The sequence below is a fragment of the Pleurodeles waltl genome, chromosome 5 (assembly GCF_031143425.1).
Source record: "Pleurodeles waltl isolate 20211129_DDA chromosome 5, aPleWal1.hap1.20221129, whole genome shotgun sequence".
Classification (NCBI taxonomy): Eukaryota; Metazoa; Chordata; class Amphibia; order Caudata; family Salamandridae; genus Pleurodeles; species Pleurodeles waltl.
The window spans coordinates 1,184,027,068-1,184,099,156 of NC_090444.1; positions in this window are offsets into that span (position 1 = coordinate 1,184,027,068).

Consider the following 72,089-nt stretch of genomic DNA (forward strand, 5'->3'; position numbering starts at 1 on the left):
AAATTTCAAGATTCGTTCTCCTGAAGCTGTTTGTTTTTCAAATTAAGGGCCGGATTACGATCTAGACAGCTACCAATATGGCAGTGGTGAGGCAGCCGTCAAGCCGGCGGCCTCAGCACTGCCGTGTTATGATGTTTCCACTAGGCTAACTGGCAGAAACATCATATTACGACGTTTCGTCCGGTCAGCCTGGTGGAAACAGTGCGGCGCCACTGACATCGGCTTATGGCTCCCTTAGGAAGCCAAGGCAAATGCCGTTGCACACAAGCACCCTTGCAGTAATAGCCAGTGTGCATTCCAAGGGTTCAGTCAGGGGGGCCCCTGCACTGCCCACAACATGGCCATGAGAACCGCAGGATCCCCCCTGTGGCCCCCAGCACTGCCTTTCTGCCAAACTTTTCATGGTGGGGACTCCACCATGAAAAGGTTGCCGGAAAGTAAAGTCGTGATCAGAACGGCGGTGCCGAACTTGCCACTGCTGTGGCTGACCATGAAAGTGACTGCTGCCAAACTGTCGAGATCCATGATCCTCGTGGTGGTGGTGACGGTCTTCTGGTGGTCCAACTGCCAGGATCATAATCTGGCGGTTGGACGGCTAGGAGTGGGGCCAAACTCAAAATGAGGCCCTAAATAAGGATTGTACTCATGACAAAATGGTGGTGGAAAATCCTGACAGTTTTTAAATCAAAACCTTTTACTGCAAATATTACATTGATATTATCAGTGATGTTATCAAAGATGTCATGAGTGCTATAGTTTGTGTGGTAATTAGCAGTGCATGGCGAGGGCGTGATTAATAGTTACCTTAGGGCACGAGCATTTATATATATTTGCTAATAATTTGCGGAAATTCACAAATTTTCCCGAATATTACGCATGGTGATGCAAAATTATTTTCAACCCATAATTTGCCCCTAAAATACACCTGTTTCACACCCTTGGGGTCATGGTAACTTCACCGTGACCCCTTATGGCACTTTCAATTTGGATTTTCACCCCCGGGGATCATGTCCCGTCAAATAAAATGGTGGCCGCAACTTTCCAGTCAGGTTACGGTCAGCCAGTTGCAACCCTTCTTTTCCCACTCGTAATCGCAGAAAATTCACAGATTTCACTAATTATTCCTGAAATATTCACAAAGTCATCACAGCCAGAGATATACAAATATACAAAAACTACTGAACAGATTTACACCACATAAGCGAAAGCGTAACCTGCGTACTGAAAGCTAACTTTCTGCCAAATTTGGTGTAATTGCGTCCAGTGTTTCAGGCGGTAGACGTTTCTAAAGGACCTATGGGAATTGACATGGGAAAATCAACTTATTTCACCCCCCCCTTTTTTCTCTGCCCCCACTTAACAGATCACCCCAAAACTTTCTGTGCACAACAAGAATCACTGCAACAGTTTTTTTTTTAGAAAATTTTGTGTAGTTTGGTGAACGGTGCAAAGATATATTCAAGTCAAAAAACACATTTTCTATGAAAACATGACACTAACTTTAGCTACCTAGTGGCGAGCCCCACTACATATATATCTATATATATATCTATATATGTATATATACATATATAGATATATATATAGATATATATATATATATTTACTGAAAAAAAACAAAGGTTTTAGGAACGTTATCGTTACGAAATAGAATAAAAAAAAACATCGAAATTCACATAAAAGGTTACAGGAACATTATAGTTAGTCCCACATTTTAAATGTACAAAAAATGTAGAAATTCACTAGTTATAGTTAGAGTTACCTCGAGTAATTCTGGGACATAGCAGGAGCTGGCCCTGCGGGGTTGTGGTCCCCAGGGCCATCAGTATCTCAACAAGGGGGGTGCACGGCCGCCCTCCAACAGTCATAGCCCCTGGGAAGTGCTGATCCCCAGGGCTAACGGGGGTCCGAAACGGACTCCCTTTGCATTATTTAGTATGTGCATCGGGGGGTGGTGGTCCCTGGGGCGCGGGGGTTGCGCAGCCCCCGCTCATAATTCATTGTAGCCCTGGGAAGTTGGTGGTCCCCGGGGCTATGGGGTAGGCCATTGAGCCTCCCTCACACATCAAAAGCATTTTAGCACCGGGGGGGGGTTCCGTGGGGCACGGGGGTTTAAGTGTACAATGCATAGCGAGAGTCAACAGAACAGAACAGGTGTAGGGCATTTTTATGCAGTAGCACATAACACTGACAGACTCTAAACAAATAAAGTTTTAAGGCACAGAGAGACTTTAGGAGTAAATGGCCTTTAGTACTAAGGAACCAAAATTAGAAGTAAGGACCAGATGTAGGTAGGTTGCCTTTTGCGAGTTGCAAATTGCGAGTCCCAGTGACTCGCAATTTGCAACTCGCAAAAGGAAATGCAGAAAGGTGTCTCAGACACCTTCTGCGACTCGCTATGGGGTCGCAAAGACCCACCTCATGAATATTTATGAGGTGGGTCGCAGTTTGCGACCCCATAGCGAGTCTAGGCACTCATGGGGATGGTGGCCTGCTGGAGACAGCAGACCACCATGTCCGTGACTGCTTTTAAATAAAGCAGTTTTTTTTTTTCTCTTTGCAGCCCGTTTTCCCTAAAGGAAAACAAGCTGCAAATAGAAAAAATACCGAAACCTTTTTGTTTCGTTTTTTTCAGAGTAGGCAGTGGTCCATAGGACCACTGCCTGCTCTGAAAAAATATTTTTGTGAGCATTCACAAAGGGGAGGGGGTCCCATGGGGACCCCTTCCCTTTTGCGAATGAGTTACCATCCACTTCAAGTGGATGGTAACTGCGAGTTGGTTTGCGACCGCTTTCGCGGTCACAAAGCAACTCTACATCGTGATGCGGTCGCAAATAGGAAGGGAACACCCCTTCCTATTTGCGAGTCGGAATCACATTTTGCGAGTCGGTACCGACTCACAAAATGTGATTCTGCATCGCGGAAGCCCTTTTGCGCCTCGCAAACGGCGTTTTTCGCTGTTTGCGGGTCGCAAAAGGCTTACTACATCTGGCCCTAAGTGTCCTAAAATCAGCATAAATTATCATTCAAATATAAATTTTAAATATTCATAAGAAATTTAATCATTCTGTCCTAAATTACCAGTTTCCAGAAAAAGAGGCATTTAACGATAAAAACATAAAATTTAATTTTCGATAAATGAGCTCAATTTTCCCACAGAGAAGTTTGTAATTTTCCCGAAAATAGCAACAATTTGATGTCAAAATGACTTTACTTTCATGGTAACTGCATGTTTATTTGCCAAGCATCACCCTTCCATTTTAATCAAGCTCTCACATGTACTACAAGTACTACTGTCATGCAGGAATAGGTTCTGTCTCTCGTGGCCATATACCCTAATAATCAAATGCAATGTTTGTCTTCTGGCAAGAATTTCCAGTAGAAATATGTCACAGAAGGCCAAAATGTTTCCATTGATGCCGACAAAATGTGAAGGACGGACACCACTAAGCAACAAGTAGCATCATGTTGTCAGGAATCTCCTTAATATGCAGGAATAGGTTATCATGCCAGCGATAGCCAGAATGTCTTTGGTCATGCCTTCTAAATGCCACGTTGGAGTTACTGTTATGTCAGGGATAGTTACAATAATGCAAGACATGCCCAGAATGTGTCCAGAATGGGCTACAATTTTGCAAGAGACAGCTATATGATACAAAGAATGCCCATTGCATGTCAAGGATGGCAACTTGTATGACAGAGAGTGCCATAATACCACCAGAAAGACACTAACAGGCATATCTACAAGAAATTGATGCACCAGTTTTCTTGCGTCAGCTCTGCCACACCTAACAACACCATGGGTGCACTGTATTTACAATACGGCGCACCATGGCAATCATTAGGACAATAGCATCCGAATTTTTGACTCTATTGTGGCACTTTGCTGCACTAGCATCAAAAATGTTGATGCTAGTGCAGCAAAGTGCAAGGAGGTTTCTATGGGTGCATCATTTTAACGCATGCTTTGAGCAAGCATTAAAATGACACCAAAAATGGCACAGTGAAATCTTGTATTATGACGTTTCAGCCCAGTGGAAACACTGTAACGACATTGGCCTCAACTCCCTATGGGAGCCGAGGCCAATGCCATTGCACTCAGCACCTTCGGAATGTGCACTATCTGCAGTGGCAGACAGTGCGCATTCCAAGGGTGCTGGCAGGAGAGCCCCTGGACTGATCAGCACAGCGGTGCCAAAGTCAGCACTGCTGTGGCTGACCACGACTTAGAGCACCGCCAACCCGTCAGGATCCCTGATCCCGCCGAATGCGGTGGTCTCCTGGTGGTCAGACCTCCATGAGTGCGGCGGTCCGACCACCACAAAGAGTTTGGCAGTCCATGGACCTCCAAACTAGTAATGAGGCCCTGAGTCTCTTTACTCACTTCCAAATGTACCTTTCTAGGCCATTCAGCAATGCAGGCAATTCTCATCCAGTTCCACTCAGGCTTTGAGAGCAGTGGGAACATGCATCACATTGCAGCAGTTGGTTAGAGGATATATACTGTATATTTTACAAATCTAGTTTGGGCTCTGATTTTCAACATATTCTGGCAGTTTGGAGTGGGCTTTATGTATTTAGGTCTGGAGCTAGCCAAGTTCTTTAGATTTGACAAAAAGTATAGATTTAGCATACAGGGGCTTTTAGTCAGTCCTCTTCATGTAGTGGTCTATTGTTGTGTTGTTCACATGTTAATTTCACCCACTGAAGCATACAGCATAAGGCAGTGGGTCAGCCCACTTCAGCCACTGGCTAACCTCACTGTGAGTGCTGACATGCTGCTCTTTCATAAGTACAAAAAGTAGTTGCATTCAGAGTCAGGACGTCTGTGACAATATATGCCTTTTGAGACTAAAATCATATTTTTGTGTTTTGGCAACAATATAGGTTTGCAAAAAACATGACAACCCAAATAAGCAATTACATAGCAAAATGGCTGATAGCCAATGGCAGACCTATTAGCTTGGTCAATGGTTGTTACAATTCTGTTTCCAGCACTACAAAAGCTCCTCAAGATATGGCCTTTGATTTAAAATCTAGCAGGATCATGGATTGGTGTATCCTTAAACTCTTCGAAGACAGGCAGAATCCCAGTGTTAATAGTGTTCAGGAATGGAAGGTACGGGGATCATGTTCTTGTGAGGCTGTATCACCACATGGATTGGCTGCACTGGGCATTATAGTCACTGAACATGTCCAGGGAGGCTGCATGCGACATTGAAGGAGATTCATGTGGAAAGTGACTGAAACTAGGAATTTGAGGTTCTACCAGTGCTTTGGCAGACCGAACTTGCCATTTGTGGCTAGATTTTCACATGGGGATAACATTTCAGGGACTTTTCAATCCATAACTGTGCACAGAAAGGCTGCCCTGGGCATGTGGGGGCCTACTGGCATACAGCTGGTCTTTTGGGTGATACCTGCTCATGGGAACTGTACTGGGAATTTCAAACAATACCTGTGCTATCATTGGGCGTTTGAGAAACACCAGTGAAAGGGGTGGTCGAACTATGTATTTGAGAACATATGTTTGGAGGTTGCATTGGTAGTTTCAGTCTACACCCTATATATGGGGACAAGGTATCAGTCATCTGAGGGGGTACCAGTGCTTTGAATGCTGGGTTGGGCATTTGAGGATAGGTTTGCACATGGGTATCATGCACTTGGCATTTGAGCCTATACGTGTGCATTGAGAGGTTGAGCTAGGCATTTAAGTTGCTACCTGTACTGAAGCAGGATCCTTTGCACACGGATCGGTTGCCTTGGCATGTGAAAACTTGTCTAGCATGTGTGACTGAATCTGTGCATTTGGGACTCTGCTCTGAAGATTTCAGGCCTATCCTCTGCGTGCAGAAGCTGCACTGGACTTCTGAGAATATACTTTCACCGACAGATGTGACAATGGGCAGATGGGTTTTTATTAGAGCACTTGAGACAATACTGTCACTTATAAAGTGATGCAATGATGCAACGGTTCATTTGATTCGTAATAAAAGAACCACACAATTTTAAGGGGGAGGTGCCTATCGTGCAATATAACCCGGGATGAATAAAAACTGGCAATATAATTTAATTTTCAAATGTCGAATAGAGGACAATAATTGTCTATTTGTGAAGTGCGATTATATCTCTCAAATCTCAAGTCTCTTTGTTCCTTTCATCAACACGCTAGATCTTGCAAATTAATGTAAACATTGTCGACATACGGAATACGAACTTAAGTAGGGTTTTTCCCACTTTGTTTCTCAGCATCATTTGTTGATACATTGAGTAGTTTCGTCTCCCAAAACGAGCTTTCTATTTAACAGTTTCTCATCGTATAGGAGTACTAAACAGTGTTTCTATACTGAAAGAAACATTGTTGAATTCTACTTCATCTCTGGATTGTGAGTGTATAGGATTCCTCTTTAGACGAACAACCACATGAACTGTTTTTCACTACACCAGACCGTGTAATGGAAACAAACATTGATACCATACCGAATATGCACGCTATGAAACAGGCAATTTCCCTGAAATTAACATTCTATTTTACTGCTATTTATCGCGTAGAAGCTGCACTCCTTGTAATTTGGGCCAGATGTACGAAATATTTATTTTGCATTTCCTAAATTGCGACTCCTTAGGAATCGCTATTTAGGAAATGCAAAATGGTATGTACAAAAATAGAGACTCCCTAATCGCTATTAGGAAATCACTATTTAGGTAATAGCAAACTATTTGTTCCTCTAGGCCTAAAGGCCCATAGGTGCGAATGGTGGCGTTTAGCCTAAGGCCCCCACTTCTGCACTCTGGAAAAAGTAGTGCACATGTAAAGCGCACACATGCCCTAGCATTTTCAAGTGCTTTTTTAAAATTGCACATGGTTACCAATAGACTTCAAGTCGATGGTAATGGCATTTCCTAAATGCTCATTTTGCATTTAAGAAATGCTTTGTACATGTGCCAAGAAATTGCAAATAGGAAATCTCTATTTGCGATTTCCTATTTAGGAAATCGCAAAATGCAACTTCTACAGGATTCCCTAAAAGCTTTTGGACATAAGAAAGGGCTGTTTTGCCTTTCTTAACCGGCAGATACTGTGATTCGGCCCGTTACGAAATGCAAAAGTGCTTTACATCTGCCCCTTAGTTGTTTAATCGGTCCTTTCTGGTAGGAGGAACACTATTACTTTTGTGTATAAACTGAACACGTTTTACTAATCAGCTCACTTTAACACATCGGTCATTGAATGTACAATTTGACTATGAGAGAAAGAATTGTATTACTAAATAAAAGTTATGATTACTTTTATCTTTCCTAATTACCGATGCCTGTGGCTTTGCACTATAAACTTTCTGAATCAGTAATTACCTACCTTAAGGTAAGACTGTTACACTGTTGATAAAATTAGATTTGTCATACTGAGTGAACAGAAGTGTAATAACGGTTTAATACATTGTGGGGTGCTACCATCTTGCTGTCCTGATGGAGATGCTGCTGTTAAGTAATTGAATCTGGGTTAAAACGTTGTCGATGTATTAAATTGTTGGGTGGAAATTTGGTGCTAGATTTATCAAACTTTCATACATTGGGATACAGAAAGACACCTTGCTGCACTGCCTAAAAGGAATAGGGCAGGAATGCGCCATATTTAACATTATAAGGTGTACGCCTGTCCTCTCCTTGTGCTGAGGCACAATGTGCTGTCTTGCACCAATCCAAGCACCCTTGCCCAGTGGTGCAAGGTTGCGTGCGTTGTAGGCAGGATTGCTTTTGTGCAGGAAGGGACACCTTCCTGTACAAAAAACACTTGTTTGAGGATTTCTCCTCTTTTTGCATTCTGCAGCACACACAGAAAGAGGAAAAAAACAAAGAGAAATAAACATATTTCTGTTGCTATGGCGCAGCATTTTGATGCACTCCCAGGTCTACAACTCAGGGTAAATTTGGGAATGCACCAAAATCTATGGGTGGATATTTGGGTACACCCACATTCCACCCATGGAACGGCTCCCTGGTGCAGAGTAACGCGTGGCAACTACCTGAACTGCCTTGCGTTACTCCAGATTTACTGAGTACAGCAGGACCATGCAAGGAGGCCTTGCGTTGCTTGGTAAATCAGACCTAAGTGTGTGTTGCTCTTCTGTTACACAACACAACACTTCGATAAGTCTGGCCCTTAATGTACAGTCTATTAACTAGAACTAACACAGTAGTCAATGCATCAAAATGAACTGTATAAACAGTCAATGTTTTATCAGTCTTTCAATGTTCAGGTGTGTACTCTTACACATACAACTGATCGCTAACACTGCACCGTCACATGGATCACCTACATATTTTTCTAGTGTCTACTGAAGAAAATAAAATTAGTTTAACTTTGTTCATATTTAATTATATTGCCAATTTTCAGTTATTGATGAGAGTATTGCACCATATATCCCTCCCTGGATTAAAATTAAGTGGTTCATTTAATACAGATCCAAGGGAACCATTGTATTATTAATCCAATACCCAGGTTCCTAAATATACAGGGTCGATCCTTATTTCTTTTTAAAATCAATTAGGAGGCTGCGGTGGAATACACAGTAGTATATAGGACTATACCTTGGTATTTGTAGGCCATACTTGGACAATAATGGTTGTACATTTGAGGCTATAAATGACCCATTTGAGACTGTTCAAAGGCATATGGTCATGCAGTAGGGAATTTCAATATATGCATGAGTATTTGAGGCAATGGGTGGCATTTTAGGATCAACATGGGTCTTTGATGGGGGGTCTGTGATGAAACTTGACAACATAATTTTACATAATTGGGCAGATCAGTCTTCTGCTAGGTTTTATGGGCTAAACAGTGGCTTTATAGCCATGCCTGGGCATTATGACGAGCAACTAGGCATTTGGGGAGGAGTGTGGGCAGGTACAACCTAATTGGACATCTATGCCTGTGTCTGGGAATTGGAAGCCATGCCTGAGCATGCAGGACTGCTCCTATGCTTTTGCAACTGTCTCTGGAACCTTGGTGCCGTGCCAAGGCATGTGCACCTGACCTGGGATTGTGGTCTATGTTTGGGCATTTGAGGTTGTACTTTAGCCTGTATTGCAAAGAAAAAAAGCACCCTGCGTGCTTTTTTTTAATTGCACCTGGTTACCAACGACTTCAGGTTGGTGGTAATTACATCTCCAAAATGCCCAAATCGCATTTTGGAGATGAATGGTACATCAGAATAGGAAATGCAAATAGGAAATTCCTATTTGCATTTCCTATACAGGGCAGAAATCTCAATTTGTGATTCCTTAAAGGGCTTTGTACATTAGAAAAGCCCATTTTGCATTTCTTAATAGCCTGAAATACCGATTCGGACTGTTAAGAAATGCAAACAGGCTTTGTACATCTGGCCCCATATGCATAAAAAGCAACATAAGAGCTATTTATATAATGCCTGCACTTAGAAGACTGCTTCAGAGTGTATGACGATATACCTGGCCATATTGTGATTGAAATTGGAAATGTGATGGCTGTACCATGGTAAACTGAGGCTGTTCCTGGCAATTCAGCATGTGCCTAGACATAAGATCATGAGGATGGGCACTTCAATCTGAGCATGGGCATTTGAGGCTATGAATGTGGGTTCGAAGGTGTGCCTGAGCATTTGGAGAGGTGCTGACATACTTCGAGGTTAATTCGGCATTTGACATTGTGTCAAGTTATGTAGCAGTGTAATTAGGCCATATTGACTTAAATCCATTTGATTGTGTTTTAATGAGAACGTGATAGAAACACCTAACAAATGAATAGATCATGCCTATGTTTGTATGTGTTTACATCTGTTTTAATTGATTTTACAAACATGTAGGACACCTGAGTAAATTGCACAGTGTGTAGGTTGCATGCATGAGGGTATGGTATTTTCACATTCAAATTTTCCACCTCATTTGTCACCATATGTTTGAGGAATGTGGGATACATGCTCATTTTTTACGTGCATTCCAGTGGGAAGGCTGCAAACTGACTCTCCCTGATAAGTGTGTGCTGTGAGTTCTTCTCAAACTAATGAGTTATGTTCTCAAGCAACCTTGGTCGCAACCAGTAGACTTCTCTTAACCCCACTAGATGATAGGTACCAGTCTACTAGAGTGAAGAAAACAGTATGTGTCTTATGAACACTTTCTTATAACATAACCAAAGAAAGATCCATACTGGAACAATAGTAAATACTACCTGCGAGGGGCAGGTTAGCGATGAGTTCCTCTCACCTTTTCACCTGAGTTACAACAAATAAGAAAAGCTGGACTGCTGTTATTAGAAATTTCTGTTAGAACTCAGACTTGTACAGACACATGCATAATAATAGTGACAGGTATCACACTTATTGTGGCAGAAGAAAAATAACGAATGCAAACAAGATGAAACAAAGCTAACATATTACTATTTGGTGCTTCATTTTCACACAAAGTTTCTGCTATTAATTTTAGCAGCTTAAATGTATGCTATTGTGAGAGATGAAAAAGAGTGCTTGTGTACTTGGTGCCTATGGCAAGCTGCCCAGCTAGCATAATCCATTATGACTCAATGAATCTCCCTGGAATGGACAAATACCTTTAGTGCCTGATACTGAACTTATCATCTATTTTTAGTCCTTTCCCACTAGGACCGTGAATAGGTGTCCTTGTGATATTGGTGCATCGTGAGGAGAATATCATGAGGCTTTGTAATGCAACATACAGCAGTACCTGTACAATGCAAACCTATGCCTGAATCCACTATTCCACATTATATATATGAATATGAAAAGAAGGCACACTGTCACAATAAGAAAAAACACAATTGTTATAAATGTGCAATACAAGACGCAGCTCGGACGCCTCTAAGATGGCCACTGGACACTAGAGCTCAAGCTTGTCAGTCCATCGTTTTCCTTTCAGCTGGGACCAGATACATTTAGTGCCACTTCCAAGCAAAGCAGGATGCAGCTCAGGGGCCACCGATGTCATTGGTGAGTCTTTATTCCAAAATTATACCCCCGTTGTCATGCGTCCCACCTCTCTGGTTTCTACTGCAGCAGATGTGGTGGACGTTTTCCACCCTTTTCACTGATGCCAGATATGGGAGTGACACGACGTTTTGCAAGTTCCCTCCTTTCTCCTTTTTCATCAATTTGGTCTGCCTACTCTACAAATTACGAAATATCTCTAGCATGATTTATTTACATCCTTAGTGTTATTGCATTTCTTTTTTTCTCCATTCCTGAATTCAATGTCATACCATTATTCTTCACTTCAATTGGGATGAATTGGAAGATGAACTTGCGACACAACTTTCTTGAACCATATTCCATCCATTTGGCAACTTGTTATAATTATTTGATGGACTTTGTTGTTGTTCTTTACTTTCTCCCAGCCTGGGTTGTGGTACTTTATATTTTATTTCAAGCATGCTAGTGGGGGGTTGTTTACTCTTAAAAAATGGCTCCCTCAATAGTGCTACATCTGGTTCATGCAAAGAAAATTCTGGTGGGGGAAACAAAAGACTCAAGAAGGACCCAACTTCCCCCAGAAATCTCCTCTCCCAATCACCACGGAACATTTAATGATTGAGTTTAAAATGCTAAAACCCCTCATGGTAGAAACAAATACTGCCATCCAACTTTTGGAAGACAAATAGTCTTCTCTTAAGACTAGGATTTGAGACTTGGATCTGGGTTGGATGCGGGTGAGACTTGGAGATCAGCATTGTAGCTGCTCAGGATTTAACTTCAAAGGTGGATGTTACAGTCAGGGAGATTGACACCCTTAAAAGACAGACTGAGGATTTAGAAAATCAGAACCGCTGTAACAATCTTCATATATATATAGTATTCCAGAAGGAGTCAAGGGGAGAGACATGATTGCCTTCTTTTACCCAAACGTACCCAAAATTGTTGGTCTCACCGGAAGTACCCCCCTTAACATTCAGAGGGCTCATTGTCTTGGTCCCAAGCCCTCTGGCTCAAATTCAACTTCCAAGTCTAGAGGAATAATCCTCCTCTTCATTCAATATACAACATAATGTAAGCTATCTCTGCCTCCAAGCAAAGAAAACAATTGATTTGGTCTGGGCATAGGGTTTACCTTTCACAGGATATTTCCAGAGTCAGGGATCCTCGACTCAAGGAATTGTTGGATATGCGCCCCTCATTGTGCACTATGAATGCAAGATAACGGCTAATCCACCCATGTCCTTCGAGGTTACTTACAAAGAAAAGTATTTATCCTTTGACTCTCCCATCCAACTCAGAGAGTTCATTAACCTTCACAAAAGAAAAACTATGGATACAGGAAGCTCATGAGTTATTCTCTAAATTTTGCTTTGTCTGCTTATCATATATCAGTCATTTTGGTTGATGTTATGTAATTAATACAGCTGATGTATCCCTAATATGTTTTCTCCATTTTTCCCTTGGGTCCCTTGTCTGTTGTTGCCGATGTCCTCACTTTTTTGCACATTGTTCCGATATTGTCAAATTTCCATCACTTGAATGTTCACCCCATACCTCCCTCCTTTATTGGGTTTGATCTTCTTATGTAATTTTTGCTTGTTTTTTATTGTTGAATTCAATATTTCTCCTCTCTTCTTTTTCCTTTTTTCTCCTTTAAGGTCTTATATCTTTTTATGTCTCATGTTACTCCCTTTTTTTGTTTTATCTCATCTATATCGGACCAGGTGTCTCTGCTGGTTCATCCTTCAAGGTTTTTCTCCATGCTTCTTTTCAGTTTTATATCTTTTTCCCAATTTTCTCTTTATGGTCTAGGTCCTTTCAACTCTTCACCATACTTCTTTCCTTTACCTTTTCTTGCTTTTTTTTTAGATCCATCCCTTTTTTACACATTACCTTTCTTTCATAGGCTTCGACCTTTACCTATTATTAATCATTTTATGCCTAGTTCAGTTTAGACAGCTATATTGTTATACAAATATTATGCTGTTATGCTTTAGTTTTACAGAGGTTATTGTTATGTACCCTGTTCTCCAATAGTTGCATGAATAATTTTAGAATGGTGTCTTGGAATGCTAAAGGCCTTCGTAGTCCTATCAAATGACAAAGAGTTCTCACACATCTTTTCAAAATCACCTGTTATTTTGCAATGTTACAAGAAACCCACCTACTTGAAAAAGATAGTCACCTCCTTAAAAAAAGTTGGGTCGGCTCTGTTTACTGCTGTTCTGCTGTTCATTACAAAAATTACACTATCATGTTCTTCCACAAAAGTTTATCTGTTAATATTTTTAAACAAGAAACAGACTCTGATGGTAGATGGCTTCACTTTGGGCCAGATGTACGTAGATGCAATTTTGCATTTCCTAAATAGCGACTTCTTAGAAATCGATATTTAGGAAATGCAAAATGCTATGTACCAAGATATCGATTTCCTACTAGGAATCCTTACATAATATAAATCATTATTAGGAAATTGCAAATAAGGAATCCCTTGCCATTTGTGATAATGGTCCTGTTTTGCATTTCCCAAACAGGAAATGCAAAACCAAGGATGGCTATAGGCAAAAAGCCTCCCAAAAATAGCGGTGCCCATGTAGAGCACACACATGCCTGAGGGGCATGTGTGTGCTCTATTGCACTTTAAAAAAAGCATTTTCAGGTGTTTTTTTATATTGCACATGGTTACCATCAACTTGAAGTTGGTGGTAATTACCTTTCCTAAAAGCTCATTTTGCATTTAGGAAATGCTTTGTAAATGTACCAAAAACTCATGAATAGGAAATGCCTATTTGCGATTTCCTATCTAGGGACTCACAAAATGTATTTTCTACAGCTTAGAAATCACACTTTGCAATTCCCTGAAGGCCTTTGTACATAGGCAAAGACTGTTTTGCATTTCTTAACAAGCTGAAATTGCAATTCGACACATTAAGAAATGCAAAAGGCCTTTTTTTTACATCTGGCCCTTAGATACTACAATTAATGGTTGCCCTTATTCCATTTTCAATATCTATGTACCCAATGGGGTCGATACAAACTTCTGGGGTTTACTCTCAATTAATTTTATATTGGTTATGAATGCTAATCTTGCAATGGGTGGGGATTGCAACCAGCTTCTAGACCCCGTTTTAGACAGAAAATCTACATTCAAATGCATTCCCAATAATATGCAAAAGGCCTTTCATAGAACAATCTATGACAGAAGTCTAGTTGATGCATGGTGACTCTATAACCCTGACCTTTTAGAATATTCTTTCTTTTCACCAACTCACTATTCCCCCTCTAGAATAGATTATATATTTCTTGCTAAACATCTCACACAGAATCTGATAAGTGATGAATTAGGTCCCATTCTTATCTCAGATCACTCTTCAGTAATCATAAATTTGGAATTCATCCAGTCCTCTTATCGCACCAATCGATGACCCATTATTGCAGGATTCACAGTTTGTCACAGATTTTCAAGAATTTGCTATTGAATTCTTTAACAAAAACATCAGTCCAGAGATCGAGTTTCATCATGTTTGGGATTCCTTTCCAGCAACAGGTAGAGGCTACACCATTAACTATGTCTCTCTTCCAAAAAGGTTGCTGCTAAGGAATCTTCTCATTTTCTATAACTCATCAAAAAATTAGAGCATAAATACTATACCACATCCCATAAAGAAGTTCTTGATCATCTCATTCAAGTGAAATTAAGTTTTAACTGGACCTCCATCAATAAGACTATTAATGCCTTTTTTTAAATTAATGCAAAGTATTCCAGTGGTTCTAATAAAGCAGGTAATTTGTTAGCCAACTATCTAAAAATAAAAAAAGGTCTACAGTAAAAGTCATACATGATGCCTCCAGCTACCCACTATTCTAAGACCAGGAGATCATGGCCCATTTTGTATTTTTTTTAACATTATATACAGAAGATACACCTTCTAATCAAGCCTCCATGAACTCCTTTTCTCATACAATACCTAAAATGCAAGCTTCTCCAATTGATTTTACCCCCTTGGAGGTTAAAATCTCCTCTGTAGAGATCTGTACGGCTATCTCTAAATTCTAAAAGACAAGGCACCTGGTCTGGATGGCTTTACAGTAGAATTTTACTCTAAATTTTGTAATCTTCTAATACCGAAACTTCTAATACTCATCCAACATCTTCTCGTTTCTGATGCCAAAGTAGGTTCCTTCTCCTAAGCTATGATATGTCTAATTCCTAAAAAAATAAGGACTTGTCTGAGTGTAAGAGCTACAGACCTGTTTCTCTCATCAATATAGATTGTAAAATCTTTTCAAATATCCTGGCCCTTCGTACTAACAATTTAATCCCCTCTCTGGTTGGTATTGAATAATCTGGTTTTGTCAAAGGTCGAAACATTTCATATAATTCTTGCACCTTCTCAAATATGAATAATTGTGCTTCTAAAAGTAAATCCCATATCGCTGCTGTCACTCTGGACGCTGAAGAATCATTTGATCGTGTAAATTGGGAATCATGTTCAGAGCCAGTTTTGGTCTCAGGTTCCTGCAATGTGTTAAGATTCTATACACCTCTTCTTCCACCTCAGCCGTTACCAACGGCTTTTAATCCCTCTATTTCCCACTCAAAAGAGTTACTAGACAGGGCTGTCTTCTATCATCTTTCCCTTTTATTCTGGCATTGGAACTTTTAATTGAATCTTTATGTAAATCACAGGCCTTTATACTGGCTTTCTTCACAGCAAGTTGAATTTTAAATTTATTGCTTATGCAGACGATATTTTATTATATGTCTCCAATCCTCATATTTCTATCCTTGAGTTTCTTAGATTGCGGTCTCTCTATTCTTCTGTCACAGGATATCAATTAAATATAGACACATCTGAAGTAATGCCTCTGAATAAATTCTATCTTAAAGAAATTTTTAAAGACACAAGTTTCATTTGGAACTCTCCTAAAATCAAATGTTTGGGTATGTTGAATTCTATGTCAGGACCGGAGGCGAGGATTATGCCTTCTTTCTCAACTTTATTAAACAGCAGCCAAACAATACATAAAACTACTATTCCCATGAACACTTGGGAATTGCATTACCGGAACTAACCAATCAAAATATAAAACAATATAGCCAATTAACTATCTTCAGGTTTCCTCTTTCTTCGCTGCTCGCAGCTGAGATAAGTTCCTTTCATTTACTCTGCTCGCTTTATTTATGCTATTTGGGTGTTTAATTCTGACAGTTTTGACAATTATTGTTATTTTGAAGTGTTATTTTAAATTGTTCATTCGATATAACATCGCTAGAACTTTTTTCGTTCCTGCGCGATCGTTTTTCATTATTTCAAAGTGCACTAGCGGTGTTTGAACGCCACCAGGTGGCGCCCGTTCAAACCCTCGCATTGAGAAGTCTAGCTGAGGAGAACGCGCTGCTTAATTTCCTCTCAGTTTACAGAGACAAAGCTGCATGTCCTCCTTCAGCTGTGTTGTGTCTCTCTTGCTACTCTTTGCCTGGAGAGTGACGCCCTTTATAAGGAAGGGTCTGTAATCTTCATTTTACACCCTGTTTTCACAGGGGTCTGTATTGCCTTCATTTTCTTATGCCCTAAGAAAGGGTAGTATTGGGCATTCTGCCTTTCTTTGGGGAACGATCCCAGGCAGATTCCTCTAGTCACTTATATATTATATATTTAATATATTATAGAGAGGTTTCTACTCCATTTAAATTTTTCTGTGCACTGGGGAGAGGTGTCCCAGGCTGAGGCCATTGTACACTAGTGTGTTTTCACACTTGAAACATTAGCTGACACCCAGCTCATATAAACTATTATTATTATTATTATTATTGTTATTTTATTATTGTTATTATATATATTTAAGAACTTAATTCTTGTCTATTTGAATTTCATCATCCAGTTTATTATGGAAATAACGGATGATGAGGAGTTCTTTGATGCTGTTGATGCCTCTATATATAAGGCTTTTCTGAGGCAATTGGTCCCCTTGAGGACAGGCTTTCCCAGCAGATTGCACGTGAATGTGCGAAATTTACAACGTCTAAGATAACTCCCTCAGCACCACCTATATCCATTACCGATTCTCAATGCTCTACCACTGCCGCGACTCCAGCAAAGTGTCATCGGGTGGCAGGAGTTGATCACGATGTTTTCAATTGTGTAAAAAATTCCCTTTTATCTCTTGCTGATCCCTCTCTTTCCATAGATTCTCAACCCCGTTCTCCGTCTCTCCAATATACTGACTCCTCTGGGGACCAAGATGATGAAGATGCTGGTCCATCCAGACGTTGGCTTCCTTCCTCCTCTCATCCTACTCCTAAAGAGTCCATTTCAGATATTTCGGATATGTTAGACCCTGATGAGATTATTCATCCGAGGTCTTCCGAATGGGCCCCATCTGATAAGGTTGTAAATTATGTGGCGGGCCGCATTGATAAACCTTTAGAGAAAGAATCTCGTAATTGTCTTAGGGCTGAGTGTCCCCGTCCCTCTCTCCCTGATAAAGTAGCGATAACTCCCGAGCTGGATTCCAGAATGTCTACATTCTTACTGAAATTCATAAAAGATCAAAAAAAGGTAATAGATAGGTTGTGGCGTGCTTGTGAGGATAAGCTCTTAGATATTTTAGGCCCTTTAACTAAAATTCTTGATCCTCTTGTGTGCTTGTCTCTCCTGATATCCTCTCAGGTTGGGCTCACCGCGCTATAATTTTCCTAGGCAGTGCATATTGTGCACTCTCTACTGAGCGGCACCATTCTCTTCTGATCAAAGTCGACCCCAAATTAGTAGATTTGGCTGACTCGGAAGCGGGCGTTGTAGCTCAAGGTGGATTATTTGACAAACCCTTCATTAAAGTACTGGGGAAATTTGTGAACATTTTCACTTCATTAGATAAGGTGCAGACAGATATGAAGAGGGTTTTTCCCACCTGCTTTTTCCACTGGCCGGTCAAGGCAGGGGCCGCTCGACTGGCCGGACTCAAGCAGCTACCTCATTCAGAGGCCAAGGCTCCAGACAAAACCAGTTTCAAGACCATTCAAGATTCGACAACTTCTACAGCACAGGAGGCAGACACTTCAGGTATTGAAGTGGCAGAGGAGCTTCAACATCCAATTCCAGTGAGTGTTATTCCTTCTTCCCTTCTAATAGTAGGGGGGCGCATGGCCAATTTAATCCAGGCATGAGAGTTATTAACCCCTTCGCTGCCAGGCCTTTTCCCCCTCCTGTGCCGAGCCTTTTTTTTGGCTATTTGGGGCAGTTCGCGCTTAGGCCCTCATAACATTTTGTTCACATAAGCTACCCACGCCAAATTTGCGTCCTTTTTTTCCAACATCCTAGGGATTCTAGAGGTACCCACACTTTCTGGGTTCCCCTGAAGGAGACCAAGAAATTAGCCAAAATACAGTGACAATTTTGATTTTTTCAAACAAATGGGACAAAAAGGGCTGCAGAAGGCAGCTCGTGTTTTTTTCCCTGAAAATGGCATCAACAAAGGGTTTGCGGTGGCAAGATCACCATCTTCCCAGCTTTCAGGAACAGGCAGACTTGAATTGGAAAACCCAATTTTTCAATACAATTTTGACATTTTACTGGGACATACCCCATTTTTACTATTTTCTGTGCTTTCAGCCTCCTTCCAGTTAGTGACCAAAATGGGTGAGAAACCAATTCCAGAAAGCTAAACATTTCTGAAAAGTAGACAAAATTCTGAATTCAGCAAGGGGTCATTTGTGTACATCCTACAAGTGTTTCCTACAGAAAATAACAGTTGAAATAAAAAAATATTGAAATTGAGGTGAAAAAAACAGCCATTTTTCTCCACTCTTTACTCTGTAACTTTTTCCTGCGATGTCAGATTTTTGAAAGCAATATACCGTTACGTCAGCTGGACTCTTCTGGTTGCGGGGATATATAGGGATTGTAGGTTCATCAAGAACTCTAGGTACCCAGAGCTAATAAATGAGCTGCACCTTGCAATGGGTTTTTCATTCTATACCGGGTATACAGCAATTCATTTGCTGAAATGTAAAAAGTAAAAAATAGGTATCAAGAAAACCTTTGTATTTCCAAAATGGCCACAAGATAAGGTGTTGAGAAGCAGTGGTTATTTGCACATCTCTGAATTCCGGGGTGCCCATAATAGCATGTGAATTACAGGGCATTTCTCAAATAGACGTCTTTTTTACACACTGCCTGTCATTTGGAAGGAAAAAATGTAGAGAAAGACAAGTGGCAATAACACTTGTTTTGTAATTCTGTGTTCCCCCAAGTCTCCCGATAAAAATGGTACCTCACTTGTGTGGGTAGGCCTAGCGCCCACGAAAGGAAATGGCTCAAAACACAATGTGGAAACATCACATTTTTTCACAGAACAAACAGAGGTGTTTTTTGCAAAGTGCCTACCTGTGGATTTTGGCCTCTAGCTCAGCCGGCACCTGGGGAAACCTAGCAAACCAGCGCATTTCTGAAAACTAGACACCTAGGGGAATCCAAGATGGGGTGACTTGTGGGGCTCTGACCAGGTTCTGTTACCCACAATCCTTTGCAAACCTCAAAATTTGACCAAATAAACACTTTTTCCTCTCATTTCGGTGACAGAAAGTTCTGGAATCTGAGAGGAGCCACAAATGTCCTTCCACCCAGCGCTCCCCCAAGTCTCCCGATAAAAATGGTACCTCACTTGTGTGGGTAGGCCTGGCGCCCACGAAAGGAAATGGCCCAAAACACAACGTGGACACATCAAATTTTTTCACAGAAAACAGAGGTGTTTTTTGCAAAGTGCCTACCTGTGGATTTTGGCCTCTAGCTCAGCCGGCCCAAGGGGGGGCAGAAATGGCCTAAAATAAATTTGCCCCCCAACCTCCCTGGGGAGCGACCCTTGCCTACGGGGTCGCTCCCCCTGCGTGACATTGGCGCAAAAAAAAAGATCCCGGTGCCTAGTTGTTTCTGCCCCCCGGGGGCAGATTGACCTAAAATCGGCCGATTTGCCCCCCAGGGGGGCAGAAATGGTCTAAATACAATTTGCCCCCCAGGGGAGCGACCCTTGTCTAATGGGTCGCTCCCCATCTCTAAAAAAACAAACAAACAAAAAAAAAAACACAATTTTTGTTTGCCCTGGCGTCTATAGGTTTCTGCCCCTGGGGGGGTGGGGGGTTTGGGGGTGGAAGGGGAAGGGCTTCCCCTTCCATCCCTGCCTTGGGGGGGTGGAGGGGAACCCCACAGAGGGAGGGCTAGCGCTCCCTCTGGGCTCTGTGCCCAGGACGTAATGGTTACGTCATGGGCACACGAGCACTGTGCCTCAGGACGTAACCATTATGTCCTGGGCACAGAAGGGGTTAACAAAGGATGCATGGGTTTTACAAACAGTCAAGGGTTTCACAGAGAGTTTGTCGGCACTCGCAAACAGGTTTTTTGTCCAATTCCTTTGTTTTTATCCTCTCAAGATCCCATTCTGGTGGACTTGGAGGTTGCAGCGCTGTTGGACAAAGGAGCTATTTGTCTGACAATGCCGCATCCTAGAGGGATCATCAGTAATCCGTTTTTAGTAGACAAAGCCCAAGGAGGACAAAGACCAGTCATCAGTCTAAAAGAATTCAATGAATAGCTGGTTTATCGCCATTTCAAAAGGGAAGGAATCCATCTTCTTCGAGACGTATTGTGCCCTATGAATTAGTTAGCTCATTTAGATCTAAAGGACACTTATTTGACCAGTCCCATCTTTCCACCACAGAGACGTTTCCTTCAATTCATCTGGAGAAATCAGACTTTCGAGTTTACAACCCTTCCATTCGGTCTCTCCTCAGCACCATGGTGCTTCACAAAGGTTCTCAGGCTGCTTGTGGAACATCTTAGAGCACAGGGTATTCGATTAATTGTCTATCTCGACGACATCTTAATCCTGGCTCAGTGTCCAAGGAAACTCTCTGCCCAACTTCAGATAACTATGAACTTTCTGTAAGACCTAGGTTTTGTCATAAACAAGTCCAAATCTTTTTTAATTCCTTCACAAAAAGCAGTCTTCCTTGGTTTCACCATAGACTCGATTTCTGCTACCTTAAGTCCGCCATCTTGAAAGCTGGCAAAGATCCGCCATGAATTGTGACGTACTCTGACCAAGCAAAAGGTTTCACTCCAACAGATTGTTCGCCTAGTAGGGCTCCTCTCTTCATCTATACAAGCCATCTTTCCTGGCCCTCTCCATTATCAGGCTCTTCAGCGTTTAAAGGCATACCATCTTCGCAGAGGCCTAACCTATTCTCAGAAAGTCCTTCTCTCTGAAGAATCAATAGAAGAAATACGTTGGTGGCTAGTCATATGGAAGCCTGGAACAGAAGAGCAATCTTCTGCTCTGCTCCAGATCTCATAATCGAGTCGGATGCCAGCAGATCAGGCTGGGGCGCTCGATGCAGAGATTTTTCTACTGGCGGAACTTGGTCTCCAGAGGAACAAAATTTACATATAAACTGTTTAGAACTTTTAGCTGGTTCAATTGCAGTCAAGTGCTGGACCAAAGACTCAATCCACTTGTGTGTTCTCCTGAAGATGGACAATATTTCAGTGGTCCGTTATATCAACCATCTAGGGGGCACTCGTTCTAAGGCTCTTTCCAATCTGGTGACCAGTTTTTCGCAATTCTGCCTGGATCATCAAATCTCAGTTACTGCTCAATACCTTGTGGACAGTCAAATTCAGATTGCTTATTTTCACTCCAGACATTTCAGGGACTCCAGTCTTTGGAAACTTCATCTGGGGGTGTTTTCTCATCTTCAGGATTTATGGGGTCCATTTACAATAGATCTCTTTACATCCAGACTGGATCACCAGCTTCCGAGATTTTTCAGCTGGAAACCGGACCCTTTGACAACCGCCACAGATGCTTTTCTTCAGGACTCGGGTTATGCCTTTCCCCCCCTTGCGATGAAAACTGGAACGTCTGCTCATGTTCACCGCCAGCAAACAGAATTGGTTTTGGTGACACCAAATTGGAAGTCGCAAGTTTGGTTTCAGGTTCTTCTGGAACTTTCTTGGGATTCTCCAATCCAACTCCCCCTATCTCCTTCGCTGCTTCTCAATCCGGACAATATGCCTTATCAGATGGTTCTGGAAGGCTCTCTATCTTTGATGACGTGGCGAATTTCCATGGACAACGGTTGCTCCCAGGACTTTCACAACAAGCTGAGGATTTACTCTCAAAGGCTTGGGCTCCAAGTACGTCGAATCGTTACAGATCAGCTTGGGGTCGATGAGCCCGTTAGTGTTTGCCAAGGGCTTGCAATCCCGTGGAAGCTGATGTAGTTCACATTCTTAATTTTTTGGCCTGTCTTTGCTTCTAAAGGAATGGCATATTGATCCATTAATACTTTTAGGTCAGCTATTTCAGCTGGTCATTGTATGGTTGATAATGTTCCATTAGGGGAACATAAACTAGAATTACGTCTCCTTCGAGGTATTAGACCTTCCTTACCGCCTGAGCCCCGTTATTCTTCCCTTTGGGATGTCAATCAAGTACTGAATCTTTTCTTATCTTGGCAACATAATCAATATCTTTCAGGAAGGAACTTTCTGCCAAGCTAGCCATGCTTCTCTGTCTTATATCCTGTAGAAGGGTTTCTGATGTCCGTGCCTTGGATGTTTCGGATAGAACATTCTCTCCTTCTGGAGTATCCTTCATCCGGCTTTACCAGATGTTCCAAAGTTGTGTGTGGTCCATTGCCTCAAAACTGATGAGGAGATGACTTCAAATATTCAACCTCCTGGAGAGCGTTAACTTCTTATCGCTCTGCGTAAACCACATAAAGCAGTTTCCTCACCCACCATTGCTCGGTGGGTTCGTTGGATGATGCAGGAGGCTAGTATCAGTCTTTCCCTTTTTAGTGCATACTCTACCCGTGGAGCTATGGCTTCTAAGGCACTTACTTTGGGTACTCGTCTGGAGGACACCATGAATGCTGCAGACTGGTCCTCGGATTCCACCTTCAAGAGATTCTATTTCAAGTCAGTTTTTGACATGGCTCAGTTGGAGGTGAACAAGCTTTGAACTAGCATAATCCTCGCCTCCGGTCCTGACATAGAATGACAAATTTCCTATCTATCGTAACAGAAAGTTTCAATTCTATTAAGGACTTGGAGGCCAGGATTATCCCTCCCAGTTCTATTAGAAACATTTTCATGGTAAACTTTTTTAAATTTAAATGAGCCCTCCCCGTATGTAGTAAGTACTTTATAATTATCCATTCGGATTTATTGAATTACATTTTTAGAATGTAATGAATTGTTGTTTAGATTCATTCTCATGTCTCTTCCTTTAAATCCTTTTCTTCAATACTCCGTATACCTTCTTCTAAATTTCCTTTTCTTCATAGGAACTGAGACACCAAAACAGGATTCTTAACCATGGATGATAACCTGGCTTGCGCGACTAAAGAGGAAACCTGAAGATAGTTAATGGACTATATTTGGATTGACTGTTCCTGATTGTTTTTTTGTTTTATATTTTGATTGGTTAGTTCTGGTACTCCAATTTCCAAGTGTTCATGGGAATAGTAGTTGTATGTATTGTTTGGCTGCTGTTTAATAAAGTGGAGAAAGAAGGCATAATCCTCGCCTCTGAGTCCTTAATAGAATTGAAACTTTCTGTTATGATAGCTAGGAAATGTTTCATTCTCCCTTCATCAAGGACACCATTAAGCTAAGTATAGATGTCCTGAAACAAAAACTTTCTACCCTATCTACTTGATCGTCACCTTAATATCATTCATGGTGGGGCAGATTACACTCAATCAAGATGATATTCCTGCCAATTATTAATTTCTTTCTATTGATGATCCTGCTCAGGTTAACTCACACTTTATTCACACTCATTGATAGCCTGTTATTCAAATTCTTATGGAACAAGCGGCCAGCCTGTATTTCTCTACTCAAACTAAAAAATCCAAACAAAAACGGTTGCATCAACTTTCCTAACTGCCGTCAATATCACTCTGCATTCACTCTCAAAAAGATTTGGTCTTCTTTAGGCACTTCTATCCCTTCTTCCCCTCCACTATGGTGTTCTTTAGAACTTTCTTTAATTTCTCCTTTTTCTTTTCTTCAATTTTCTTTTACTACACAAAGGCCTAGGTCCATGTTATTTCAACTACCCAACCGCACCAGTCATCTTGCCAGCATGTTTTTATCTCAAGCTTACACACCTTCTCAGCTCTTGTTCTTATTCTCCATCTGGCACAACCCTAAAATTACCATACATAATCAAATACTCAAATGGTCTCCTTGGTTGGCCACCAGGATTACATCTATCTCTCAAATGATTTCTGAACATGAATTTATCTCTTTTGAGGAGCTATGCTCTTGCTTCCGCATACCCTCTCCATATCAACCCATATGTAAGCTCCCCCTGAATTTTGTTGGACAAAATGTTATAGATCCTTCCTCATCTTCCTCATATGCCTCCCATATCACCCCAAGACTTTTTTGATAACGTCAAAGCTACAAACAGTTTAGTAATTCAGATCCAGATAGACCAAATAGTCAAATTGAAGAGTCTCAAGAACAAGACTTACAAGCCACATTTCCCAACTCAACTATGGAACAAAATATGGCTTAAGATTCATCATACTTTTCATTCTGCTAGCACCACTCAGACCATGTTTTTCTTCTATAACAGGTTATTTCTAACTCCCAGCTCCTTATTCAAAATCGAAATAATGGATAACAATAACTGCTGGACATGCAACAGCCCTAATAAGAAATGTCTTCATATGTTTTTTCTCTGTCCAAAGGTGTCTTCATTTTGGAAATAGGTTCCGGGAAAAATCTACAATTTATTTTCTATTTCAGCTCTTTTTAAAATTGCTCATCTCTTCCTAGGTGGGTGTTCAGATATCTGGTCGAGAGATAGGGCTAGGGGCATGTTGCTAAACGTCTCCTGGCGTTGGCCTTTTAGGTTATTACCTCTACCATTTATTTTCTCACATGGTGGAACCTAATGCAACACAACCACAGACTGGATACTCAACTTTCATCCACCATACAAGTAGCCATTAAAAGAGACACATTATTGTTGCCTTTAACCACTTACTTATCACATCCTCATTCCATTAATATTAGAAGTGCTGGAGTTTCAAAACATTCATGAATACCTTAAATTTGATTTTATTTGCTTCTTTAACCTCTATGCATCATAAACTATATACTTCTAGATCAGTCCTTGCCACATTTTTTCTTATTGTTTCTCTCCTCGTTATTTCCTGTTTGGAACTCACAAGTATAGATAGCCTACCCTCTTCTCCCCCACTAAAAATATAAAACATAAGAAATGCTGTTAGAGCTATAATGCGATTGTTTGTTTCTTAACATTTTACAGCAATTTCTTGTTTTGAGTACAGCATGTATTCATAGTTTTTAATCAGTATTATTCACTTTAATGCATAATTGTTTCCTTTTTTCTCATTGTCGCATTTCTCATCTTTATGTACTTTTCAGTATTTTGCTGTATTTCTTTATGTTGTGTTTCGATAAAGCATTTTAAACTGATAAATGTTCAATACCCCAAATACGGATTTGGGTCACAGACCGTAGCTCATCAGTGACCCTAGTACAGAGATCACATAATATTGTGTATACACATGACAGTGAACTGTCTATAAATATGTTTGGGAGACATGAGGTGGTGTACCTATGGACGGGTTCACTCTTATGTATGGAACTCTTCTAATTAAATGGTGCTCTGTAGGAATAGAAGTTGTCTGAGCAGGCTGTCCCCGCATTTCCCGCATTCCCTTCCCTGCTCCCCTCAGTTTCGCGTCTATCAAGAATGTTTTTATGCTTAGTGTAAACTGTGTAGCCTCTAATGCTCCTTTTGAAGGAAGAATATGGAGAGGCCTTTTGTTGGTCACCGGAACAAACTAAACCATTTCCAGGAGGCCAGATTGTGACCTGCCTTGAGCAACATCTACATAAAGTAATTACCAAAATGGAAAGTCAGCCAGAGGTGGTGCCTGCCCCCACTCTGCAAACTGTGCTTAGTGCAAGCAGGTAAATACTGTTTAAAGTGCAAAACCGCAAAGGCATCTTTACTTGTAACTTGTTACCAGGACAATGTAGCAACTTGATTTCATATGTCCCCCTCAAAGGTGTGGAGTAAACTTTTAATTTGGCTTTCTAGTTGGATGCAGTTAAGTGATTCCAGGTTTTGATAGGTTATGCCCTGGAGCATAGCCAGTGTTCACCTTTTCACTGTTGGAGCTCTGCACAATAGGGTAGAGCGAGGACAGAACCAGAGATAGGATTGTAGATGTGTCCCTTAGAAAGTTCACCAATCCCAAATGACTGAGAAAGAAACTTAAAGCTATTGTTGCTGAAAGACCCTATAGATCGTTTACTTAAAAATACACTGCTCGGGGATTCTAATTTTTGTGAGTGATGCATGTTCTACATGAACTAAGGTGCACTTGTCCCACATCACCCTCCACGAGTAACCCTTGAGTGTTGCAGTTTGCAACCTGCTGAAATTCAGCTTCTAAAAACAAGCACTAGCAAAGCGTACAGGTGTCTATTTTAGGTTCTTTTGGTTTACCAATGTTTTGAGACTTATTGTACAGCATCCCTGATACTGTGCAGCATAGCTTAGCTAAAGACAAAAAGTTTCAAAGAGTTAGAGGATGTGGTGATGATGTCATTTTGTAGCTGTGCACACATACAGTGTGCACCTACAAAATGACACAAGCAATACTTTCTATTTGAGAGTTGGATTGGTAAATCAAAAATAAATAAGCATCTTGAAAGTGCTTTTTTAAGCGTTTGTGGGGTTGGGAGAGCAGAATTAAGAGTGCTCAATATGAAGGTTCTTATGGGAATTCTGAAAGTAATTGCAAATTAACTTCTATTTATTCAGTCTTAGCGTGCTCTGTTGGTCATTCCTCTGCCCGCTGAACTAAATAACCACACGTTGTAAGCTTTATCAAAACGTGATATGGCCCAGGAATTTACAAATTGCCTTTTACCTTTGTTATTCACAGACTTAATACATAGTCCTCCTGAAGAAGGGCAGGCAATTGTCCGAAATGCATAGAGGTTGCTTATGAAATATACATTTTAGGAGAAGTTTACGAGTATGAAATGGTCTTAATTTCATGAAAATCTGAAAAACGCTGCTAAATATAACAGAGTGAGAATAAAAACACTTGTTAAATTATGAGCAAATAATCAATAAAGTTCATGGGATACCAAGATGCAACAAGTGCCAAATTGCATTGCTCACTGGGATTTTATCACTTTTTAATATAGCTTACAAGGCATGAGGTGGGGAGCAACACGGAGCGCTGAGGTGAGGAGGGCAACTTGGAGTGCGAGGGTTGGGGAAAGCAACACATGAGGAGGAGAAGCAACATTCAAGAGGGAAGGAGGACTCAGGTGGGGAGAAGAACCACTGAAGCCTGGGATGGAGAGGAGAAGCAAGGGGTGAGTGAGAAGTAAGGTGCCAGTAAGGGTAAGCAACACAGGGCGGAATCGGTGGGAAAGCAACTGGAGCAATGTGGAGCAGACAGGGGAGAACCACATGGGCAGGAAAGCAATGAGAGGGATGTACATATGAGCAAGCACAACATAAAGGGAGTGGAGAGACGCATACAGGTGATAGATAGAAATACAGAGTGCATGGGGGAGGAGTACTTGAGGCAGACTGCTGGAAAACACATTGTCAGACATGGGGTCCCTAGTTGGCAGTAGTTTGCACCCTGTCGAAGTAGGGACCCTTATTCTAGTCCGGGTAAGACAGCCACAAAACTAAGATAACCCCTGCTCACCCCCTTGGTGGCTTGGCACGAGCAGTCAGGTTTATCTCAGAGGCAATGTGTAAAGTATTCCTACACACACACACACACACACACAGTGAAATCACCAAAAAGTACTTTACACTAGTTTAGAAAAGTTGTCAATATTGATTTCAGTAAAAAAAAGACCAAAATGACAAATATCCAACATACACAAGCAAAGATACACTTTTTTAAAGATTAAGGTGGTCATTACGAGTTTGGCGGACACCTGCCCGCTACATTGGCGGTGGTGATCCGACCACCAACAGGCTGGCGGTGCAGACTGCCATGATACGACCGTGGCGGTCAACAGGCCAGCACACACCCAGTACACCTCCTGTACCGCCAGTTCCGGGTGACCACCAATGACATCGGATGCCTTCTACAGGGTGGCGGAAAAGACCTTACCACCCACCATATTAGGGATCAGCACACCTCCACGATTTCTGGGGCGGGCCAACCTTCACCCAAAGCATGGCGGAAAGGGACAGTATGAAAGGAAACACTCACCGTAGGGACACAGAGGAGGCCACCGACGACATGGAGCGTGAACTGGAGATCTTCCCGATGCTGGTCCTTGCTATCCACCTCCAGGGCATACAGCGCTGACGAAGACGGCAATGGTGAGCATGCCGCCTACCACGCAAGGGAGGGAAGGGGACAATTACACAACCACATGCCACACAACCACCCGACACCGACTGCCACGCCAACACACAAACACACCCACAGCAATGCCCCTACCCATAGACACACATACACACACACACACACACACACGGGTGTACTCACAATACACTCACGCACAACCAGAGCACACACCATGCCCCCCACACACAACACACACACACCAAACAACACCAACCATAAACACGTCTCAACACACATACCCAGCCACACACAAACTGATCACAAACCCACGGTTGACACAGACACCAGGCAGAAGATGGCATGCCAGACACACATATGGCACACAACACAAGTGCCAACCACACATACACTGGTACCATACCATGACGCCATTGTCCATACCACTCACTCCACCCACACCATGCACAACTAAACATACATCACAAACAAATACCCACACACATACCATCCTCACCAACTTCCAAAACTATTAGCATACAAACAGCATTGCACACACAAATACAGACGGGGCAAAATTGAAAAATAGAAGTGATGCACCCACACAAGTACAGTACACATGCACAGATCGGGACAATGATGCACATACCTGTGCATACGAGCAAGCCATAGTGAAACACAGGACAACCTGATCAAAGTGCACCAACTGCAATCATGAACTATTTACAAATGGGCCCATTGGGCAGTTCAGAGGTCCATGACCACGTGGCCAAACAGGCACAACAAGGCCCCAACTTGACCCCTGACACGACCCTGGTATCCATAGGGTAAGGGCATCAATGGGACAGGCACCTCAGGGCGCAGGGGAAGGGGTTGGTGGTGGGGACTCAGGTCATGAAGGGGTGGGGTTGGACTTGGGAGGGGTGGTCTTGGCCTTAGTACCTGATGGAAAACAGTGGGTGGTAGCGGGATCAGGGTTCTTGCCAGGTGTCTTTCTGAAGGGGTACGGGACATGGGAACTGGAAGGTAGGTCCAGGGAGGAACATGAGGCAGAGGTACTGGGATTGGGGAGGCCACGGTAATGCGCAGGGACAAGACGGGGTAGGCCAGGAGGTTCAAAAAGGTCAATGTGGGAAAGAAAACGTTTCTTAGGAGCACGGGGAGGGGCTCAGGAAACAGGGGGGAGTAGAGGTAAAGCGAGTGGTCGTAGGATGTGTAGGCGTGCTGGACGTGGATGCAGTCTGCCTGTGTGTGTGGTGGATGAATGTGGGATGCCTAAGTGGGTGCCTTTACGTGTGTTGGGAGGAGGTAGGTGAAAAAGAGTGGGAGAGGACAAACAGGTCATGTGAATGTAAGCTGTGGTGGTGTCTGCATGTCTGGTGTGTGGGCTGCAGGTGTCTGTAATGGTTGTTGTGGTGAGTGCAGGTATGGTGTCTAGGATGCATATCTGGGTGACTGCTGTTGTGGTGACTGTGTCAATGGGAGCAGGATCTGGGAGTGAGGATGCAGTGCTTGCGGGTGTGTGTAGTGAGGCCACTGTAGGGGAGGAAGAGGTGAGGGAGACAGTGGAGGACGTGGCTGTTGTGTTTGCATCTGTATGTTGAGTGTGTGCATAGCTGTGGTGTGTCCTTGTGTGGCGTGTGAGTTGTTCTGTGTGCATGCTGCTTGGCTTGTGTGCTTGGGATGGTTGAGGGCAGAGGTGGTTGGAGAGGGGACGGAGGTACCAGGGACACTGGCTGCTATCAGTGAGGAGGCCAGAGTCTGAAACGATCTCTTGAGGCCAGACGAGGCACAGTAAATGCCTTCCAGATAGACATTGCTCTGCTGCATTTGGGATGCCAGCCACTCAATGGCATTCACAATGGTTGTCTGTCCCACAGAGATGGTCCTCATTGAGGTCAATAGTCTCCTCATTGAGGGCAGCATGGCTGACTGGGGCTGGGGCTGAGGTGCCTGCGGCGAAGGAGATGTGGGGTGAGTGGACACAGACAACTTGGTGGGGAGCTACTGGGAGGATGGTGCTGGTACGGGGTGGCAGATGAAGATGTTGTTGGGATGGTCCCAGAGGGGTACACCACCACCTGGGAGCTGCCATCGGAGGAGTGATCGGAGTCTGATGTTGCAGTGGTAGTAGGCTCCCCGGTGGTGCTCCCCTCGCCCTCCAACCCACTGGTTCCCTTGGCGTCACTGTACTGTGCCTCCTGGGTCCTGTGGGCTGCAGCATCCCCATCTGCCGGTGCCACTGCTCCTTTGCCTGATGATGCTGATGCACACAACGACACAAGAAAACAGAGAGGGAGGGGAAGAGACAAAGAAAGGGATGCAGGCTCTGAGCAACTTAACTATGAAGCAGGTAGGCACACATGCAGTACAATTCAGTCCCAGAGCTCACCTTAGCATAGCCTTTGCACTACAGAAATGTACCACTGATAGGGAATACACCTGCTTCTTTGGAGTACACTACACTGACAGTGGGACCTTCAGATCCAATGCACATGTCCGGCATCTCCAACTGAGGTATCCATTTAATGCTCAGATGTCATGAGTACCACTACGTCACTTAGCAAGACAACCGGTACGCTACCTGACTGACTGTACTATACAATCTCCACCTTACATGGGTACACATGCCACCTACACAACAGAGGTAATATGACCTAGTTAAGAAGCTGAACACCTGCACACCCTGACAACTATGAGTTACTTTAACAGCAATCTTTCCTCACTTTGCCCACCATCCCCCCAATACAGTTGGCATGCAGGACAGTGTGATAACTCACCCCCTTGTGGCTGCTGTGATGCCCTCAAGTGCCCATCCAAGGCTGGGTGGGCCACTGCCAGTATGCAGGCAAATAGGGTGGTCAGGGTCCAACGTGCACCCCTCCCACGTTGGGAGGCTGTCTCCAGCTGGGCCTCCGCATTGTTCCTGACCCAGTGTCTCAGGTCCTCCCACGGTTTCCTGCCGTGGGTGCTCCGCTCGGTATAGACCCCCAGGGTCCACAAGTCCTTGCCGATGGCTCACCATAACCCCTTCTTCTGATGGGCGCTGACCTGTATGGGAGATCACCTCGTCCTGCACCCGGGAACTGGGGGAAGTGCTAGCGCTCCCCTCATGGGCCCCCCACCCACCCCCCCGGTCGTGGATGGAAGGGGAATCCCTTCCCCTTCCACCCCGACTCCCACCCTGTGATGTCAGCGTGCATCACGCGCTGATTGTCACAGAGGGACTCCTCCTTTGCGCTGGAAGCTCAGCTTCCAGCGCGCTCGGAAGAGAAATGCAAAGCATTTCTCTTCCGATCACGTGGAGGAGGCCCGGAGAGGCTTCAAAGGGAAGGAAATTAATTTCCTTTCCTTTGAAGTCTCTCTCAGCGTTTTGCAATCCGGCTTTTGAAACGCCCACTAGACACCAGGGATTTTATTTTTATTGGGAAACTGGCATAAGCGAGTGACCCCTTGGGAAGGGTCGCTCCCGGGGGGGCATTTTTTTTAAGGCCTTTTCTGCCCCCCTGGGGGCAGAAACCTCTAGGCACCAGGGATCATTTTTTTTTCTTTTTTTTCTTTCTGTTTTTGTTTTTTTTGAGGTGGGGAGCGACCCCTTAGACAAGGGTCGCTATCCTAGGGAGCAAATTACATTTAGGACATTTCTGCCCCCCTTGGGGGCAGATTGGCCTATTTTTATGAGCCCGATCTGCCCCCAAGGGAGACAGAAACCACTAGACACCAGGCAGTTTTTCTTTTTTTGCAAATTTCACGCAAGGGGAGCGACCCCTTGGGCAAGGGTCGCTCCCAGGGGGGGGCATTTTTTTTAAGGCCTTTTCTGCCCCCCCCCGGGGCAGATCGGCCTATTATTATGCTGATCTACCCCCAGAGGGGGCAGAAACCTCTAGGCTCCAGGGATGTTTTTTTAGCCAAATTTTGAGGTTTGCAAAGAATTCTGGGTAACAGAACCTGGTCAGAGCCCCACAAGTCACCCCATCTTGGATTCCCCTAGGTCTCTAGTTTTAAAAAATGCACAGGTTTGGTAGGTTTCCCTAGGTCCCGGCTGAGCTAGAGGCCAAAATCTACAGGTAGGCACTTTGCAAAAAACACCTCTGTTTTCTGTCAAAAAATGGGATGTGTCCACGGTGTGTTTTGGGGCATTTCCTGTCGCGGGCGCTAGGCCTTCCCACACAAGTGAGGTATAATTTTTATTGAGAGACTTGGGGGAATGCTGGGTGGAAGGACATTTGTGGCTCCTCTCAGGTTCCAGAACTTTCTGTCACCGAAATGTGAGGAAAACGTGTTTTTATAGCCATATATTGAGGTTTGCAAAGGATTCTGGGTAACAGAACCTGGTCGGAGCCCCACACGCCACCCCATGTTGGATTCCCCTAGGTCTCTAGTTTTCAGAAATGCACAGGTTTGGTAGGTTTCCCTAGGTGCCGGCTGAGCTACAGGCCAAAATCTACAGGTAGGCACTTTGCAAAAAACACCTCTGTTTTCTCTCAAAAAATGGGATGTGTCCACGTTGTGTTTTGGGGCATTTCCTGTCGCGGGCGCTAGGCCTACCCACACAAGTGAGGTATAATTTTTATCGGGAGACTTGGCGGAATGCTGGGTGGAAGGACATTTGTGGCTCCTCTCAGATTCTAGAACTTTCTGTCACCGAAATGTGAGGAAAACGTGTTTTTTTAGCCAAAGTTTGAGGTTTGCAAAGGATTCTGGGTAACAGAACCTGGTCAGAGCCCCACAAGTCACCCCATCTTGGATTCCCCAAGGTCTCTAGTTTTCAAAAATACACAGGTTTGGTAGGTTTCCCTAGGACCCGGCTGAGCTAGAGGCCAAAATCTACAGGTAGGCACTTTGCAAAAAACACCTCTGTTTTCTGTCAAAAAATGGGATGTGTCCACGTTGTGTTTTGAGGCATTTCCTGTCGCGGGCGCTAGGCCTACCCACACAAGTGAGGTATAATTTTTATCGGGAGACTTGAGGGAATGCTGGGTGGAAGGACATTTGTGGCTCCTCTCAGGTTCCAGAACTTTCTGTCACCGAAATGTGAGGAAAACGTGTTTTTATACCCATATATTGAGGTTTGCAAAGGATTCTGGGTAACAGAACCTGGTCGGAGCCCCACACGCCACCCCATGTAGGATTCCCCTAGGTCTCTAGTTTTAAAAAATGCACAGGTTTGGTAGGTTTCCCTAGGTGCCGGCTGAGCTAGAGGCCAAAATCTACAGGTAGTCACTTTGCTAAAAACACCTCTGTTTTCTGTCAAAAAATGGGATGTGTCCACGTTGTGTTTTGGGGGATTTCCTGTCGCGGGCGCTAGGCCTACCCACACAAGTGAGGTATCATTTTTATCAGGAGACTTGGGGGAACGCTGGGTGGAAGGACATTTGTGGCTCCTCTCAGATTCCAGAACTTTCTGTCACCTAAATGTGAGGAAAATGTGTTTTTTTTAGCCAAATTTTGAGGTTTGCAAAGGATTCTGGGTAACAGAACCTGGTCAGAGCCCCACACACCACCCCATGTAGGATTCCCCTAGGTCGCTAGTTTTCAAAAATGCACAGGTTTGGTAGGTTTCCCTAGGTGCCGGCTGAGCTAGAGGCCAAAATCTACAGGTAGTCACTTTGCAAAAATCACCTCTGTTTTCTGTCAAAAAATGGGATGTGTCCACGTTGTGTTTTGGGGCATTTCCAGTCGCGGGCGCTAGGCCTACCCACACAAGTGAGGTATCATTTTTATCAGGAGACTTGGGGGAACTCTGGGTGGAAGGACATTTGTGGCTCCTCTCAGATTCCAGAACTTTCTGTCACCGAAATGTGAGGAAAATGTGTTTTTTTAGCCACATTGTGAGGTTTGCAAAGGATTCTGGGTAACAGAACCTGGTCAGGGCCCCACAAGTCACCAAGTGAGGTATCATTTTTATCGGGAGACTTGGGGGAACATAGAATAGCAAAACAAGTGTTATTACCCCTTGTCTTTCTCTACATTTTTTTCTTCCAAATATAAGAGAGTGTGTAAAAAAGACGTCTACTTGAGAAATGCCCTGTAATTCACATGCTAGTAGGTTCTCCCCGGAATTCAGAGATGTGCAAATAACCACTGCTCCTCAACACCTTATCTTGTGCCTATTTTCGAAATACAAAGGTTTTCTTGATAGCTATTTTTCACTCTTTATATTTCAGCAAATAAATCAAAAAAACCACTGCAGGGTGCAGCTCATTTATTGGCTCTGGGTACCTAGGGTTCTTGATGAACCTACAAGCCCTATATATCCCCGCAACCAGAAGAGTCCAGCAGACGTAACAGTATATTGCTTTCAAAAATCTGACATTGCAGGGAAAAGTTACAGAGTAAAACGTAGAGAAAAATTGCTGTTTTTTTCACCTCAATTTCAATATTGTTTTTTTTCAGTTGTTATTTTATGTAGGAAACCCTTGTAGGATCTACACAAATTACCCCTTGATGAATTCAGAATTTTGTCTACTGTTCGGAAATGTTTAGGTTTCTGGTATCCAGCATTGGTTTCATGCTCATTTCTGTCACTGACTGGAAGGAGGCTGAAAGCACAAAAAATCGTAAAAATGGGGTATGTCCCAGTAAAATGCCAAAATTGTATTGAAAAATTGGGTTTTCTGATTCAAGTCTGCCTGTTCCTGAATGCTGGGAAGCTGGTGATTTTAGCACCACAAACCCTTTGTGGATGCCATTTTCAGGGAAAAAACCACAAGCCTTCATCTGCAGCTCCTTTTTCCCATTAAAAAAAAAAAACGACATTTTCACTGTATTTTGGCTAATTTCTTGGCCTCCTTCAGGGGAACCCACAAAGTCTGGGTACCTCTGGAATCCCTTAGTATGTTGGAAAAAAGGACGCAAATGTGGCTTGGCTAGCTTATGTGGACAAAAAGTTATGAGGGCCTAAACGCAAACTGCCCCAAATAGCCAAAAAAAGGCCTGGCACAGGAGGGGGGAAAGGCCTGGCAGCGAAGGGGTTAATGTAGACTGACCACACGCATGCTGACATAGGATACATTCACACTGACAGTTTAACAACAATACATTCCATCATCTCCCTACAGGTACACATTGATGGCCTACTCCACTACTCCTACACACTTGGTAATCCTACATTCACATACACCTGCACCCACGCAATCGCACTCACTGCTAGGACACTGTTCATCCACTCATCTGATCCTCTGGTTGCCCATACAACTTTGCATACATGGGTAGGACCCCGTCCACAAGCCTTATCAGCTCCTCCTGGGTGAAGGCTGGGGCCCTCTCCTCTGTAGCATGTGCCATCATCGTGACCAGATGCAGGACACAGCAGCACACGCATTGGAGTAGTAGTCGTGGTGAGTGCAGGAGTCAAATGGCTATGGGAAATCAAAATGGCGGTGAAGACCGCAGTGGTACGCACCCTCACCGCAGGCGGTGATCGTGATTGACCCATGTTCCCCATAGACACCAATGTTAACCAATTGAGAACTGCACTGCGGTACAGATTGTTTAACGCAATGACGATTTACGCCAGCGGAGTCATGTCACTTCCAACTGTCCTTAGCATGTAGGACAGGCAAACACCATTTGAAGTGCAAAATGTAATAGAGTGCAATCTCGACACGTCCCCCATGCTGTCATATAATCCTGAACGTCTTATGCACACCAATCATACACAGCAATACATGCCATATGTGATGTGTGGCATCAGTTATCTGCATTTGTAGGTTGCATGGCACCGTGTACACACATCAATTGCCACAGTATTAGCTTCATGCAATCCTTCCTTGATGTGAACTCTGCGTTTGTGCAGTTGTGTGTGCCTTGACATCATCCGTAATGTGTTAGTGTGGCGAAATATGTGTTGTCCCTCCCTAGATACCAACCTCTGCAGAGACAGAGGAATACACCGGTGTATCGGCCCGTAGTTGACCTGGCATCCATGGAGGAACGACACATCATACTGACCTACCGTCTGAACCAGATGACCATACATAAACTGTGTGCCCAATTGGAGCCAGATCTACTGACAGGTCTACGTAATCCCTATACTATTCCACCTACTGTGCAGGTACTATCTGTGCTACATTTCTTGGCCAGTGGGTAATTTCCAGCGACAGTCGCCTTTGCAGCAGATGTGTCACATCCAATGTGCAGTAAAATCTTCCTTGCTGAAACACCTCCCCACCTACCTCAAATTTCCCCAACCTGCTGACTTGCCCACTGTAAAATCAGATACCTATGCCATTGCATCGATTCCACATGTGATTGAGGCCATAGATGGCACCCATATTCCCTGGATTCCTTCCAGGGTAAATAAACAAGTGTACAGGAATAGGAAAAGTTATCATTCCATTTATGTACAGGTGGTGAGTCTTGCAGACCAGTACATCTCACAAGTAATTGCCAAATCCCCTGTATCTGTGCATGAATCTTACATTTTGAAGAACAGCAGTGTCCCACACCTGATGGCACAACTACAAGGAGAGAGCCTGGCTTGTGGGTGAGTGAAATTTGGGAGTGCAGTAGCTAACAACCTGCCTTTCTAACTGTTTGCCCTCTACACAATGCTGACATGTGTTATGCATTACTACTCTTCCCAGGTGATTCTGGCTATCCAAACCTGTACTGGCTTTTGACACCAGTGAGATATCCCAGGTTAGGGGGTGCAATTTGCTACAATGAGGCACATGGCAGGACAAGAAGAGTTATTGAAAGTACCTTTGGCCTCCTGAAGTTAAGATTCCGGTGCCTGCATTTTGTCAGGCGGATCCCTGTTCTACTCCCAGGTCATCGTGGGAGGAAGGTTTGCCAGGTCATCGTGGCCTGCTGTCTACTGCACAACTTGGCACTAAGGAGACATGTACCCGTACCGGAAGATGAGGAACCACATGATTCACAGACGGCAGCTGAGGGGACAGAGGACAGCGATGAAGAAGGGGAGGATGATCTGGACACTAGAACTCAGCTCATTCAGCTATCTTCCAATGAGTTGAAGGTATATTTAGCCTAATGTTTTCTACAGCATTTCCTATGTAGAGTTGTGTACAATTGTAAGATTGTGCAACCAGTGCTGGAGACACACCAGTGTGTGTGTGGCAAAATGTCTGTACTGTCACATACCCCTTACTGCTTCATGTGTTTGATGACTCCCAAAGGTAGTTCACACACAGACGTTTTGTTTTCTTGGATGTGTTTCCTGCCTTCACATGTATGGACTGGTTGTCCCACAGGTGTACTAATTTAGAAAGCTGCATATGTGTGTGCATTACTGGTGTGTATTACAACTGACAAATGGTAATACTGCTCAGTGAATAAGTGACAGTACTCTGGCAATTATGTTCAACTCTGGAAACAAAGCAGGTACATATGTTATTGAACAAGCTGTACATAAAGTATGCTATATATCTGTTCCTTGCAGGTCTTACTATGGTGGGATCCCCTTTGCCATGCCATGTGGAAGGAGGATTAGGACATTCCTGGTGCAAGTGTGAGGAAGTTATTTCTCAGATTTGGAATGTCACATGCCTGCAGACATTTGCCCTAGCCAATTTCTGGTGCTGTTTAACATTTGACATAGAGAAAGTAATACATCACATGCATGCATTATGAATAAAGCACAGATACATTGGGTGTGAATGTACAACTTTTAATTCAGTGCAGCAAAATAAGGGATGGTGAAATACAAGGGAGTGGGCAGATGGTGGACAAAACAGTCTGTTTGGTTTTCACAGCTGTTGGTAGCACATGTCCTGAGTCCATGGGGCCATTGGGAAATGGAGCACGGACAGTAGATGGTCAACAAGGTGTGTCAGTGGCACACAAGGGAGATAGTACAAGAAGGGATCACTTCCTGGTGGTGGGTATGGTCATGGCTACAGTGTCTGAGGTATGTCTGGTTGGATGACCACATTTGCTAGGGGGTTTTTGAGCAGCAGAGGAAGGGGTGCTGCTGTCCTGTGAGTTTCCTGGCAGGGCCACCAGTCCACTACCAGCAGCAGATGTGGAGGGCTGGGGGGTCTCAAGTCTTGTGGACGGGGCCTGCATGCTGGTGGAAATCTCACGCCGTACTTCAGTCATGTCCTGCAGCAACCCTTTGATGGAGGCCATGGTGGCATGTGGGCCTGCCATTGCTCCATGGCCTCACAATGGTGTTCACTGTGCAGCCTCTGAATCTCCTGCAAAGTGGGCAGAATTTGGCCCATCCTGTCCTGGGTGTGCTGGTATGCTGACCGGATTTGGGAAATGACCTCCTGGCCAGTTGATACCCTTGTTTGGCTCCCCCTTTTGTCCCACAGATGGCCTCCCACCATGCCGGGCCCCCTGTGCCTGTGACCCCATTACAGGCACACCACTTCCACTTGCACCAGGACCTTCATCGTCTTGCCTGGTGACCGGTGGTGACTTTGGTCTCCCTACAGGTGGGCACGCAGTGGCTGAGCCAGGGGCACTGGTTTGGAGGCATTGGGCCACAGCTGTTGGTGGTGGCTGTGTAGTGGGGGTCTGTCTGGTGGGACTTTTGGAGGGTGACTGACCAGAGGTTCCCGATGGGCCAGGATGCCGGTCCAGATCCAGACATCCTGCTGTAGTGTCATCACTAGGGCCTTCTTCTGTTGTGGGACTGGCACTTCCTGGCACCTCCTGGCAGCTGCCATGGGCAGTGTCACCTGTTGATTGTGTGTCCTGCAGAGTGTCTTACTGTGCGTTAGCTGGGTGGCAGTAGTGTTCAACAGCTTCAGAGGATATGGCATTGACAGTTAGTTATTTGTAGATGGTGGACATTGCACATGTGCATTGCTTGCACACATTCGCAGTGGCGTGTGTTTCCTTCTGTTTCTGTTCTCTGTCCTGTCATTGCCATTTCTCTGTCAGAATCTGCCACCAGTTGATTGTGCTTGCATCCCCATACATCTGCATGCAGGACTCCAATAGGGATGGGTGCATTGGATGAAATTAGTGAGATGGGTGATGCATTGTGGGAGTTGTTGTGTTTCAAGCATTACAGGCAGGGACTGGTGGTTGTGCGCACATTGGTTAGGGAGCTGTAAGTGGGGTGGGGGTGCAGGGGATGGGTGTGCGTGGTTTGATGGGGTGGGGTGGATAGGGAACAGGGGGGGTCATTTCGACCCTGGCGGTCCATGACCGCCATGGCGGAGGGCGGCGGAAGCACCGCCAACAGGCTGGCGGTGCTTCCTGGGCTATTCTGACCGCGGCAGTAAAGCCGCGGTCAGAAAAGGGGAACCAGCGGTTTCCCGCCGGTTTTCCCCTGGCCCAGGGAATCCGCCATGGCGGCGCTGCTTGCAGCACCGCCATGGGGATTCCGACCCCCTTCCCGCCAGCCTGTTTCTGGCGGTGTCCACCGCCAGAACCAGGATGGCGGGAACGGGTGCCGTGGGGCCCCCTAACAGGGCCCCACAAAGATTTTCACTGTCTCCTTCCAGACAGTGAAAATCGCGACGGGTGCCACTGCACCCGTCGCACCCCTACAACTCTGCCGGCTCCATTCGGAGCCGGCTTTCTCGTTGCAGGGGCTTTCCCGCTGGGCCGGCGGACGTCCTTTTGGCGGTCGCCCGCCGGCCCAGCGGGAAAGTTGGAATGACCGCTGCGGTCTTTTGACCGCAGTGCGGTCATTCGGCGGTAACCGCATGGCCCGCTAGGGTGTCTTGGGTTAGGTACGGGGGAGGAGGTGACATGCCTTTCAGGTGCAGGTGTTGGGAGGGGTATGTCATTGACTTACAAGAGTCCAGTCCTCCATTGATTCCAGTGAGGCCCTCAGGATGAAGGATTACCATGACTTTCTCCTCCCACTCGGTCAACTCAGGGGGAGGTGGTGGGGGACCATCACCTGTCCTCTGGATGCCAATCTGGTGTTGTGATGCCATTGCCATGACCTTCCCACTCATGTCGTTCCACCTCTGTCTGATGTCGTCCCTTGTGTGTGGATGGTATCCCACTGCATTCACCCTGTTGATGATCCTCTGCCATAGGTCCATATTCCTGGCTATGGATGACTACTGGACGTGTGCACCGAACAACTGTGGCTCTGCCTGAATTATTTCGTCCACCATGGTCTGCAAATCCCTGTCAGTGAAACGGGGCTTATTAGGGGGTGCCATAGTGGGTTGTGTGGGGAGATGTGTGTTGTGATGTGGTGGTGTTGTTTGGGATTGTGCAGTATGTGTGTGAGTTGGTGGCAGGTGTAGTGTAAATTGAAGGTGCAGTTGTGGGATGCGTTGTTATGTGTTTGTGAGTTATATGTGGTGTGGGGTGTGCAAAAACGTGACAAGTTTGTGGTGTCCCTTTCCAGTTGGTCGGTAGTTGTGTGGCAGCAGGTAGGAATGGCTCGGGATTGTGGATATTGTGGGTGTGTGTTTTATAGTGGGATGTGTGGGTGTGTGAAGTGTATGTATGTGTCTCAGGTGTGAGTCCACTTTGTGATCGTGGCAGTCCGTTCCGGCAATGGCATGCTGCCATTGCACAACCGCTGTGCTGCTTTCCGACTCCTATTTGGGAGGGCGGTTTAGTTTTTGCCATGGCTGTTTCTGTACAGCCTGTTTCCCTCCGTCATTCGGCCTGGCGGGTGCTCTTTTGTGGCAAATTTTGCCTTTGGGGTCATATTACAGCAGTACGTTTTCCGCATTCTCCCCAGATTTTTCACGGCATAGTGCACCGCTGCTGGTGGTAATTACCGCCAAACTCGTAATGATCACCTAAATCTCAGTAAAGCGCTTAAAAACACAATAGCTCCAACTGGGGCTATCACAATGTCTTGACGGAGTCATTCCCAACAGCCCGGCACCACTCGCTAGGGAGTGCAGGCTGGTCACGGACTCACATGGACCCCAGGGACAGTTCATTTGGAAAATGAGGTAACAAAGACGTTGCACAGAGTCGGGAGGTAAGGTGTCAGTGGGGTTCCTTACTGTAAGGCGGCGGAAGTGAGGTGTCCGTTCCTTACTGTTACAGGGGAGGTGATGCAGTGTCAGTGTTAAGGCGTCAGTTCCTTACGATCCGCGGGGTCGATGAATCTAGCCGGTCAATAAGCGATCCGTCAGCTTCATAGTGCCGCGAGCACACCACAGGTGCTGTGGTGGAGTCAGGTGTCTGGGATTACCAGGACATGGCACTCAGGACTCATGCTGTAGTGAGACTTTGAAGGCACTGCGGCTACGTCGGTTATAATCATTGCACTCAGCAGGGACTACAGCTCCGGTGCAGGCAGCAGGGCGCTGTTAGACAGCGGCACCTGTTCCGGAGTCGCTCTTGAGTCGATGTACTTGCTTTCTTCTTGGTTACACCAGGGCTCACTCCCAGGGGCCCAGGAACTGGATTTTGCACCACTTAGCAGTCAGGACTCTGGGCAAGAGAGCCCAGGTGCTTGCAGATGACGTTTTTGATGTCCCTGAGACTTCTAACAGGAGGCAAGCTTAGTCCAAGCCCTTGGAAAACCTTTGGAAGCAGGATGTAGAAAGCAAAGTCCAGTCCTTTCACTCCCAGGACAGAAGCAGCAAGCAAGCAGCAGGCCAGAACAGCAAAGCAAGAGAGAGAGTGGCAGTCCCTCCTACAGCATCTAGCTCTTCTTCCTGGCAGAATTTCCTCAGTCCAGAAGGATTCTGAAGTTGTGGTTTCAGAGGCCTTATACTTATACTCATTTCTACCTTTGAAGTAGGCAAACTTCAAAGGAAAGACTTTGTAGTGCTCAAGACCCTGCTTTTCCTGTCCTGGACCCAGACACACTCCAGGGGGTTGAAGACTACTAGGTGTAAGAACAGGCATAGCCCTATTCAGGGGCAAGTGTCAGCTCTTCCCACCACTCAAGCCTAGTAAGATCAATCAGGATATGCAGGGCACGCCTCAGCTCCCTTTGTGTGAGTGTCTAGAGCAATGGTTTTCAAACTTTTTAATGCTGTGCCTCCCCAAATAATCATTGGCCCCTCTCAGAATGTTTCACAATTATTCTATTAAGTTGGCAGTGTGTGAATATGTCTAGACTTATTTAAACATTGCAGTTAAGTTCTGTTATCTTTTTTTAAAAATGCAATACAATTTTTTCTGCTTAAAATAAAGCACAGTTATCTCCATAATGCTTCTTTTGGCCTGAGCCTGATGCCCCCTAGGATCCCTTGAGGCTCCAGTAGGGGGACCAGCCCCCCCAGTAGGAAGACCCTTGGTCTGGAGTAAATTCACAAACAGCCCAGCTGTCATCCTGACCCAGAGGTGCATTCCACAGCCAAGCAGAGGCATAGAATGGTTAAGCAAGAAAATTCCCACTTTCTAAAAATGTCATTTTCAAACTTACATTTTAAAAACCAACTTCACAAAAAGATGTATTTTTAAATTGTGAGGTCAGAAACCCCAAACTTCAAATCTCTATCTGCTCCGGGAGCACCCTGCCCCTGTGGCTGCCTTGGGCCTCATGTCCTACCTTTTAAATACACTGCACCCTGCCCCTGGGGCTGCCTTGGGCCTACCTTAGGGGTTACTTACATGTAGTAAGAGAGAAGGTTTGGGTCTGGGAGGTGGGTGAACTTGCCAAGCTGAACTAGCATTTTAAAACCAGCACATACAGACACTGCTGTGGCAGGTCTGAGACATGCTTACAGGGCTACTCATGTGGGTGGCACAATCAGTGCTGCAAGCCCACTGGTAATATTTGATTTACAGGCCCTTGGCATACCTAGTGCACTTTACTAGGGGCTTACTAGTAAACCAAATATGCCATTCATGGGTAAATCAATTACCAATACAATTTTAGACAGGGAGCTCTGACACTTTAGCAGTGGTAAAGTTGCCAGTGTCATAAAGCCAGCAAAAACGAAATTCAGCACAGGATCAAAAGGATGTCAGAAGCCAGAAAGACAGGGAAAACCATGCCAAGAGCTGACAGGTCTAACACACATGCACTACCATGGAGTGCTGAACCCAAAATAAAAATTTAAGCAGTGGAAGCAAAGAAGCCAGTCTGTCAAAAGAGATGGTAAAGAGGCTATGCTCCTTGGGAGTGTCAAACATAAGATTTACAAGCTGGGGTACGAATAAGAGGCAAACAAATGAGAGTGACAGAAAAGCCAACCAATGGCAAAGAATGAGTGAGCTCTAACCCGCTATATGTTCCTGGTAAGCCCACATTAGGTCTTGCAATAGGCTCTGCATGTGCTGCCTAATAGGATCAACCTAATGATGTTCTTGGCAATTCACTGAGCCCACAGTAGTATTTGGTCCCTGCGTTTCCTGGGACACTGTCAATCCTTGCCATAATAATTGCCTGTTTGCCCTTGAGTTTTGCAGGCAGATGAAATGGCCAGACACATTTAAGGTGCTACTCGCTACTGAAGAAGGACAAATATCCTGAAACATGGGCCTAAAGATACCTAGCATTGGCTACACCAACAATGGTGACTACTGAAGCCTTTCAACTAAAGTGAGTGTTAACACACACTGAATTTACCATAGTGAATCTGGGCGAATTGTAAGCTGTCATGCTAGTCTATGTGCTCCTTCAACCTTTTGGAGGTGGCCAGGCCCAACTGTTTTCTAGTTCAGGGACATATATGTAGTATTTATGAGTACATTGTGTACTGTGTATGCTGCAAGAATGAGTGTGTAGCATTCACACACATTGGAAAGATGTACCGATTTTCATAATAACATATGTGTGTAACATTTGCATTACATGCATGACATTCACCCACACACAGGTTTTGGTCATTGTTAAACGGTGTATATATATTTTAGCCTCACTATGTTGTTATACACACTTTCTTAAACACTCCTGGAATGGTGAACCGATTGCTGTGTCTAACGTTTTCAGTTTTACGTACTCCAGGTCAAACTGTGGGTGAGTTAATAGCTCTGAAACGTGTGGGAAGTGTTTGGATAGACGTTTTGAATGCCCCCTTATGTTAATATAATGTGGGTGGAAGGCTAACTTGCATTTTTCAGATCATTCATCTGACATATCACTTGGAAAGCAAACGTTTCCAAATCCAGTCGGAAGTGTGCGATTTACGAAATTTCCTTGCAGGGGTGTTTTGATATGTTTTTAGCCCTTATTTAGAACCTTTATGTAAAGACCCAAGCCGCACATATATACTGCTGTCACATATATAATTTATCTGGTTGTTTGGATATATTACTTAAAGCTTTTCCTGTGCAATCCATCTAGTTTCATTAATGTTCTTAAATGGTACTGACAGAAAAAATACAATTAAATAGGCACACATTGTCACAAACACGCGCACATTTTCCGATTGAGGTTAACATAGGGTCCGCCTAATCTTATGAACATGTATCTGTTTCCCAGACACAGGAACCCCGGCCTCTCTTGGTTTGCATAGAAGGGCATATTATGCAAACCAGAGACTCGCAGCAGAGTTTTCCCATCAGTGGAAGTGCTGTCATAGCAAAAGTGATTATAGTACTGGTGCCAAGCCCACACAAGACGAAACTAGCAGCACTCACTGAATGCCAAGCAAGTGAGATAACAACTTCAAGACTTCAGTCAAGCTTTGGCAAATGAACAATAAATTGTAATTGAACTTAATAGCTATACGGGGCAGACAGAAGGCAGGCAGACCTTGAGATAGACAGGGGAGGAGGAGCTAGCGAGAGAGAGATTTAACTGATAAAAAGATCATAGGAGATTGAGAGATAAATTGAAAAAGAACTATCTTAAGCATTCACGTTTTCAGTGTTTCGACAAAAAGAATCAAGGAAACGAATTCCTTCTAAAGGAGTGCAACTGTGTATTCCCGTCTCACAGTTGTGAAGCCTGTCATTATCCTTGGTCTTGCAACACCGTTAGTAACATAACATAACATAACAACATAAAATCATTGTCCTTTACAGTTTAATGAGATTTAATGCATAATAGTTCCTAATTTTATTTGTGAAAAATAGTTTTTTACCTGCATCAAAGAGGGAAGACTCCATATTGCAAGTCCAACCCAGGCCAGAATTTTAGGAAAACCACTAACGATGTAAAAAAGTTAAATTATTCACATGAAATGTATGTAATGTGGTAATCATGAAAGTCAGGCATTGATCCAGCCCTCCTGGACCAGTGTTGGACGTTTCTGGCCCACTGGTTTTCCCTCTGTAAATCTGTGTAGTCCTACCTCCCAATACTGCCAGGGAGTTAGAGGTGTGTGTAAATAAAGTTTGGTTACATGAGGGATGGGTACCCACAGTTGGGGTTCTCATGCATGTATGAGGCTCCTAAGGTTGGCGCGTTCATCATAAGGTTTGGTGTTGTAACTGCTGTCTCCCATTCCGTGTATGCCCCTCCTCGCTGCTCTCTTTTCTACCATCCTTGCAGAAACCTTTAGAAAGCCAAGTGTATGTGTTTTATTTGGATTCACATAGCTTCGAAAGATGAGGGACTGCTTCTTTGAGCGCACCTCCACTTTATGAAGTCAATTCCAAAAGGGTGTCCCGTGGCCTGAGAAGTGCAACATCTGAACAAGTGACTGTGGCTACGGGCATGGCCATTGCTGTTGCAGTAGTGGGCTGCCTGCCCATACTGATCATCCTGAGTCCCCAGATGCTGGACAAATGCCCAACAACATATCTTGATTGAGAAGAAGTAATCTGGCACCAGTCTACAAAACCACCTATACTTTATGAAATGCTTCCCATCCTTAAGGCAACCAGAATACCTGTACCTTTGGTAGCTTACTGTCATTGACCTGTACAACACCAACCAGGAAGATGCACTGTGGAATAATTAGTTCCCTCCAAACATTCGGGGACAATTCTAAATCTGAGGGATCTGCTGGTTTAGGCCAAACTACAACTGTTCCTGCAACTACTTCTATAAATCAGAAGGCATCTCTTGACCTGCAAGAAAAAAAGTTTATACCACCGAACAATAACTAATAGTAATAATTGCATTGTATTTAATTATCTTGTAGCATTTACATAGTACTTTATATTCATATGTTGGTTGTGTGACATAATATTGTCTACAAAAATATTTTGACCCAGAAATATTATATCAAACATATCACGTTTACTTACTTTGCATGTTGTCAAACCCCATTTAAATCACTAAGGTGCAGACAGGGGCCATTGGGTCACAACTGGCAATCTTCGGGGTTGGGGAATTTTTCCATTGCTGACCCAGGGCCTATGGCTCTGCTAAATGGGCCAAGTATAAGTCTTTCCGCTCTTGGCTCTCAGTGGTAGTGAGGGGAGCAGTCACAAGCTTGTCAGGGAGGTTAGTGTGCAGGCTATTCAGGCTCCAGAATTAATACCACCACTCCAAGCAGCACAATAAGATCAATGCCCAACCCCGTGCTTCTCTTTGTAGAAAAGACAAATACATTTTTACTTAGAAATCACAGAACTTCACTACACGCTAACACATGAATACCTGGCTCATGGTCACTTGACATGCCATCAGTGATGTCATTTAACCTGTCAAGAGTGATGTAATATGTGGGGTCATAAGTAATGCATAGCGGGTGTGCAACTTTTAGTTAGGTCACTAAAGTATAACTGATATTTTGGTATTTTTTTGTTTTTTGAACGTTAGTTTTTATATTATGACAGCAGCTAACTATAACATCTCTGTAACCTTTTTTAGTGAATTTCTATGGATTTTCTCAAATTAGCTAAAATATTGTTGTCTTACCTGACTATGACTAATTATTCGGTCAATTTCTGGAGTTTTTTTATCCTATTCATCTAAATCCCTCACTGCGTCTAGCTTTAGTCCATGCAAGGCATGCGGCTGGCCATAGGCCATCTTATGATTCCCTCTCCAACTTAAGTAAAAGCAGCAAAAATGTGCACTTTGAAGGGATTATATTTACTGTGTCCCTTTTAATCTGAACATCAGTAGGAAAAGTGTTGGACTTTGGAGGGGATTGATATACTATTCCGACTCCTAAACTATTTTTTTAAAAACATTTAAATATGTAACAAAATAAAAATATTTAAGCATAATTAAAATAAGAAATATGTTCCTTATAGATACATAACATTAATTTAGATTGAGAAAAAAACAATTTCATATTACAAAATTTATACGAACATATAAAAAATTAAAATATTCAAATTAAATTCACTTCTCCCCTATCCAAAAATAGACAAAAACTTAAAATTAACTTTGAAAAAACCAACCATTATTAATATTAGATTAAAATAATAAACAATTATTTTAACAGCAGTCAGAATGAATTAGCCTGCAAGGCAACTGATTCAGCCCTGGCCCTTCCAGGGCTGTGTGAGGCAAGGCAGTTTGATGGTAACTGTTTTTAATTTTTTAGTACAAGGGCCACTTGTAGTGGCTGATTTCGATAATGCACATAGACTACAACTGACCTTATACCTAATTGTTTCCTACAGATGTTGTCTGACATTTTCCTCTAAAATTGATATCTTGTGGTCCGCTTATACTATTTTTATCTTTCTGGCCTTGTTTTAATCATTACATGTTATCCTTTTACCTAAAGTACTTTAAGGATGTTAATCAGTGGCTTCTTCACTTGAATGTTGGTTTAGTGCTACTTAAACACTTTACTTGCATTTCTCTGAAGAATGGTCTGTTATTTTATGCTATTGCTACCAAAGGTACACTTAGGTTTTCTCTTTTTAAGATGCACTGCTTGTGGTAGTCCCTAACTTGGCTTACCTCTATTTAATGATCTGCAATTTCACAACTACCTACAGTCACTTGCCAGGGAGTGTCTAAGCTTTGTGAACTGCATGTTAATTTCCACCAAAGGCTCACCTATCTCATTACTATGGAGTTTGTCACAACTATGACCGGTTTGTTAATCTCCACCAAAGGCTTGGTTTTCTTGCTGCTATTCATCAACATTCATAGGCTACCTCTCATAGAACACACCAGAGTTTCACCACAGCAATTGCACTGAAATATAACTATTAGAATTTTTCATCCCTGGCGTGGTTTCCCTTAACTTTTTGCCTCTGTTTTCCAGGTTGTTGATGTGTGCTGGACTCTGTTTTTGCTGTTTTTGTTACTCTGGGCACTTTACCACTGCTATCCAGTGCTAAAGTGCAAGTGCTCCTGTACAAAATGTGTATATAATTGGCTTTCCAATTAATATTTGATTTACTGGTAAGCCCATAGTACAGTGCACTAGAGGTGCCCAGGGCCTGTAAATCAAGTGCTACTGGTGGTCCTGCAACACTGGTTGTGCCACCCACATTAGTAGCTCTATAAACATGGCTCAAACCTGCCACTGCAGTGTCTGTGTGTGCAGTTTTAAACCGCCAATTAGACTTGGCTAGTGTACCCACTTGCCAGGCCTAAACCTTCCCTTTTCTTACATGTAAGACACCCCTAAGGTAGGCCCTAGGTAGCCCCATGGGCAGGGTGCAGTATATGTTTAAAGTAGGACATATACTACTGTGTTTTATATGTCCTGACAGTGAAATACTGCCAAATTCGTTTTTCACTGTTGCAAGACCTATCTCTCTCAGAGGTTAACACGGGGGCTACCTTTAAAAAAGATTAAAGCGTAGATTCCCTTTGGGAGCAGATAGACATGTGGAGTTTGGGGTTTCTGAGCTCACAATTATAAAACACATCTTTTGGTAAAGTTGGTTTTAAGATTATGGGGGTCATTACAACCTCGGCGGTCTGCATGGCAGACTGCCGAGGTTGCGGGAGCCAGACTACCTCCATTGCTGGCGGTATGGCTGGCTCCCTGTATTGACTTTTCCGCTGAGCCAGCGGACGGTAACAGAGTTACTGTCCGCTGGCCCAACGGAAAAGTCACATCAACATTGCCGCCGGTTCGTAATTGAGCCGGCGGCAATGCTGATGTGCAGCGGGTGCAGTAGCACCCGTCGCGCATTTCACTGCCCAAAATTCGGGCAGTGAAATGCACGATGGGGCTCTGCCTGGGGGCCCCTGCACTGCCCATGCAAAGTGCATGGGCAGTGCAGGGGCCCCCAGGGGCCCCCTGAGTCCCCTTACCGCCAGCCTCTTCCTGGCGGTGCAAACCACCAGAAACAGGCTGGCGGTAGGGGAGTCATAATCACCAGGGCAGCGCTGCTTGCAGTGATGCCCTGGCGGATTATCACCGCCGGGGCTAAAATGGCGGTATACCGCCGGCCCCGGCGGTGCGACCGCGGCACTACCGCTGCGGTCCAAATACGCTGGGAGGCACCGCCAGCCTGTTGGCGGTGCTCCTGTCGTTTTGGCCCTGGCGGTCAAAGACTGCCAGGGTCATAATGACCACCCATGTGTTTGAAAATGCCACTTTTAGAAAGTGGGCATTTTCTTGCTTAAACCATTTCTGTGACTTTGCCTGTTTGTGGATTCCCTGTCTGGGTCAGTTTGACAGCTGGGCTGTTTGCACCTCTCTCTAGGCAGTGACAAAAAGGGAGCTGGGGTGTAGCCTGCATATCCTGATGAGCCATCTGTGCTAGGAGGGAGGGGAGGAGTGGTCACTTACACTTCAAAGGGCTGTGCCTGCCCTCACACAATGCAGTCTCCAACCCCCTGGTGTTTGTCTGGGGCCTAGCCTGGGCAAGGCAGGATTTCACAAACAAGAGAGACTTTGCTTTGAAATAAGCCTACTTAAAAGGGCAAAATGGATATAAGAAGGGCACCCAAAACCACAGTCTTTAGATCACTTCTCGACATCAAGAGGAACCTCTGCCTGGAGAAAAGCTGAAGAGCTGAGGAGAAGTACTGCCCTGCCTGAGACTGTGCCTTGTTGAGCTATCCTGCAGTTGCTGCTTCTGCCTGTGCAAGAGGACAAAGACTGGATTTTGTGTGCCTTCCTGCTTGTGAAGAACTCTCCCAGGGCTTCTCCTGAGCTTGCCTCCTGTTGTTGAAGTCTCAGGGCCATCAAAGACTTCTCCTGCCAGCACCTGGACTCTCTGCTGAGACTCCTGCCCTGCCAAGTGGTGCTCTATCCAGTTCCTGGGGCCTTGGAAGATGAAGCTGGCAGACCAAGACTGAAAATCTACTCACAGACCGCCGTGCGGGGAAAAATTAGACGCACCTTCCGAGACACGGCTGAAAAATGACGCACTGCCGGTTTCGCGGCAGAAATCGACGCTCCACCGGCATTGCGGCTGGAAAATCGATGCACGGAGCTGGAAGAACAACGCTCACACCCGCTGACGGAGGCACATTGCACAGTTTTGCTGAGACCGTTCGGCAGGATTTTTGACGCAAACCTTGCTGGGCGTGGAAAAATGACACAACGCCTGCCCGCACCCAAGTGCTTCCTGGATCGACGTATCGCTCCCCTGCAGGAAGGAAAAACGTTGACCGCTGGTCCGACCAGAGAAGGAGAAACAACACACGAGCTCGCTTGCAGGTGAGAAATCAACGCACCGCTTACCTTTTTCGATGCACACTCGCCTGTGTATGTTATTTTGACGCAACCCAGGTACTTTGCAACCCTAACAGTGTTTTACCTGTTTTCTCAAGGATTTAAGACTCTTTTTGCTTTTTAATTAATAACTTGACTTGTGTATGTTGGATTTTTGTTGTTTTGGTCTTGTTGTGTTTAGATAAATATTTTCTATTTTTCTAAACCTGTGTTGTGTCATTTTGTAGTGTTTTCATTAAGCTACTGTGTGTGTTGGTACAAATACTTTGCACCTAGCACTCTGAAGTTAAGCCTGCCTGCTCGTGCCAAGCTACCAAGAGGGTGAGCGGCCGTTAGCTGAGGGCAATTCTCCTTTACCCTGACTAGAGTGAGGGTCCTTGCTTGCACAGGGGGTAACCTGACTGCCAACCAAAGACCCCATTTCTAACATTGGTGATCAGCGGATGGGATTGGACTTGTATTTGTACTTGACATACAGTGATTAAGTGTACACTACTGTTTTCAGTGCAGACCACGATGTGACCACATACTACTTGTCTTGTGATTTTGCTTTTTCTCCTTTTTGGATTTCTCCCTACTTCTATTTTGTGGTAATCCTTGATTGACTTTTGAACGTCATTGGGAACATGTTTCCTGCCTTTGGAACTTTGCACTTCTGTTAAATCTCCATCATGTCTCAGTCTGGAGATGCATCAGCTGGAGCTGCTTTTGACTTAGGGAAACTGGAGAGTTACACAGTGGCCAAACTGAAACAGTTATGTAAGGATCTTGCCTGCCCCATTAAGAGCTCCACCAGGAAGGAGGAGCTGCAAAAGGCACTGAGGGCCTGGGTGGCAGCCAAGGAAGCTGAGGGGCACATAGACGATGAGGGGGAGGAGAAGGTGGTGCAGAATATTCACAATGGTATTGTGGGTGGGCCTGTTCTGCCAGGGGGTGGATCTCCAGGGCAGGTAGCAGTGTCTTATCAAAGGGTCTGACTCCTGAAGAGTTGCAGGACAGACAGGCAGAGAGGGCTTACCAGTTGGGGTTGGAGAAAATGAGGTTGGCCATAGAGGAGAAAAAGTTGTTGTTGGCTCATGAGCTCAGCTTGAGGGAGCTGGATCAGAGGAGTCAGTCTAGTAGGGTTGGTGGCAGCAACATCACAGTACAGCCTGAGAGGAGGGTGCACATTCCTAAGGACCTTGTGAAAGATTACAAAACGGAGGATGACATCCTGCTGTGGTTTAAGGGGTGTGAGTCTGCTCTCCATATGAATCTGGTCCCTGAAGCTCATTGGGGGGCGGGTCTGTGGAAGCACTCTGAGGTACAGGGAAGGGATACTCTGACATCCTTAGGGGATCCCCAGGGGCTCTCTTACCCTATCATGAAGGATGCCCTGATCACTAGGTATGTTCTCACTCCTGATCAGTATAAGTATAAGTTTAGATCTTATAAGAAGAAGGAATCCCAAACATGGTTGGAATTTGTAGATTCATTTTGCAGGTCACTGGATGGCTGGGTGAAGGGCAGTAAGGTAACAACGTATGAGGGGCTGTATAATCTGATTGCTTGGGAGCACGTGTACAGTTTATGTTTTCCAGAGCTGCGCCAGTACCTGATTGACAGCAAGCTGACTGACCCCAGGAAGGTTGCGCAGGAAGCGGACCCCTGGGAGAGCACAGGGTCCAAAGAGGTATGGGGGGGACCACTCCAAGGGTGGGCAGGGTCCCTCTCAGAAAAAAGGAGGGGGTAAGGGTAAACAGGGGGAGTTGTCTAAAGGGCCCCAATTTGATTCCCAGGGTAAGGATTCCTAGCCCCAGTGAGAAGAAGCCATGGTTCTCCAAGGGGAGGCCAGTGGCTTGGGGCCCCCCACGTAAGTGCTATGCATGTGACCAGGTGGGTCATGTGAGGGGGGACCCCAAATGCCCCAAGAGTACACTGGCACCCACTGGCGCGCAGTCCCAGGGTTTGGCTAGTGTAGCGCTTGGGGAGGAGTTGGTTCCAGGTGGGCGGGAGCCAGCTGAGAAGACCCTTGTCTCACTAGTGAGATGGTCTAGAGAACCCTAGTGCCTACGAACACTAAAAAGTACAGGCAGTGGGTGACCATCAAAGGACAGAGGGTGGAGGCTCTGAGGGACACAGGAGCCAGTGTGACTACAGTGAGGAGTCACCTGGTGTCTGAAGAGCAGATAAATCCCCAGGTACTTCACCAGGTAGTTGCAGTAGAGAACTCAGAGCACCTGTGCAGAGTGGTGCAGGTTCCCTTTGAATGGGGGGGGGGGTAGTCTCAGGTTCCTTGAAGGTAGCTGTGAGTCCAACCATGCCTGTAGATTGTTTGCTTGGCAATGACCTGGAAGATTCCCCTTGGAAGGAGGTGGAACACAGGTCACACTTGGAGATGTTGGGTCTGTCTGGGTGGGTATGCGCATCCACCAGGTCTATGGCAGCCTGTCAGGGTGATCAGGAGACCCTTGAGCCTGAAGGAGTGGCCCAGGTGTCTGCCAGAAGGAGGAAGGGCAAGGGACCTGGGAAACCGGTCCCAGAAGTTCCCACGGTCCAGAAGGAGGGTGAACCTGAGGGGGAGGCCCTGGAGCCTACAGGGGAACAGTTGGCTGGACTGGGTGAGGTCCCTGAGTTGTCAAAGTGGCAGCAGGAAGGGGGGCCCACCAGGGAAGCATTCTGTGAGGCACAGAAGTCATGCCCTACTCTGGAGGGTTTGCAGCAGCAGGCTGCAGACCAGGCATCATCTGGCAAGGAGCCTGGATCACACTTGATTTAGTGGGAGGATGGCCTCCTACATAGCGAGCCTAAGGTTCCTGAGCCAGGGTCAGCCCGTGTGCTCGTGGAACCCCAGTGCTTCAGAGCCTTCCTACTAGGTCTGGCTCATGATGTGCCTTTAGCTGGTCATTCGGGGCAGGACAAGACCTTTGAGCGGCTTTTCACCCAACTCTATTGGCCCCAAATGCGCAGGCACTCTGATGCCCATTGCAGGTCTTGCCCAACTTGTCAGGCAAGTGGCAAAAGTGGGGGGAAATGTAAGACTCCCCTCAAACCTTTTCCTGTTGTCAGTACCCCCTTTGAAAAGGTTGATATTGACATTGTGGGGCCTCTGGATCCCAAGACAGCCATTGGTAATATGTTTATCCTGGTCTTGGTGGACCATGCCACCCGATACCCAGAAGCCATTCCTTTAAGATCAATCACTGCCCCTGTGATGGGCCGTGCCTTGATGGGAGTTTTTACCCGCATGGGGTTCCCCAAGAAAGTGGTGTCCGATAGGGGTACCAACTTCATATCTACTTATATGAAGTCTCTGTGGAAGGTGTGTGGAGTAACATATAAGTTCACTACACCTTACCACCCCCAAAGTAATGGTCTGGTTGAGAGATTCAACAGCACCTTGAAAGGCATGATTATGGGCCTGTCAGAGCCCTTGAGGCGGAAGTGGGACGTCCTCCTGCCATGCCTTCTGTTCGCTTACAGGGAGGTGCCTCAAAAGGGACTTGGCTTTAGTCCTTTTTAGCTGATTTATGGCCACCCTGTGAGGGGACCTTTAAGTCTGGTCAAGGAGGCTTTAGAAAAAGCTCCTAGTAAACCCCCCAGGATGTATTTAGTTACATGCTGGCTCTGAGAATCCAGACTGCCCGCTTCAGGAGTCTCACACAAGAGAACCTGGAAGCAAGCCAGGAGGACATGAAACGCTGTTAGGACCAGAATGCCACTCTGGTCAGGTTTCAGCCTGGACAAAAAGTGTGGGTGATGGCACCAGTGGAGCTTAGGGGACTCCAGGACAAGTGGACTGGGCCATTTGAGGTGGTGGAGCGCAAGAGTGAAGTCACCTACCTGGTGAACTTGCAGACTCCCAGGAACCCTTTGAGGGTCCTGCATGTTAACTGGCTCAAGCCACACTTTGAGCGGACAGAGTTGTCCATGCTCCTAACAACAGATGACGGGGTAGAGGAGGAGAGAGAGCCTCTTCCTGACCTCCTGTCTGCAGGAGAAAAAGATGGGACTGTGGAGGGAGTGAACCTCTCCCCCTCCCTGACTGCAGAGCAGCAGAGGGAATGTCGCCAGGTTTTGCAACAGTTCGCCTCACTGTTTTCCTTGATCCCAGGGGTCACACACTTGAGCACACATGATGTGGACACTGGGGACAGTACACCCATTAAGCAAAAGGTTTATAGGGTGACTGACAAAGTTAAGGCTAGCACCATGGAGGAGGTATCCAAGATGTTATCCCTAGGGGTTTTTGAGCATTCCAGCAGTCCTTGGGCCAGTCCTGTGGTTTTGGTCCCAAAGGCTGCTGCTCCTGGTGCAACCCCAGAACTCCGGTTCTGCGTGGACTACCGGGGACTCAATGCAGTCACTAAAACTGACGCGCACCCCATCCCCCGAGATGATGAGCTCATAGATCGGTTGGGAGCTGCCAAATACCTCAGCACGTTTGAATTAACGTCTGGGTATTGGCAGATTGCCTTGACTGAGGGGGCCAAGGAGAGGTCTGCATTTTCTACCCCAAATGGGCACTTTTAGTTTAAAGTGATGCCATTGGGATGAAAAATGTTTCTGCCACCTTTCAGAGGTTGATCAACCAGGTGTTGGCTGGGCTGGATGAGTTCAGTGTTGCCTACCTGGATGACATTGCTGTCTTCAGTTCCACATGGGAGGAACACTTGCAACGCCTCTGTAAAGTGTTGGAGGCCCTGCAAAAGGCAGGACCCACTATTAAGGCAAGCAAGTGCCAAAAAGGGCAGGGTTCTGTGGTGTACTTGGGACACCAGGTGGGGAGTGGCCAAGTGGCACCCCTACAGCCAAAGATTGATACAATTCTGGCTTGGGAGCCTCCTTAGACCCAGACTGAAGTGAGAGCCTTTTTAGGTCTCACAGGATACTATAGGAGGTTTGTCAAGGGGTATGGCACAATTGTTGCTCCCTTGACTGAGTTGACCTCCAAGAAGCAGCCCAGAAAGGTGATCTGGACTGAGCCTTGCAAGATGGCTTTTGATACCCTGAAGGCTGCCATATGCACAGCACCTGTGCTGAAGGCACCTGACTACTCCAAGGAGTTTGTTGTGCAAACAGACGCATCAGAGCATGGTACTGGAGCAGTACTTGAACAGCTTAATGAAGAGGGCCTAGATCAACCTGTAGCCTTCATTAGCAGGAGGCAACTTCCCAGGGAACGTAGGTGGAGTGCCATAGAACATGAAGCTTTTGCTGTGGTCTGGGCGCTGAAGAAGTTAAGACCCTACTTGTTTGGGACTCACTTCCGGGTTCAGACCGACCACAGGCCCCTCAGATGGTTAATGCAGATGAGGGGTGAGAATCCAAAATGGTTGAGGTGGTCCATTTCCCTACAGGGGATGGACTTTACAGTGGAAAACCGCCCTGGCACAGAACACACCACTGCTGATGGTCTGTCCAGGTTCTCCCACCTTAGTGATGAGAACTCCCATGAGGTTGGGTAGTTGCTCCCCACTTTCAGCTCGGGGGACACGTGTTAGACTTTTTCATCCTTGGCGTGGTTTCCCCTAACTTTTTGCCTCTGTTTCCCAGGTTGTTGATGTGTGCTGGACTCTGTTTTTGCTGTTTTTGTTACTCTGGGCACTTTACCACTGCTATCCAGTGCTAAAGTGCAAGTTCTCCTGTACAAAATGTGTATGTAATTGGCTTTCCAATTAATATTTGATTTACTGGTAAGCCCATAGTACAGTGCACTAGAGGTGCCCAGGGCCTGTAAATCAAGTGCTACTGGTGGTCCTGCAGCACCGGTTGTGCCACCCACATTAGTAGCTCTGTAAACATGGCTCAGACCTGCCACTTCGGTGTCTGTGTGTGCATTTTTAAACTGCCTATTAGACTTGGCAAGTGTACCCACTTGCCTGGCCTAAACCTTCCCTTTTCTTACGTGTAAGACACCCCTAAGGTAGGCCCTAGGTAGCCCCATGGGCAGGATGCAGTGTATGTTTAAGGTAGGACATAAAATAATGTGTTTTATATGTCCTGACAGTGAAATACTGCCAAATTCGGTTTTCACTGTTGCAAGGCCTATCTCTCTCATAGGTTAACACGGGGGCTACCTTTAAAAAAGATTAACGCGTAGATTCCCTTTGGGAGCAGATAGATATGTGGAGTTTGGGGTCTCTGAGCTCACAATTTTAAAATACATCTTTTAGTAAAGTTGGCTTTAAGATTGTATGTTTGAAAATGCCACTTTTAGAAAGTGGGCATTTTCTTGCTTAAACCATTTATGCGACTCTGCCTGTTTGTGGATTCCCTGTCTGGGTCAGTTTGACAGTTGGGCTGTTTGCACCTCTCTCTCTAGACAGTGACACAAAGGGATCTGGGGTGTAGCCTGCATATCCTGATGAGCCGTCTGTGCTAGGAGGGAGGGGAGGAGTGGTCACTTACACCTGAAAGGGCTGTGCCTGCCCTCACTCAATGCACTCTCCAACCCTCTGGTGTGTTTGGGGCCTGGCCTGGGCAAGGCAGGATTTCACAAACAAGAGAGACTTTCCTTTGAAGTAAGCCTACTTCAAAGGGCAAAATGGGTATAAGAAGGGCACCCAAAACCACAGACTTTAGATCACTTCTGGACATCTCTGCCTGGAGAAGAGCTGAGAAGTTCTGCCCTGCCTGAGACTGTGCTTTGTGGAGCTATCCTGCAGTTGCTGCTTCTGCCTGTGCACAAGGACAAAGACTGGACTTTGTGTGCCTTCCTGCTTGTGAAGAAAATTCCAAAGGCTTGTCCTGAGCTTGCCTCCTGTTGCTAAAGTCTCAGGGCCATCAAAGACTTCTCCTGCCAGCACCTGGACTCTCTACTGAGAATCCTACCCCGCCAAGTGGTGCCCTATCCAGTTCCTGGGGCCTTGGAAGGTGAAGGTGGCAGACTAAGACTGAAAATCCACGCACAGACCGTCGTGAGGGTGAAATTCAACGCACCTTCCGAGACGGGACTGGAAAACTATGCGCCACCGGCTTCACGGCAGAAATCGACAGTCCACCCGTATCGCTGCTGGAAAATCAACGCACTGAGCTGGAAGAACGACGCTCACACCCACTGACGACGACTGTGAACGTTGCAACCCACACTGCGCAGTTTTGCTGAGACCGTTCAGCAGCATTTTTGACGCAAACCTTGCTGGGTGCGGAAAAACGATGCAATGCCTGCCCGGACCTGAGTGCTGCCGGGATTGATGCATCGCTCCCCTGCGGGGAGGAAAAACGATGCACGCTGGTCTGACCAGAGAAGGTGAAACAACGTACAAGCTCGCTTGCGGGTGAGAAATCGATGCACTGCTTACCTTTTTCGACGCACCGACCGTGTATGTTATTTTGACGCGACCCAGGTACTTTTCAGCTCTAACAGTGTTTTACCTGTTTTCTCAAGGATTTAAGACTCTTTTTGCTTTTTAATTAATAACTTGACTTGTGTATGTTGGATTTTTGTCGTTTTGGTCTTGTTTTGTTTAGATAAATATTTTCTATTTTTCTAAACCTGCGTTGTGTCGTTTTTGTAGTGTTTTCATTAGGTTACTGTGTGTGTGTGTTGGTACAAATACTTTACACCTAGCACTCTGAAGCCTGCCTGCTCTTGCCAAGCTACCAAGGCGGTGAGCAGGGGGTTAGCTGAGGGTGATTCTCATTTACCCTGACTAGAGTGAGGGTCCTTGCTTGGACAGTGGGTAACCTGACTGCCAACCAAAGACCCCATTTCTAACAATAACCGAAATACTCAGGAGACTGGAAGACCAAATGTGCAGGAGTTGGCATAATCCTATTGGCACCAAGACACCTTCTTTAGCCACCACATAATCTTTACCATAGTCATCACAAATGAGGATTAACAAAGTGGACTTCTTAAAATTTACAGTAGACACTTCTCCCATGCACCCAAACTCTGGAACCATTTGTCTTTCAGCGTTATGGCCCCCTACAACTATGCCCTTCAGAAAGACATTTATTAACATCAACCTAACAAATGAGCCTGAACTGCCTTTTTTTCCAGCAACAAGAGTTGTATTCCATATCATGAGTTGATTTGGGTCGCATGAGGCCTGCTAAAAACAGAGCAGGCAAGGTAGTTCACTAAAAAGATGAAAGGGATAAATCTTTCCCATACACTGTGCTTATGACAGTTGATGAAACACCCTCTGTCTCCCTCAAAGGTTTTTAATCTGAACACCAAATGGATTGGTGAACACCACTACTAAAACCATGATTCACAAATTAGAAATGCAACTAGAAGCATTTATCCAAATCTTACTTTTTGGTCCTGATTCATGTATTGGTTCTATAAATCAAGGCAAATATTTTGCCCAATGTTTGCTACACGATTTGAACGCAGTAAACATGTGGAATCCACATTACAGTAGCCAAGACAATAAAGGCAACACTATAGTAGTACTGACAGACCCATCAGAGACATTTGTGTTGGGGCCTGCTTATCTATGTGATTTATAATATGAGGAGAGGCAAGTGTTTGGCAGTTATATATGTAAACCTCAGAGACAGAACTGTGCCATGGTCATAGGCAAGAGAGTACTGCATGCCCCCTGCAGTCTGATTGGCTCGTGGGTGCTCCCACGCTTCAGGGCCGCCCTGTTCAGGTGACAACTTATGAATTACTGTCAGATTTGATTCTTAGGAGCCCCTTGACACATTCAGCCGGGCCTATAATTTTGTATTAAGCCACTTGTCATGTGTAACTCAATGTAATAATGGCAGTGCTTAATTTGTAAAGAAATGAGTACCGGTGTCCAGTGGCGTAGCGTGGGTTGTCAGCACCCGGGGCAAGGCAAGTAATTTGCGCCCCCTAACCCGGGGCAAGGCAAGTAATTTGCGCCCCCTAACCCGTGGATTTAGTCTCTTCCAAGAAGTTGCGCTCGGTGCGGCCGGCCCCCCCTGCACCCCCCACGCTACGCCACTGCCGGTGTCCAAAGCTCTACACAGAAGCACACGGCTGGTGATATTAAATGTTGGCCCAAATACCAAGACCACATAGTTTTGATTCTCCCTCAGGCCATTTTAATCCTTTACCAGACAGCCCCGGTTCCTTTATCACACTCCTACAGGTTCATGCTTTCTCCCTTTGTGATAGTTTTTCTGTCTTTCCCTCCTCCTTCTTTCCCCTTTGTGTTTTTCCCTCTCTTCCTCTAGGTAAATGTATCATGAGGGAAAATTTCCATCTCAAACTATGCACTTATTCTAAGAAGTGCCTGTACACTCTAGAAAAGTAGTGCAACTCTCCTGAGATGTTCTGGTACTCTACATCTCTAAATAAAGAAGTGTGGTACTCAGTGCTTTAAAGGACTATGTTGGCAGGTGGACAAAATAATGAAATCCATTAGATTGCTTATATAATGTTTTAAGTGTAATGATTTCCATTACGTTCTGGTATTTTTTGGTATTATTTTTAATATTTTAATTGGTTTTGCGAAGCTCAAAAAGAGAACATAAAGCCATAGAAAATCACAACAAAAGCTAACCCCTTCACTCCAATACGTTTCTGGTAATCAAGCCATATATCATTTATATAAAACTAAAAAAATTTAAGAGTTATGTTTAGTTTTTTCATAGAACACCGAATGTAATTCATCTGTAGGTTACAATAAACTGACATGCAGGATCTCGGATTTCATCTAAAGACCAACAAACACTGATTTCAATGTCCTTTCACAAATGTATATGAAGTCGTATTTTCTGACTCGCAATAGTTAACCCTTAGGAAAAGCTAACTTAATAGGAGGCCTTCAACTGACTGGAGTAACAGAGAATATGAGTAAAATGCGGGCTATTTGTGCGTTGTTTGCATCGTTTTGAATCACTTTTGTTGATTTCATTTATGACTCATTTTCTTAATCACTTGAGATCAGTTGGTTTTCTGTTGCAAGAGTCTAGCTTATTTATTAAGATGCCAGATTGTTTGCTGTGGAAACCAGTCCAGCCTTTTATTTGCCAAAGCAATACTAGAACAATCATGAATTTACAACAAACTGTCTGTAGTCTGCTGAAGACATTTTCCTCTTGGAAAACAAACAGAACACATTAGCCATAAGAACCCGTGTGGCACAAATCCAGAAAACCTAATCTAACTGCCCTGTTACAATTCACAATCATAATCATTCACGTAGAACAAGCCATCAACAACTCTCCAAACATATTCCAAATTACAAAAGCTTCCATAAACAGCAGAACCGACAAAAAGATGTAATACTTACTGGTGCATGTAATTATTTCCTTAACCTCTTCCATAGAAAAAGTGATTCCTTCAGGCAATATCCCCCAAAGCACTATAACATAAATTTGGCGACCCAACATCAATAACACTGGGCCCTCGCCTATCCTTGAATACACAGTAACAGATCTCTGTATTATAGAATCTTAAACAAAAGCTTGAACTATGAACTGATCATCGCACTTTAAGAACCACCATAATTCCACAGAGACCCTCTTGTGATCCACTCTGTCACAACCTATTAGCATGTAGTGAACATTCTACCAGGCTACAGCCAATCAAGATACTCTTTGCATGCTGATCTGTGATATGACTCAGCCGTTTTTTTGGCAGCCATCCAGTATATAATCAATTGGTTATTGCATTTGGGAGTAGGTGCATCATCTTTCGCTCACTAGACCAGCCTGCTTATCAAAATTGCTTGTCCTCGGAACCAGATTAAATGCACATCTAATGCACAAAAGAGAAGAAATGAAGCTAAGACTATCACAATACATTGACTAAGGGTATTGGCAAGTGAGGCTTAGAGATGAACACGGGGGTAGATGCCCTTTCATGATCACAGTGGCACCTATTTAGCATTTTGTGATGGTTTAGCATGAATAAGTTCCCAGACATTTTCAGTTCTATGTTTATGAGAAGCTTGTTGTAAGTCTTAGTTTGGACTGTAAGCATGTGCACTATTTCCTATGGGATCTAAAATTGTAAAACACTTGACTTCTCACTTTTCCCCCTCGAATGTACTTCCCTTGCATGCATCTACATGAAGATTCGCATGCTGGGCTGTACCTGACCAAGATAGTGATTTGCCAAAGTTTGTGCAAATGTGTCTACTGAATCAAAAGTTACAGGCGTATGAGCAAATGGCTTTTCAAAAAATGTCTTTGGTGTTTTTCCCCTATATTGTAATGGAACTCGTCGTTACTTAGAAAATCTTTATAATGTATGTATTTACATATATCTACATTCACTCAAAAAAACAAAAGTTACAGGAACGTTATAGTTAGGAAATAGAATTTAAAAAAAGAAAAAGGTTAGAGGGACACTATAGTTAAGTTCTGATTTTACACACACAAAACCATTGAAATTCAGCAGTTATAGTTATTGCAAGAAACTATAACTTGTGCACTTGTGAGTGGGTGTGCAAGTGGTTTTCTGGGCCTGTGAATGAGTGTGTGAGTGTCTGTATGAGAACGTGGGTGGGAGTGGGTGTGATTGTGTGGGTGTGTAAGTTGGTATGCGAGTGTCTAAGTGGGTGTGTGAATGTGTAAGTGGCCTTGAGGGCCTGTGACTTGATGTGGTAGTGGTTTTGTGGGTCTGTGAATGGGTGTGTGAGTGGGTGTATGTGTGGCTGTGTGGGCCTGTGAGTGTGAGTGGGTGTACGACTGGTTTTGTGAGTCTCTGGATGGGTTTGTGAGTGGTTGTATGGGTGTGTGAGTGAATGTGTGAGTGGTTGTGTGGGTGTTAAGTGGGTCTGTGACTCGGCGAAAAGGGTATTAGCAAATCAAAAAAAGCCTATTTATATACGTATATATATATACAGTATATGTATATATATTAGTTATGTGTATATATATATATATATATATATATATATATATATATATATATATATATATATATATATATATATAGTTAGGTGTAAATGTCCCCTTAGCGCCCCCCTACCATAGCCATGTAAGTGCCATATTTAAAATACGATGGCACAGGGTAGGGGACAATAGTGTCAACATTCTTTACCCTATTGATGTACTGTTCAGGGTTAGCTTCAAAATTTTGGCGCTAACCCTGAACAGTACATAGATGACCATTGTAAACAATGGTGTGCTCCCTTTTAACACCTGCTCTGAACAGGCGTTAAAAATGGCGCAAAGAAATATTTTTCGGCCACCTAATGGGTGAACGCCCCCCTTGCATACATTATTCCCGGTACAGACATAATGTGGCGCAAGGAGTTGCAAAGTGGTACAATACATGCATTACACCACTTTGTAAATCTGGCGCAGCGAATTTGGCCTCTTGTGCCACGTTGGCGTAAAAAAAATGACAATAATGTAGCACAAGGGGGTTCTAGGCCCTTTTAAATCTGGGCCATATTGTTTTAAACTAACAAAACCAATGAAATTCTCTAGTTATAGTTACCACAAGTAAATATAACTCATGCCATAAGGTAACAATAACTCGTACCCTCCCCATGCACAGTCTTGTCATCAATGATGTCATTTCAGATGAAGCAGTCATGTTATCAATGATGTCATAGGTCATGTCATGAGTGACGTAATATGTGAAATAATTAGCAGTGCATGGTGAGAATAAAAAGCCTGCTCTCATCAGGCAGGGTCAGTTTCAGTTTCACTGCCCTCAAGAGCACAGGGGAGGATAAAAATGTATGCTTCCACATGGATGAAGCATTTTTGCAGATCCCGCCGGAACTGCACATTTTTTACCTTCCTGTGCTCTTTGGGGCAGGGAAACTGCTCCAGATTGGGATCCCTAGGACACATTGTTGGAGATGGTCGTGGGTGGTGGGGTCCACTGGACCTTTGCAGGTTCGGGGAGGGGGGCCATGTGCTCCCCTCCCCTTAAAAAATGTTTAGCAGCGCTGGGCTATGGGGTTCCGGTGCTTGGCATGAGGGAAGGGGCTGCATGCCTTCATCCCTTTTTTGAAATAGTGGACCCCAGAGATGGGGTCTCTGAGGCCTTGGAAAGATTCAGGGTAATCCTTGAAACAGAGACTGAGAAAAGGGAGGATTTCAAAATGCAATTTCCCCATGCAACTTTCATAGGGATTATTTAACAGAGCTACAGTTAAAAACAGTGGAAAAGAATTAAACCAAATTTGTCAGAAAGCTAAAACATTACCCAGAAAGAATGCTTTTTTAATATGGTATAGATCCTTTCAGTAGTTTTTGAGAAATTAATGTTCAAAATGTAGAGATATCTGGATGGTGGGTACATGTGACTCCCACGGATTCTCACAGCCACACAACTTGAAATAACAGATTGATCTGGCTGGCCAAGGGAGCCTTTTTTTCCTGTCACCCACCTCACTCACATGGGGGCGACAAGCTCCCACCCATTTTGCAGGATCTTATTCTAACTGGCTGGCAACAATATTAAGATAAATATTATGGCCTCCTTTAGAAGACATGGGGACTTGGTCTCTGTGCCCTGAAAATGCAAAAAGAAAAATATTATGAGGCAGGGTAGGGGTATTCTGACTCACTGGATCTTGTTGGGGTGAGTTCCCAGGGGGCTCCCCTAGTCCCCCCCCCAACCCGGTTGATATTTAAAAAAATGCTTTTTTAGGTTACCGTGATCCCACAGGACTCTTGCTAGACCTACCGTGATCCCCTCAGTCCCACAGGAGTCCTGCCGGATAGGAAACAGAAGGTGTGAGTGTCCCTTGGGATGCACACGGTGGATGGTTGTTCACCCACAAAAGAGATTCGGTGTAGGGCCCCAACTGCCCTTGGGCACTCTTTAAGCTAAAAAGAAAACCCTAGAAAATCACTGAAAAAAACCAAAGGTTGAAGTGACGTTATAGTTAGGTATGGGAAAAATATCTTACTTTACATTAAAGAAAATCTCTGAAAGTCACTGAAAATTAAAGGTTAAAGTGACGTTATACCTAGTGGAAAATATAAGTTAAAATGTAACATTTTAAGCCCTAAAAACACTGAAATTCTCCAGTTATCGTTAAATGAAGTAACTCTAACTTGCTCAATCGCCATGCACTGCTTATGACCTCACATACGACCTCAGATATTACATCACTCATGACATGTTCTATATCACTGATAGCATTACTGATGACATCTGAAATGACATCATTAATGACATCACTGTGCACTCTGCATCACTGGGCCTACAACACATATACCTCATGATAATGTTTTTATTGTCTTTTTTCCACATAATTTGCAGATTTCACAAAAATGTTTGGGGGTTGAGAAAGAAACAGTGAAATATTTTTCATACTCCCTGTTAAATATGACTTTTCATCTGACTACATCATCTAAAATATATATGTGTGTGATTGTGTGTGGAGTTAATTATAAATGTGTGTGTGTTTGTGTATGTGTGTACTCACTTATATATACACTTACCTTCACAATATTATGGTAGTTGTTATTCTGGTAACAGTATGTTTTCAGTAGCAATAATTTGTGTTTGATGTTCTGGTAATATACCACTCCAGCAGCTAACATGCCCCAACCCTACCATTTAACCTTGGTTTTACACCTACACCTCGGAAATGCCTCTGCTCTTCACTACCTCTATGTGGAAAGTTAGACTTCATTTTTGACTTTATACTTGATGAAGCAAAAAGTATGGTCTACTTGGGATCAACTAAGCTCATGATTTAGAGTTTGGCAGATTGGCTACTCTGTCAAAACCCCAATGGATATCTCAACCGCTGTTTAAAAGTGCCATAGGATATAATGCACTTGCAATAAAGCGGACAGGATACTTTGTCGTGTTTGTGATAGTATTCCATCTGCAAAACTCTAAATCAGACTCCAAGCTTTTTTTTAAAAAAAAAAAGAAACAACTCCTGCTAAACACCAGAGTCCAAGCCACAGTAGAAGTACTCATGTTCTTTCACCTCAAAGCCAACAACGTCATAATCTCTAATCTACTTGACTCATCTCTCATTCCTTCTAACCCATTAACCATGCCTTGTAAGAGGTAGCGGAAAAATGGATTACATGCCACCTTTTATTTTGTCCCTCCAGTGTTCACACTCTAATCTTACATAACTTTCAACTTAGTCTGTATCATGTATACAATTGTAGCCCTCAAAAAGACATGAAACAAACCAATTCAAATGAAAGCAATACAACAATAAGGAAAGATTTGCATTTTTATCAAATGCACTATATAAACTTTTGGAGCAAACCTTAGACGTTCTCTGGCTACATAGTCAGGGTCTCTAAAACAGCCAAATAAAAAAATAACCTACTACACCTTAGTTAAATGTTGGTTTTTCAGCTATTAGAACTAAAACAAGCCTATGCACAGCAAAGGGCATATTTACCAATATTTTTTAAAGTTGCTGCACTGTGTGAGAAGAAGAGAGCAGGACAACATCATATCTACTTAGATATAATGCTGCTACTTTGTTCCCAAGCACTACTAGTGCCAATGTAGGCCTTTGCACCTTAGTGCAAAGGTGAGTGTGGGGTAAGTGGCAAGGTTTTTGTACTGTAAAGGTACCCTTACAGTACAAAATACTATGGGCAGACATACTTTAAAATTGTTCTTACTTTGTATGTGTGCTGTGCAGTTCAGCACACATCTAAAATTTGAGAATTTGGGAAATAAAAACGTTTCTCCTAATTTGTGCCTCCATCAAGAAGGTGTATTTATGATAATAGATATGACCAGGAGTAATGTAATGCCTCCAAACCACCCATAGTACTCCCTTTTGATGTAAAGTAACACAAAGCAGCCCAAAGAGCTGCTTTGCATTACTTGTAGACAACGTTGTAGCACAAAAACATTTTGTAGATTTGTACCTGCACAAAGCATCAAAAAATATTCACCAGAGTGCAAGTCCCTTTTCTGAAAATAAGGTCTTGAACATTTATTGTCTTTGGTAGATGATATGGAGGCACATCTTTGCATAGCTGCTTCTAGGACAAATACTTTTGAAGTCAACCTTAGTGCTATGGAGGGCACTAAGAGCATAGCTCGTGATCATGGAATTAAATGGGAAAGTACAAGTGGGTATTTTCACTTTCAGTAAATTGAACTGGACACAAGGACCTGCAGTGACCTTTGTCTTGCATTTTTGTATTCCTGGACTTAAAATTTCTAGAAGGCCTTTTCTATTCCTGCACAGATTAGTCTTGATAAGAAAGTAAAGTCTACCTGAAAGGTTTTACCACATCTGAAACAGGAAAGACACAAAAGGACTTTGAGGTGTTATCATTATCAAAGTTCCACAACTGAGAATTCAACAAAATAATCTAAAATCAATTACCATCCTTTGTTTTGCCACATTTATGTCATTTCAGCTTTGAAACTGCTATACCTTGAGTGGTTGAAAGCTGCACACCGTGTTCTTGATATATTGTTTGTTGTCTGGTGGTGGCCAAAACAAAAACGTTTTGAAAACCATTTGAGTAGCATCTTAATAGCTAACATGTTTCATCAGTTTTTTAAACCTGAATGACCAGATTGTCAAAAGCTACTTGGGGAATGTTCTTTATGTTGAAACTATTTTACCATAGGTTCTCTTCTTATAAATCAAATTGACATTTGTTTCCTTACTTGTGTTTTTTTGTCAGTTCCCGAAAAACCTCTTGCCCCCAATTTTATCATATTTTTCCTATATGTCTCTTTCCTCATCCTTGTACCCCACTTTCATACTTTTATACTAATTACCACTTTGCTTATCCTCCTGCTCCTCTTCTCCTTTTGCCCAATTTTCCCTCTTCGTAGGGTGATCCCACGGTTCCTTTCTGTTTCCTCCAACCTCCATACTTCTTCACTCACAATCACCGTTCTCTATCGTTCTTGTCTTGTACTTGTCCTTATGTTGGGGTTCTTTACCTTTTTTCTGTTCTTCAAAGCCAAGACTTCAAACCCAGAGCTGACCCTTCTAACACTTTGACTAACTCTCTATCTTCTTCTCTGTGATTTTCAACTACACTTGTTCTGCTGATACATCCTGTTGCAGTTATGGTAGATATAAAAACCAAGACTAAAAAAAAGCATTTCTATGAATGAAATCCAATACCTATTCCAGTTCATTTTTAACAATTTTAGAATGCTTAATGTTTTAGGAAAATGAGAGTTGCCGTCCCATTTCATGCTGGCAGGACACAATGTTTCCAAACATGATACTTAGTTGAGAACCTAATGAATTCTGAGATGTAGGCATGGTTGGCTTCCATTGACCCACCTAGACTAATGCGCCAGATAATAATAATAATGATCTCTAAAGGAAAATCACAGCATTGAAAGTGTGGAGACCTGCAGAACCGAGAAATTGTGAGAACCCTAAGGAAATAGTTTTGTGGGTGCAGTGTGTTTGAAGATGGTTTTGGATCTCAGGGATAAGACTAGACTAGAAGAAAAGTTCGACTTAAAAAGTTAAAATCGCCAATGCTAGATTTTCATCTACGAAAATGATGGCATGGGTAGAGAAATAAAGTCAGGTGTCAGTGAGATCCAGTAATAAAGTCCCTGTAGTTATGGAAAGACAAATGTTCCTTTCTAGAGTGCATACCCTCACATAATTGCAGGCATTGTTAAACGAACAGCTTAAGCACTCTTAAAATAAAGTTGCTAGGGGTCCAACTTTACACACTTTTTGACTTTCTAATACAGAGAAATGTTGTAGTTCAAAAATCAGTGAACAGCCTTCCTATTCTCAGCAAAGCAAAGTAGAAACATTATGGGATTTGACTTCAAAAAGCCAATACAATTACAGTGACCTGCTGCCAGGGTAGTCGACCATTGTTGACATTCAACAGTCTGTGTGGGGTATCTGCATTTTAGAGGGCAGTTTTGCATCAAGTGAAGAATCTGTGTAGCTGGATGAGGTTTTGTGGCTGTGGGGTCAAGGGAGAACAGTGCTGTCGTGATGGACACAGGCTCACATTGTGCCATCTTTTTCCGGTGTGATGATGATACCTGCCCAGGACGGAGAAGTGTGTGTTAGCCTCCTCCCACCAAGTTGTTTGACCCTCTCCCCTTGAAACTACAACTTATCTCCACGCATAATCTAATTGTCCCCAGGAGGCAGAAAGGACCTCAAGGCATAGAATATGTTGCAGGATACAGAAGAGGCCAGGCAAACAGCCCTGTCGTTATTTATTTATTTATGTTTTTGCAAACTAAACACTATGAAAGAAGCATTACCCAAACCATAGCCTACTAACTTGCATACCACTCTTTGTATAAGTACTCATTGCCCGATTAGGAAAACCGAGGGCCTCATTTACAAGAATCTGACACATGAATGACAATTTCTTGTGCTTCCTGCACATCCCCTAACGACGCCATGGATGCACTCTATTTACAATACAGAGCTCCATGGTGCACATTTACACAGATGCATCAGAAGTTCTGATGCATCTGTTACTGCTAAACTCATGCATTGCTGGAGTAGCATTGTTAAACGGAGTCCAGCAATGCGAGGAGTGCCCCATAGGAAAAAGCTCTGCTTCAATTTTACGCCTGCTCTTAGCAGGCGGTAAAAGTTTGATGCAGTGAAGTCGCAGAATGACGCAGTGAAATGTCAATTTCACTGTATCAGTTCTGCGTGGCTTTTTTGTGGGAATGCCTATTCTGCATATATTATACATGGCGAAGGTATAATGGGACGCAGGGCTTTACAGACTGATGCATTGGCCCAATGCATCAGTTTGTAAATATGAAGCAGTGTGGTGCACTGCTAGCGCTGCCGCTGCATAAAAAAAATTATGCAGCGGTGGTGCAAGGGTTTGTAAATGAGGCCCCCAGTGTTTTCATGTAATTAAAGCAATTGTCACCCCCTTATGTTTATGTGTTGTCATTGTGCATTCTAGGTTCCATGATGTTGGAATAAGTTCTCTGGAGCATGCAGTCGTAAGCCTAAACAAGCTCTCTACCACAGAGAACTTTGATGGTCCCTGCTAGTCAGCGCTGAAGAGACCAAGCCTGCATCAGAAAGTGGCCATTTCCCAAGCCTACTTAACTACATGGGTAGACGTTGACAAGCAACCAAACATTAAATCCCGGGAGGTGTGGGTGGTGAGTGTACATACACCACAACCAATTTATCACAGTTGCAATGAATTATGAATATCGAGTCAACTCTGTGAGCAAAAGTGCTTTAAACTCTCATAATATCCCAAATATATGTACAGCTTGACCAATGATCAAAATAATGAAATTACACAAAACACACTAAAAAACACTTTACCTGCGGAAATATGGAAATCACTGAATGAAACCATCAATGTTCAATGAAAATAGTAATCTCAAATAAAAGACAGTATTCACAAATGAAACATGGTAGTCACAAAATTGCTCAGCATTAGGAGGAGGCCAGTAGATCAGGCATCACCAGGCACCTCAGAAACTAGTCTGTGGCTCACATAGGTGGAGCACATTTTAATATGCGCTTTCCTGACCATTCTGTAGGAAATAAAAACGGGATTAAAACAGTGGTGCAATATAAGATGTCGCCCAATTATTTGTTTTGAAAAATAAACGAACAACTACTAGATGTTAAAATAACTTAAATATAGCATCCTAAGATAAAAATCTTCATAAATCCAAGCCAAGCCACTAACCCTGTGCACTTCCTCATAAAAGAAATTCTGTCAGGAAATGTGCCATGGTATGAAAGAGAGCTGGCTCCACATGCCTTGCGTTAAAAACACAAAGCAAATACCAGGAAAAAATGTTGATTTTTTTGTCAGCAGCTGGATGCAATTCAGCTTAAATCAAAGAAAACGACCACAGTGAAAAGTTGCAAAAATGTTTAGTTGGAATATATTGGCAAGTGATCTTTTCTTAAGTAGGCAATGTACAGGAAAATGTGTGATGGAACTAAAGTTACTAACGTTAAACATATTTAAAACGCCTTAAAATAATGACTGCATCTGCAAATAGAGATGTGTGCAACATAATCAAATTACAACTTAAACCAAGTGCATTTAATACGGAGTCATACACGTATTAACTCATGCGATGTCTGTGCAACACCACTCTCGTTTAGGTGTCTGTTTTTTAAATAACATTGTAAAATGGCACCTGAATGTATTGTTTTTGAGAAATAGCACTTGTGCAGTGCACTTTGGGCATCACACCACATTTCTATAGTAACATTTGTGGCTTTCCTCACCGGGTCTGATTGCACTTTGTGGAAGTGTATGGATACATAACATGTCAATGTTTTTTGCTGAGTGAGACCAGAGAGGCAGGAGAAGTTTCCTAAAATGGTCTGTGATTGGTAGTGGTGGTTATTGCCCAGCTTCCCAGTGGGTGAGACAGGGAAGGATGTGAGAATCAACCTTTCTTTCCCATTATAAAATGTTACAATAAAGGCTCCGGACCTGATGTATTTATTGTGAAAAGGAGATATAAAAAGCCCATTGGCATTTAAGAGTGGAGTGATATTGCTCATTCCAAACCTCATTTTACTACTTTGATATCCCTAATCCCTTTCTATAGACTCTTCCCTCGCCCGTCTCTCCTTTAGTCATCCCAAACCTCATCTTACTACTATGATCTTCCAATTAACTCTTCTGGGTTCTTCCCTTCTCTATTGCTCCAACCAACAGACTCGCATGTCCTCTGCTCAAATTAACTAATACCTCCCTATACTAATCCACCACTAATCCTTTTGGGTTTCCGGAGTAATGTGCTACTTGCCGAAGAGCGCTTTGACGCCTCTTCAGCTATATAAATACAATTAAAGTTACAATTAGCAGAATATATTACACTGAAGAATGTTCCAGAATGTTCAAGAAAGTTGAATAGAATTGGGATTGACTGTTTTGGTTGTATCTAAACAAAAGTAAAGATGTAGTCAACTGCATCTCTAGAGACATTGTGCATTTAACATGGATATCAATTTTGGACACTCAGGGATCGCATCTGCTATTCTTGGCTTTCCTATTTGATGTTTCAGGTCACCTTCGTCGTCTGAGGGGCCATAAAATTATCAACAGGAAATAAATTCTATAAGACCTGCTCTTCATTTCTTGTTCCAATGCCGTGCCTTTACCTTGTCATCAATTACAGGATGTTGAGGAGCTATGTGTGGTGCAAAGGGTCAATCATGTGATGTCATCCGGGTCAGAGGGTACATAGTATCACTTTCCCTATTTTTGGCATGGGGTAAACTGATGTCCACTCCTTCATCTGATGTAGACTTACTGTGTGCTTCCTTTTATGTACTCGGCATCCCAATATGACTCACAGCGTCAGAGATTGTACATCCATGTTTGTGCTTGCTAGCACAGGGACATTCTTAAAGAATGGTGATTTTAGTTATCATCTAAATAGGGAAACTCAGGCCATACTGACTGGTGTTGTTTACAGACCTGTAACTCCACAGTCAGGAAGAATCTCTTGCCATTACAATTCTAAATAATCTATGACTGGGCTCCTCAGCCTCTCTAAGCCCATGTAATTTAACTCAAAGGCATGAGTGCCACTCTGATGTACAACAGACTACTGAAATCACCACTATGAAGCCAAGGAAAAAT